This window comes from Pantherophis guttatus, chromosome 5, assembly GCF_059756535.1.
Source record: "Pantherophis guttatus breed Tessera chromosome 5, ASM5975653v1, whole genome shotgun sequence".
Taxonomy (NCBI): domain Eukaryota; kingdom Metazoa; phylum Chordata; class Lepidosauria; order Squamata; family Colubridae; genus Pantherophis; species Pantherophis guttatus.
Window position 1 is genome coordinate 10042279 of NC_142067.1, and position 72089 is coordinate 10114367.

A 72089-nucleotide genomic window follows, 5' to 3' on the forward strand; every position below is an offset into this window, starting at 1 on the left:
TAGGCTAAGGGAGTGGCCAATTAGCCCCAAGCCTTACTCTCGAGGAGACCTCCTCCTGAGGAGCCACTCCTGCCTTTTGGCAGCTCTGCGCACCCGTGCATTGAGAAGAGGCTCCTCCTCTTCGTCCTCTTCACTTAAAGGAGCTTCTGGAGGTTCTGAAGGCCCTGGCTGAATCCCCGCCTCTGGTACCACATCTTCTCCAGCCTCCTCACTGTCCGACTCGAGTGCCAGCTGCACAGGCTGCTGGCGCAGCACCACACCAGCCACCTCGCTGTCGGAATCAGCTACTAGCTGCACAGGCCGCTGACGGGCCACAACACAAAGTCAATGGGGAAGCCAGATTCACACTGCAGTGATTCACTTAACAACGGAGGCAAGAAAGGTCATACAATGGAATCCTGCAAATCTCTCTTTTACCTAACATTGATTGTGCTTTTAAATGGATTTTTTTTTTTTACAAATGTCTCACTTAACAGCAGAAATGTTGGGCTCAATTGTGGTGGTAAATTGAGGATTACCTCTAGTGGTTGTTCAAACAAATATTTCAAGATACCTTTTGAAAGGAAGTACATGTAATATATGGAGATGCGGTGGCTAAGATGCTGAGCTTGTCGATCAGAAAGGTTGACAGTTTGGTGGTTCGAGTGCCGCGTAACAGAGTGAGCTCCCATCACTTGCACTAGCTTCTGCCAACCTAGCAGTTTGAAAGCACGTAAGAAATGCAAGTAGAAAAATAGGGACAACCTTTGGTGGGAAGATAAAAGCATTCCGTGCGCCTTTGGTATTTAGTCATGCCGGCCACATGACCATGGAGACGTCATCGGACAGCGCTGGCTCTTCGGCTTAGAAAGGGAGATGAGCACCGCCCCCTAGAGTTGGGAATGAGTAGCATGTATGTGTGAGGGGAAACTTTACTTTTACCTGTAATATAAAGCAATGTTCCAAAAATACGCATCAGTTTCATAAATAATTTACTATAGAGATATGTACCGGGTTTTGAGGACAGGGGAAGCAACATTTTGTTGATGGCCAAAGAACACAACCTTGGCAGATAACATCTTGTTTTAAAGTTTGGCTCACTGGGTAGGTGGTGGAATAAGACCTAAGGCCAGGAATCCCTGCAAATCTCTCTTTTATCTAACATTGATCAGGCTTTAATGGATGTTTTTTATTTTTACAATTTTAGAATGCAGCCCACACAACTCTTAGCTGCAATGCAATGCTGAAAAGGACCTTCAATATCCATTTTTTGTGTGTGTGTAGAAAGAAGCAAATATTCTGGGAAGCAACCAAAGAACAATGTGATAAGGCACGTAGGAGATTGTAGGCCATTTGTTCCTGTAAAACAGGGGTGTCAAACTCAATTTCATTGATGGTCACATCAGGGTTGTGTTTGATCTAGGGGGGCCGGGGTGGGCATGGCCAGGGTGGGTCTGGCCAGCTCAACATCACTTGTGACGGGGGTGCCTCTGGTGGCCCAAGCGCTCTTCCAGCGAAAACGGGCTCCCGAGCTCTGTTTTTGGCTGCAATGGCCTCCTGCAACCCTCTGCCAGAGAAAACGGTTGCCTTATTAGACCAAGGTTGGTGATAAGGCTGAAGAATTATGCTATGAAGAATTTATTTTGAATTAGTTTGGACTACGCTGAGAATGAGTTAATTCTCAGCTGTTCTAATAAAGTTTGTTTGTTTTCGAACTGATTGCGTCTGATAATACCTACTTGGGCCTGGGTCACAACCGATGTGGGATGGGAAACAAATGTGAGTTCTCTGCTAAATGTGCGTTTAGGAGCAAGCTCTGTTGCAACTTGGGTGCAGCAAAAGCTGAGGAAATATGCTGTCCTTATGTGCCAGTGGGACAACTTGAAACATGTTCTCCTTAAATGCTAGTGCTGGGGTCTCCAAATTTGGTGACTTTAAGACTGGTGGACAACATATCTGGCTGAGGAATTCTGGGAGTTGAAGTCCACCAGTCTTAAAGTTCCCAGATTTGGACTCTTGTGCTGGTGGATCAAGCAAAGGCGTAATACAGAGTCTTTTATGCTTTCCAACTCAAGGATGTCTGCAGGTCAAAAAAAAAGTCAAGATGGCAGCCACAACCATGGAATCCTAGCCCTGGCTTTGGAGACATCTCTGTTCCAACCATTATTTCTGAACACGGATGGCACAGTTTCTCACTGTATTGACGTGGTGGCACAGTGGTTAGAATGCAGTATTGCAGGCAGATTCTGCCCTCTGCCAGCAGGAATGGAAAGTTGAGTCATCCTTGAGCAGGTTCTTTCTTTCTTTCTTTCTTTCTTTCTTTCTTTCTTTCTTTCTTTCTTTCTTTCTTTCTTTCTTTCTTTCTTTCTCTCTCTCTCTCTCTCTCTCTCTCTCTCTCTGTCTGTCTGTCTGTCTCTCTTTTTCTCTCTTTCTTTTTCTCTTTCTCTCTTTCTTTTTTTAAAAAAACTTTTTGGGGTTTTATTTTTAAAATATACATCAACATCAATACATAAACAGTGCTGCATCTGGGTATCATTCCTTTTGGGACATGTGGCAATAAGGATATTAATCAAATATTAATCAATTTATGAAATCCTAGTATTAATATACATGTTTGTTTTAAAGTAGTTATTCAATATTTCCATTTTAATGCTAATCACAATGTTATATGAGCTTACATAGTAATGCCATTTTTTAATCCTAATCTTTCCCTCTAGTTATTGCTTTTATTCTATTGTATAAAAATATGTGTGCTAATATTCCCCCTATTTCTTATTTCTACCTCTATTCTGGCTTCTAATCAGGTCATCACTGCTGATCCTAGTGTTGATACACATGTTTATATTAAGATATAGTCCTTTATTATGTAATTATTCAATGTTTCAATGCACCATTCTAGTGCCATTCACCATATTATTTAAACATACTTAATATCATCAGGTTCAGGTATGGGACGGTGATAATGAGTCTTAATGAGGCTGGAGGCAGCTTAATGAGGCTGGAGATGGTCTCTGCTCTAATGGTTCGAGTCCTAGCACTGGGTGTTGGGGTGAGTTCCCATCACTTGCCTCAGCTTCTGCCTACCTTGATGTTCGAAAACATATTCCATGTGAGTAGATAAACAGGTACCACTTCAGTGGGGAGATGAGCTGGTGCTCTGTGCAGGCAGTTGGATTCCTGCCCTCTGAACCTTTCCTGTTGCAGCTCTGTTTGTGAAGCAGCTCTGGGAAGGGAGAGATCTTTGGATGCTGCTGCAGTAAGAGCCACTTGTCTTTCTTTCTGGTCTGCTGCCATCTCGCTCTCTTGTAGTGCACCATGGGAAGCGTGCCAGCTTGTATAGCCAAATGACTATTCCGCAATTGTACTGTAGTCTCCTGGCTAATGTAACAATGACAGATGCTAATAGTGACAGTTCTTAAAAGTTCAATTATAACTGCTATTTTTATTTTAAATATAAGTTTCTGACAAACTATGGCTTGTTGAAGAAAGGGTGCAGTCATAAATTCTGTGAAGAAGCTAGCTCATTTATTTATTTATTTTATTTTTGCGATTTATATGCCGCCATTCTCCTGAAGGACTCAGGGCGGCTTACAACAACAATCAATAATACAAATCACAAAATAACAAAATAAGTTAAAAAACCCTTAAAAACCATATTTAAAATTATTACAGTTACAAGTTATTTGACGGAAGAGCCACGTCTTCAGTTCGCGGCGAAAGGAGAAGAGGTCCGGGGCGATCCTGAGCTCGGTGGGCAAATCATTCCAGAGGGTCGATGCTCTGACAGAGAATGCTCTCCCCCTGGGGGCCGCCAGTCGACATTGTTTGGCCGACGGCCTGAGGAGGCCTGCTCTGTGGGAGCGCACGGGATGGTGGGAGGAAGGCAGAAGACGGTCCTGAAAGGTCCTGCATCCTAGCACCGTGGTGGTGAACCTATGGCACATGTGCCAGAGGTGGCACGCAGCACCCTCTCTGATGGCACGTGAGCCGTCGCCCCAGTTCAGCTCCGCTGCACATGCGCGCACCTCCCACTGGCCAGCTGGTCTTTGGGTCTCTGCCACACATGTGGGGGGGCAAGGCATGTGTGTGGGGCATGTGTGCATGCATGGGGGGCAGGGCACATGTGGGGTATATGCATGAGTGGGGGCGGGGTGTGTGCGTTGACCCCGCATATCATTGCATTTTGGGGCTTTCGGCACATGCACGCACATGCGCACGTGCACTTTGGGCACTCTGTCCGGAAAAGGTTAGCCATCACTGTCCTAGCAAATCATCATGGTGTCATTATTTAGGTTGGAGCAGGGGTGAAATCCAGCAGGTTCTGACAGGTTCTGGAGAACCGGTAGTGGAAATTTTGAGCAGTTTGGAGAACCGGCAAATACCAGTTCTGGCTGGCCCCAGAGTGGGATGGGAATGGAGATTTTACAATATCTTTCCCCCAGGAGTGGGGAGGGAATGGAGATTTTGCAGTATCCTTCTCCTGCCACGCCCACCAAGCCACACCATGCCCACCAAGCCATGGCCACAGAACCGGTAGTAAAGAAATTTGGATTTCACCACTGGGGTGGAGGCACAAGATCCATCAACTGGTATTGATGGCCCTGAGGGAAATCAACATTTCCAGTTGCAGCAAGGCTGCGCTAAAGGAGCGTGAAAGAGGCGAGGTCTTTGAACGTAGGATTGCTTCCACCTCTTGTGGGGAAAAAAACCCCCACCATCACTATAGTTTGTCCTGATGTCAAAGTGGCCCACGGAGTGCATTAGATTACTATTCCGAGGTGCCATTTGAAAAGATCATTATTACTTCCTGCCAAGAAAAGGTCAAGAAAGAAAGAGAGAGTTTTATACCTGCGGAGAAAAAAGGCTTTCGTAGCCCCTCCTTTTTCCACCGACAACTGAGGAACAAGTAGCAATTTAGTGCATCTTAATTTAGAAATATTTCAGGCAGGCTTAGTTAAATAAAGAATAGGCTTCGTTTCCCACGGGCTGGGCTTGGAAAAAACGGATTCTGGCTGCAAACGCTGGAAGGGGACGGAAGCCAGATGTAGAGAGAAAAAATGCGAATCAGAGATTCTTAACTCTTCCTTGCATTTGTCAACAAGTGGGCATTTTTTTTTGAAAAACACTGAAGTATTTATAGCCTCACCGTTGAATAAGTATTGATTGCATTTTCTGGTCGTTAAGTGTATACAGCCAGCCTGCCTTTGGATCTCATGCATTGCAAGATCCTTCTATTGGCATCGAATTACATAGCAAAAACAACCAAGAAAATCTGGAAAATTCTTGTGATATGTGCAGTTTGTTGTTGTTGTTTGTTGCGAAGTCGTGTCCAACCCATCGCAACCAGTGGTGGGTTTCAATTCTTTTTACTACCGGTTCTGTGGACGTGGCTTGGTGGGCGTGACATGGCTTGGTGGGTGTGGTAGGGGAAGGATACTGTAAAATCTCCATTCCCTCCCCAATCCAGGGTAAGGTTACTGCAAAATCCCCATTTCCTCCCGATCAACTGGGACTCGGGAGGCAGAGAATAGATGGGGGCAGGGCCAGTCAGAATTTTTACTACTGGTTCTCCGAACTACTCAAAATTTCCGCTACCAGTTCTCTAGAACTGGTAAGAACCTGCTGAAACCCACCTCTGATCGCGACCCCATGGACAACGTTCCTCCAGGCCTTCCAGTCCTCTACCATCCTCTGGAGTCCATTTAAGCTCACAGCGACTGCTTCAGTGACTCCATCCAGTCACCTCGTTCTCTGCCGTCCCCTTCTTCTTTTGCTCTCAATCGTTCCCAGCATTAGGCTCTTCTCCAGTGAGTCCTTCCGTCTCATTAGGTGGCCAAAGGATTTGAGTTTCCTCTTCAGGATCTGGCCTTCTAAAGAGCAGTCAGGGTTGATCTCCTCTAGGACTGACCGGTTGGATCGCCTTGCCGTCCAAGGGACTCGCAGGAATCTTCTCCAGCACCAGAGTTCAAAGGCCTCCATTCTTTGGCGCTCAACCTTTCTTATGGTCCAACTTTCACAGCCATACATTGCAACTGGGAAAACCATCGCCTTGACTATACGCACTTTTGTTGGCAGGGTGCTGTCTCTGCTTTTTAGATTTGCCATAGCTTTCCTCCCCAGGAGCAAGCGTCTTTTAATTTCTTGGCTGCAGTCCCCATCTGCGGTGATCTTGGAGCCCAGGAAAATAAAATCTGTCACTACCTCCATTTCTTCCCCATCTATTTGCCAGGAATTGAGAGGGTCAGATGCCATGATCTTAGTTTTCTTAATGTTGAGAGGCCCTCCCATATTGGAGTAGACCAGGTGCTTCGACAGAAAAACACTTTATACACGTTATAGGGAGGAAATGTGTTTTATTCTCCCACAGCTGAGACGGAATGTTTGTGATTTAACCTTCGAGGTTAATTCTTTGCAATTGTTTTCCCTGCACAACCAGATGGCTATTCTTGCTATAACTGGTCTGCTCGGAGTTCAAATCCCAGGGTATCTATAGAAGCCCTAAGAACGGGAAGAGGAATTGTAGCTCATTGTCTAAAAATTGGGTAAGATTGGTTACTATATTTAAACGGCCTATTGCAATGGGAAATGTGTACTGGCAGCAAAATCCAACCATTACATAATTACTTTTTATTTTTATCTTGCCTTTATTATTTTTATAAATAACTCACTGCTTAACTGAGGATTGGCTGCTGGAGATGTATCCTTGTGCTTCCTTTCTAGCTTTTTATTGTCTGCTTTGAATACTATGGAGGATGCTATTTATCTCTATGTCTAACCCAAGAAGGATATAAGCCAACATTCAGATAACATGAGCCCTGCTAGTACTGCTATTTGTATACAAGGAGATATATACGGAAGTATGTTTTAGACGTGATTTGCAATGGGTCTTTTTTTTAATTGGGATTTTTTTTTTGTAAGTCAAATCTACTCACCACCAGCACCTCTCCTCATTTGACAGCTTGAGTTTTGTTCTGTAAGTTTCAACAATTTTTTATGTCTTTAAAAAAATAAAGTTTGATTTTGTTTATCTCTGGTGAGATTGGTCTATCTCTCAAGGCAGGGAGAAAAAGCTGAAACGTGTGGTCACAGGTTTCAATTCTAATTCTAATTCTAATTCTAATTCTAATTCTAATAATTCTAATTCTAATTCTAATTCTAATTCTAATTCTAATTCTAATTCTAAGGCTAAAGAGCCTTGGTGGCACAGTAGACTAAAGTGCTGTTAAGTAGCACCAACTGCCTGCAATTACTACAAGTTCAAATCTCACCAGGCTCAAGGTTGACTCAGCCTTCCATCCTTTCGAGGTAGGTAAAATGAGGGCCCGGATTGTGGGGGCAATAAGCTGACTTTGTATATAAAAAAAATAACACCGCTTTTGGGGGGGGGGGCAAAAGCCCTACTAAGCAGGTATATACAAAAGTATGAAGGCGATTGCTTAACGCATTGTAAGCCGCCTTGAGTCTCCGGAGAAGGGCAGCATATAAATCGAACCAACCAACCAACCAACCAACCAACCAACCAACCAACCAACCAACCAACAAATAAATAAATAAAATTCTAATTCTAATTCTAATTCTAATTCTAATTCTAATTCTAATTCTAATTCTAATTCTAATTCTAATTCTAATTCTAATTCTAATTCTAATTCTAATTTCTATCCTGTCCTGTCCTGTCTGTCCTGTCCTATCCTAATGACTGGGAGAGACCAATAAACACGGTTATCCAATTTTAAGCTTTGATGTGACACAAGTGAGAAATTAATATATAGGTTATACTCCAATCAGTGGTGAAATCTGAACTGGTTTGCTACTGGCTCGCTGGCCGTGCATGCACAGTTTGCACCGAACGCACACTGAGTGCGCATGCACAGTACGCATCAAAAGGAGGCTTGGGAAGGTAAGTAGAACAGCTGTGGAGAACAGCTCCGGAGAACCAGTAGTAAAATAATGCTTAAAAAGTAAAAAGTTCCGATGATCGCGTCGCTCAGCTGATCGTCTGAACTTTTTAAAAACGTTTTTTAACTACCAGTTCAGCGAACCAGTAGCATTTTTTTACTACCGTCTCGGGTAAACCGGCCTGAACCAGTAGCATTTCACCCCTGACTCCAATCGTATTGACTATATGACATCTTAATTTATATTTTAAACTGTTTAATCCAGGGGTCACTAACCATTTTGGCAACAGGGACCGGTTTTGTAGAAGACAATTTTTCCATGGATCAGGATGTGAGGGGGGAGGAGGAGGAGAAGGCGCAAACTAGTTCCCATGCATGTGCAGTTTCGCTTGCTGGCCACTCACCTGTGGGCCGTTCCTAACAGGCCACAGACCAGTATTGCTCTGTGGCCCAGGGGTTGGGGACAGTGATGGGATTCAAAAAATTTAACAACCGGTTCTCTGCCCTAATGACCGGCTGGGTGGGTGTGGCCATGGTGGCCATGGTGTAACAGGCAGCACTTGGCCTTCTGCACCCTCCTGGAAGCAAAAACGGGCCACACAAGGGAGGGGGGGACTCGCCGCTCCCCCCGTACCCCATTTTGGGCCTAGTAGGCCTCCCTGCACTTACCGGGGAGCCAAAATGGGGCACGTGGGGACTCCTGGAAGGGGCAGAGCCAGCCAGCAATTTAACTACCGGTTCGCCTGAACCAGCCCGAACCGGCTGAATCCCACCACTGGTTGAGGACCCCTGGTTTAATCCACCAGAAAGACATGATAGCGTGAAAAAAATCTTTCTGTGGCTCATGTTCTTGATAAGAGAGAAAATTAGGCTTTCCTTGCATGATAGTCCCTCCCCTCCCCAAAAAAAGGAGCTATGGGCTGCACTGCCCCATTCACTCAGCGTTTTAGAGAGATCTTTATTTTGTCTTTTCCCCCAGCAGTTTCAGCTCACACATGGCTGCTAGATTAGAACAGCAATTGGCCTCGAGACCAAGTAGATAACAAGGAAATGAACATACGGCAAACTCAAAAACAGTCTCGGGAATAAAGGCTTTGCCTGAGTAGTTTCAAAAGAGAAGCCAAAATCCAATCTGAGATTTGGAGCCTCCCGTTAGGTTCGTCAGCCAGTCTAATGGTCTGAGTTTCAGGGTTTACATGTAGAATTCACAGGAACAGCCCAGGTTAAGAGGTCTAATGGTTGTTTCCAAGCGAAGCCAGCTATGAACAAGTTCCAGATTAAACTTCTAAGCCAGTGATGGCTAACCTTTTTGTCGTTCCACGCCCACACCTCGTTTTGGGCCTAGTACACCTCCCTGCAACCTCCTAGGAGCAAAATGGACCATGGAGGAGCTGCACAGCACTCCCCGTACTTGGGTTTGGGCCTAGTAGGCCTCCCTGCACTTATTACCTATAATGCAATGTGCGTGCACCCCTGTGTGCACCCCGTGTATGCACAACTCCCCGCTTCCCCCCATATATCTCCTGCATGAGCCCCCCATATATCTCCTGCATATTCGTGGCAGAGACCTGAAAATCAGCTGGCCGGCGGGTGGTGCGCACGCATGCATGGTGGAGCTGAGCTGGGGTGATGGTTCGTGTGCCCACAGAGAGGACTCTGCCTGCCACCTGTGGCATGTGATAGGTTCCCCATCACGGGTTCTAGGCAATGGCCAATTAGTCCATCAAACAGCTAACTAGCTGCTTGGGTCCAAAACACGAACACAACTTAAACTAAAGGCAACTTAAACTAAATCCACGTAAAACTCTCGGCAACTTAAACCTAATCCTCCTAGCTCACAAACCGGGGAGTCTTAGAAACACAAACATCTGGCCACAACCCACACACGTTGCTTCCAGCAACGCCTCCCTCTGCCTGCCGTGCTAAATAGCACTCAGTACAGCCCATCAAAAGGGGCGGGGCCTTTTTCTGAGCAATCTGGCAGATCTCAGCTTCTTTGCCTTATGTACTCTGGGATCCATCACATTAGGTAGCTCCTCCCCCTCTTCCTCACTGGCCTGCAAGCTCTCCCCAGCCGAGGCCTGTTCTACTGACAATTTAGGGTCAGTTTTTTTTTTTAATTTTATTTATATGCCACCCTTCTCTGGAGACTCAGGGCAGCTTACAATGCGCTAAGCAATAGCCTTCATCCTTTTGTATATTTATACAAAGTCAGCTAGTAATTCCTGACGTGCCAGGAACTCTCCCGTTCTCCCTCGAGCCGGCCTCTCAGGAAGAAGTGGAGGAGTTGTCATCCAAAGAAGACATCACAGGGGCTGAATATAAAAGACCAGGCGGTTTCTTTGGAGAATTTAGAGATCTCCACCTTCCATGCTTTTCATCTTAGCTTGAATACAGCCATCTCATCTCCTCTAAAAGAAACCAGGACTGTTCTGACTCAGCTCCCCAAACGTGACAAACCCTCTGAAGTGAACTCAGATTCCTTTAATTAGGTGTGCCGGCAGCTCAGCAAAAATGTTTCTTTCTCACTGAAGGCTAATACGTCTGTCCGGATGGCCACATCTATTCATCTCGTCCCCTGCCTTTTATCCCTAGAGCTAGAATGGGGCTTCACTAGCAGCGGTGGCTCTTCTGTCCCAAGGATTGGCCCATAGATTTCCACTGCTCTCCTCTCCTCTGCCTTCTGCGCATCCGCACGTCAGGCACTGGGCCCGGCTGTTCCTCCTCTTCCTCATCAGCCACCTCCAGATCTGGGGGCTGTTGACTCTCCATCTGAGGGCTGACGGATGGCCCAGGCGCCACCTCTCTCTCTCTCTGACAGCTCCATTCTCTCTTCCCCCTCGGAGCTCTCAGGTTGCCTTGCTGCTGACCCTGATTCCTCCTCCTCCTCCTCCTCTGATTCGGCTGCTGGAGGGGTCGGCGGTCGACAAGCCACAACAAGGACATTGTCAATATGTTCAAAATTGTAGCAAAAATTGGAGTCCACTGTATAACAAACATCCAAATCCTGAGGTCCCAGGGCTGCCCAAAAGTCTTAAATGTGGTCCCAAATTATCCTCCCAATAAACAAGTTTATCCAATTCTAAGCTTCGATGTGACACAAGGGAGACAATATATAGGTTATACTCCAATCGTATTGACTATATGACATCTTAATTTATGACGCTTTACGAACAAATTGCATTAAAGGCCCAAATTTGTCAGACGGTATATTGCAAGGAAGAAAAGTTCTTTAAAAAATGTAATTCCACAGCAGCAACTCTCTGGTTCCCACACAAAAGTATTGTGTCCCTTCTTTAATCTCCCACAGAGTCTTAAAAGAGGCAATAAGAAAGCTTTATTTAAAGAACTCCCAAAGCAACAGAGAAACATTTCTTTATTTCAGAATCGTATTAAAAAAAAAACCCTGATGATCTTCAAAAGAAGGAAACGATACGGTTGTACTGCACTGCTCAAATTGTGGATCAAATGAACGTTGTCATCCCAGGTATTTTGTTAAAAAGATACTTACAAGTTTCCCTTTTTTATACACACACACACACAAAAAAAAATCACAGTAAAGTATAATCATTTTGCATGCAAGGCACTTTCTTCTACATTCAAGTTTCTTCATTTCTTTTGTTAAGGCACAGCAATTAAAAAAAAATACTATTGCGGATTAGAAAAATATTTCTGGCAAAAATCAAAGGGAGGGGGGAGAAATGGCTGCTAAATAAGGAAAATAAGGAAAGAAAGTGTGGGAGAATTAACACACTGAATCAGGAGTGAAATCCAGCAGCTTCTGGAGAACTGGTAGCGGAAATTTTGAGCAGTTTGGAGAACCGGCAAATACCACCACTGGCTGGCCCCAGAGTGGGGTGGGAATGGAGATTTTGCAATATCCTTTCCCCCAGGAGTGGGGAGGGAATGGGGATTTTGCAGTATCCTTCCCCTGCCACATTCACCAAGCCACACCATGCCCACCAAGCCACGCCCACAGAACCGGTAGTAAAAAAAATTGGATTTCACCACTGCACTGAATATTCAGTTTTCATACATTGTAACTGAATTCATAGCTAGATTGTAAACATTAAAATATACCATTTTCTTCCATGGGGAGAAAGTATGGGTGTACCACTTTATCCTAAAAAAACTAATTAATGTGGTTACGAGACTGACTCCTTCAGGTACATGATCCATGTTCCAAAGGTAGTTTATCCAAAAGGCAACTGGACTTTCTTGGGGTTTTTTTTCCTTCTTCTTTGAATAAGTTTCATTTTTCATCCAAGGAACTTTTTCAGTTCTAACTCAGTTCAGTTAGAACTAAATGTTCTAAACATTTAGTTAGAACTAAATGGGGCTGGTGGCTCAGCAGACTAAAAAAGCATTGTGATTAACACCAGCTGTCTGCAATTACTATAAGTTCGAATCTCACCAGGCTCAAGGTTGACTCAGCCTTCCATCCTTTCTAAGGTAGGTTAAATGAGGACCCAGTTTGTGGGGGCAATAAGCTGACTTTGTATAAATATACAAAAATATGAAGGCTATTGCTTAACGCATTGTAAGCTGCCCTGAGTCTCCCGAGAAAGGTGGCATATAAATCAAATTAAAAAAAATGTTTTGATTACAGATTAAGAGTTGGAAGGGAGGTCATCTAGTCCAACCCCCCGCCCAAGCAGGAGACCCTACACCATTTCTGACAAATGGCAATCCAATCTCTTCTTGAAAGTCTCAAGTGATGAAGCCCCCACAACTTCTGAAGGCAACTTCTGTTCCACGGATTGATTGCTCTCACTGTCAGAAAAATTCTCCTTATTTCTAGGTTGAATCTCTCCTTGTTCAGTTTCCATCCATTATTCCTTATCTGGCCTTTGGGTGCTTTAGAAAATAGCTTGACCCCCCCCCCTCCTCTCTGTGAAAGCCCCTCAAATATTGGGACACTGCTATCATGTCTTCCCTGGTCCTTCTCTTCACTAGACTAGCCATGCCCAGTTCCTGCAACCGTTCTTCGTATGTTTTAGTCTCCAGTCCCCTAATCATCCTGGTTGCTTTCCTCTGCACTTTTTCTAGAGTCTCAACATCTTTTTTATAGTGTGGTGACAAAAACTAGATGCAGTACTCTAGGTGTGTTAGTTCTTTGGTTCTAAATGTTAGAACTGAAGGAGTTTCTTGGGTGAGAAGCGAAACGTTGTCAAAGTAAAAAAAAATCAAGAAAGTCCAGCTGCCTTTCGGAAAAATATCTTTGGGACAACCGTGACCGGGATGATTGAGAATCTCCATAGGCATTAAACTAACCATGATTGAAAACATCAAGCCACGGTTGGGCTTCCATTCCAAACTACCATTCCCCCAAGACTATTTTAATCACTATCTTTTCCTGATGGAATAGTAGAAGAGCGTTAATCATGATTGGCCATTTTATCACGCCAAGCCGAAATAACACCGATCGTGATGAGTAAGCTTGCTTCCAATCACAGTTTGCCAATTCTGGCTTGAAAGTTAAGAACACGAATCTATTGTCAAGGTTCCTTCATTCAGTTGAACTGAATTAAGAGTGCCTGTTTAAATGGCCAGTTCTTTGATCTTGTCTTCTAATCACTATGGCTTTCATTTTAACACCGTTTGAAAAACGGAAAAACAAAACTTTTCTCGTAGGCAGGGAACACAAGGCCATTTACCCTTTCTCAATATGTACAGGTAGTCCTCGATTTATAACAATTCCTTTTAGGGACCGTTCCAAGTTACAACGGCACTGAAAAAAGAATGACTCATGATTGTTTTTGCATTTACGACGGTTGCATCTCCGAGACATCACAAGTTCAAATATTTGGATGCTTGGCAACTGACATGTACTTATGCCGGTTGCAGTGTCCTGGGGGTCATGTGATCACTTTTTGCAACCTTCTCATCAGCAAAATCAATGGGGAAACTGGATTGACTTAACAACTGTGTTACAACTGCAGTGATCCCTTAATAGTGGCAAAAAAAAAAAAAAAAAAAAAGACCGTAAACTTAAGACAAAACTTACTGAATACCTGTCTTGCTTAGCAACGGAAATGGGCTCAATTGTGGTCATAAATCAAGGACTAGCTGTAAGGAATATCCATTGCACTTCTAGGGTGGACACGCCTGCTCTCTGGACAGAGAGGCCTACTGAGATAATCTGACAAACTATATTTTAGGTATAGGTGTAGAAGCCACTGCTATGCTCTCTATCGCGCATTCGTCAGAGCCCCTCCGGATCCGGAAATAACCTTCCTCACCCCAAGAAGTCCCCCAACTGTTCTTCACAATCCAGAATGGTTCCCCAGAGTGGGGATCGCTGCCGTACCCCACGAGCAAAACGGCGTGATTGGTCAGTTCGAAAGGGTTAAAAGGGTCCATCAGACCTGTGTGGTGGTAGATTCCTCCCGAGTAGTACATGAAGTCATTATAGACTTCGAAAGCAACAGCCATCGGTCCGTGCTTAATGAGCTCCAGTTTCATCCAGGCTTCATTGCAGCCCCCGTAAAACCCACCCACGTAGTAATAGTTGGAGGTGTAGTAGCGGTAACAGTCATTCCTAAGAGTGCAGGGGGAATCCACGCCTTTGTAAGGAAAGCAGGCCTCCTCAACGATGCCAAAATCCTGTATGTATTTTCCAGCAATAAGGTAAGGAAATCCACCATCACAACCTAAAAAAGGGAGGGAAGAAAGAAAAAAAATAACAATTCCAGAAAGTTAACTGTGCAACCTCTGGAACGAGTTGCCCCCCAGAGATACGGCGGATCCCTGACCTTCGCGCTTTCCGAACTGCCCTAAAGACGTTTTTGTTTCATCAAGCCGGGCTGGCCTGACCTACTCTTTTTAAAAAGAATTGTTTTAAAAAATTAGGGGTTTTTAATATAGGGTTTTTAACTATGGGCCAAATTGATTTAATTGGATTTTAATATTGTTTTAAATTTTGTATCTGGGTATTTTATTTGCTGGCTGTTCACCGCCCCGAGTCCCTCAGGAGTGGGGGCGGTATATAAATATAATAAACTAACTAACTAACTAACTTGAAGAAGTCTCAAAGGGCTAGGTCAGTGATGGCTAACCTTTTTGCCATCGTGTGCCAAAAGTGGGAGGAGTGTGGGGTGATTGCGTGCGCGCGTGCCCACACCCATAGTTCTATGTGCTCTGCCCCCCCGCGCATGCGCGTGTGCCCCCCCCCGTGGTCCACCCGCTTTTGGCATGTGATGGCACGGTGGGCCCGGAAGGCCTGTTTTTCACCCTCCCCAGGCTCCAGAGGCTTTCTAGGAGCCTGGGGAGGGCATAAACAGCCTTCCCCACCCACCTGGAGGCCCTCCGGAGGCCGGAAACAGCCCGTTTGCTGACTTCCGGTGGGCCCAGAAGGCCCGAAAATCAGCTGGCCAGCGTGCGCATACATGCTGGAGCTGAGCTAGGGCAACGCTCGCGTGCCCACCAATATGGCTCTGCGTGCCACCTGTGGCACGCGTGCCATAGGTTCGCCATCACGGGACTAGGTTCTTATTATAAAGGCTAGCAGAATAGAAAGCAAGCATCTTTCAGAATGAAAAACTGGACCAAAAGGACTATAAGAAGTTTTTTTTTATTTCCCCCCCAAAATTCAGATGCTACCCAACCCTACTTTACCTTGGGAGTATTCACTGCAGGAAACAACTTGCTGAGGGCTCAGCGTTGGAGTCTGAGAATTGTTGGTGAGGATGCGAATCCTGGCTTCCAGCATGCCCATCGAAGCAAATGCATAGCAGCTGCCACAGGAGGCTGTGGAGAAGAATGCAGGAATAAGGTCAGCCAACCACTGATCTCCTTTGAAACGAGAAACACCTTAGCTCTGAGCTGGGGGAGAGAGAGCGAGATAGAGGGAGGGGGAGAGAAGGAGGGAGGGAGCAGGAGAGAGAGGGGGGAAGGGAGAGGGAGAGAGAGAGAAAGGGAAGGAGAGAGAAGGAGGGAGGAAGGGAGAGAGAGAAAGGGAGGGAAGAGGGAGATAGAGAGGAAGAGAGAGGGGAGAGAGAAGGAGGGAGGGAGAGGGAGAGAGGGGGAAGGGAGAGGGAGGGAGAGAGAGAAAGAGGGAGGGAGAGGATGAGAGAGGGAGAGAGAGAAAAATGAGAGGGAGAGAGGGAGATAGAGGGAGGGGGAGAGAAGGAGGGAGGGAGCAGGAGAGAGAGGGGAGAAGGGAGAGGGAGAGAGAGAGAAAGGCGAGGAGAGAGAAGGAGGGAGGGAGAGAGAGAGAAAGGGAGGAAGAGGGAGATAGAGAGAAAGAGAGGGGGAGGAAGAGAGAGGGCAGAGAGAAGGAGGGAGGGAGGGAGAGGGAGAGGGAGAGAGGGGGAAGTGAGAGGGAGGGAGAGACAGAAAGAGGGAGAGGGTGAGAGAGAAAAATGAGAGGGAGAGAGAAAGAGGGAGGGAGGGAGAGGGAAGGAGAGAGAGAGGGAGGGAGGGAGAGGGGAGAAGGAGAGAGAGAGGGAGGGAGGGAGAGGGAGGGATAGAGAAGGAGGAAGAGGAAGAACAGGAAAAACCTTTCAAGACTTTTTAATCAAACCAAATAAAAATCGCCTCTATTTTATTTGCTTATTATTTATTTATATCCCCCCTTTTAAAATAAACAATTCAAGTCAGTGAATGTAGGTAATGTTCCTTCTTCTTCCTATTTTTCCCCACTAAAACAACAACAAACCTGTGAGATGAGCTGCATTAAGAGAGAGCAACTGGCCCGAAGTCACCCAGTTGGCTTTTTCACGCCTAAGGCAGGATTAGAACTCACAGTCTCTTGAGGATTGGCCCCAAGTCAGCCTGTTTTCATGCCTAAGGTAGGACTAAAAACTCACCATCTCCTGGTTTCTTGCCTGGTGCCTTAACCATTTGTCCAAACTGGTTCTACGGGCCTCTTACACTCTGAACGGATACGTAGGCGCTAGATTTTTCTTAAATAAATAAAGTAAAATACACTTACTGCGCTAAAAGGCCTGGCTAATATCCCAGCTTTTTTTAGAAGCCCTAAAATGCTGCCGCCGTTATCAGCTGCTTAGCAACACAAGGAAAGGATTACATTAGGCGAAATAAGTTTATTCATTCCCCTTCTGCCTTCGCTACTGGAATTTCTGGTAATTGAGTCAGAATTTTTGAAACCTGACAAAATGTTATGGTGGAACAATGCCGTTTCCTGCTGGCCAAAGGCAGGTGAATTGTGCTTTTCTGTCACCAAAGACTTATTCCAAGTACCTTACAAAAGAAAAGATTTGAGGGCGATATTTAGAAGCCAAATTGCCTCTTGAGGAAAAGGAAGGGTGAATAATCAGGAGGAAAACACATATTTCCCATTTCAAAAATTGTATGTATACAGGTGCCATTTTAGTTTAAACATCTTAAAGGTAAAGGTTCCTCTCGCACATATGTGCTAGTCGTTCCCGACTCTAGGAGGCGGTGCTCATCTCCGTTTCAAAGCCGAAGAGCCAGCACTGTCCGAAGATGTCTCCGTGGTCATGTGGCCGGCATGACTAAATGCCAAAGGTACACGGAACGCTGTTACCTTCCCACCAAAGTTGGTCCCTATTTTTCTACTTGTATTTTTTACCTGCTTTCGAACTGCTGGGACAAGTAATGGGAACTCACCCCGTTACGCGGCACTAGGGATTCGAACCGCCGAACAGCCAACCTTGCGATCGACAAGCTCAGCGTCTTACCCACTGAGCCACCTTGTCCCTTTTCACTAATTCTACTTTATCGTAAAGTTACATTATCAGAATTTTGCAAGCCTGAAATTACATTTCCCCCACTTTACTACCTAAGAAACTAGGGAGGATCCCTGATAGGATGCTTGCCTTACTTGTTTTCCTGTTGTAGGCTAAGTTGCCTTTTATCTGACTGCTCCCTTGGATGTGTCTCTTGACCCTGTTTCCCAAGGTCATTCCTACATACCGTGTTTCCCCGAAAATAAGACCCTATCTTATATTTTTTGAACCCCGAAATTCAGCCTTATTTTTGGATAGGTCTTATTATTTTGGGGCATGTGGAGGAAACCAGAGGAAATGGCGGGGATCGGCTGAGCATGAGTTTGAATATTTTCTGGGAGGGCTTATTTTCAGGGGGGGCTTATTTTAGGGCATGCGCTCAAAAGCCTGATTGAGCTTATTATCAGGGGATGTCTTATTTTTGGGGAAACAGGGCACTACTACAATAATTCATAATATGGCTCCAGTATGTCCAGGTATATGATAAAGGACAAATGACGAGAATAAGAAAAGGGAGAAGAAATTGGGACATGGCAATTCTGTTTCTTGGGTCAGAACAAAATTACTAATATTATCTCAAGTCTACTGCTTACTTCCAACATAGTAAATATGCTATTTGGAGCTGAATTCTCTCTGTTAGGATATGGTTTGAGCCTAACAAGTTGTCCAGGCAATATATGTGTATTGTAACTTTAATCTGTAAATGTATTATGTTACTTTAAAGGCTTTCGTCGTAATGCTGAGTCATGCTGTAATTAGGTAACGACTGGTTGTGAGAGTATTTAAGCAAGGTATTGTAACGTGTTCAGTTGCTATGATATGCTGCCATTGTGTATGAAGCTGATGTGATATGCTACCATTGAGAGGAGTTGCTATCTGCTAATCATGGTTTGATGGATCTGCTACCATCGTGGTTTGTGAACCAGAGTGAGTTTGTTATTCTAACCAACTACTGTTTGTTGAGTAAGAAGATATCTGTAACTACTGGACTGATTTACTGGCAAAGACTTGGAATTTGTTTAAAGACTATGAGACTGTTTTTCTACTATAAAGTAAGCTTTTGATAAACCAGTTTGCATATCTCTTATTCATTGCACTCAGCAACGTTTCCTTGTGCATTTACTCTGCTGGTTGGTAACACAACACCAATATCCTTAACACTCTCTGCCACTGACAGACTAACATTGTCTCCTCGGTACTCACAATGTTTTTTGTGAGGCTGGTAATTATCCCAAGGACACAATTGCACAGACACAACCACAGAACTCCATGAATGCAGTGGTGGTATTCAGCTGGTTCAGACCGGTAGTGGCAACCTGCGGATGGGCCTGCTTACCTGCCCTGGCCTCTATTCAGCCATGTTTTCTAAGCCGCGTGCATCAGGGGTGGGTTCTACTTACCTTTACTATCGGTTCGCAATGGGATCGCACTCGTTCGCTTTGCTTGCACAAGGTGCAGTAAAGTGGGCGGAGCCTCCCGGCGGTTTTACTACCGGTTCTATAGAACCAGTCCAAACCAGGGGCAACCCACCACTGGCGTGCATGTGTGCAAGCCACGCACGCTCACATTTTCAATGTGCGGGGAACCGGTGATAAAATTATGTGAAACCCACTTCTGCATGAATGCCCACAAAAGGACATTTGTTTTTTGTAAAAGCATTGCAAAACAGTTAAGTCAAAAGCAGGGCTGAGGAAAAAGAACGCACCTTGGTTTCTTACTGGGCTGACGTAATTAACACCATTCATATTTCTCCAGTCCCAGGATTCCGGCAGATTTTGAGCCTCTTTGAGTATTTCAGAAGCGAGGGGCGCAGGTTTTGGTCTACAAGAAATAAAAGGAATGTGAATTTCTATAAGATGATGTATCGTTGGTATCAGGGTGGTGATTTTTTTCCCATTAATTATTGCATCACCCTCAGAAACTTCAACTAAACTTAGCTCAGAGAACCTATACAGCCAGGTATGACCCCTACATAACCCCTAGAACAGCCAATAGAATACATGTACTTGCACAGGAACAGGAAGCTCAAGTGCAAAGTCCAAGAGAAGGTATAAAAAACACCCACTCTCAACACCATGTGGACAGCTGCCCAGAACCATGTGCTTGGTGGTTCTGCTTCACCCTTAAACCCTCTTTCCAATCAGCCTCCAGCCTCCATTTTGTCTCCAGTGCCTTTCCCCCGGGTTAGAACTGAACCAGATGGATATTTTTTTCTGACAGGGGCAATTAATGGGAGCTCAGCCCAACATGTGGTGCTCGGGTCTCGAACTGTTGACCTTCCAGTCAATAAGTCCAACGTCTTAACCATTAGACCTCCACATTCCCCCCCAATGCGTACCTTGGCATCTTTCAAATCTGACAAATGGAACAATTAATTGCTATGAGCTTTGCGTCGCTTTGTCTGAGGTCTTACTACCGTAGCGGAAAAAAACTCTTTCCAAGAGTTCTCCCACAGGAACTCTCTTGTTATATGCAGAGGTGAAATAAAATCACAGCAAACCGATAAAGAAAGATTATTGGCACTTTTGCCCTCCCGAGTAAGCACTTCATTTTAGAGGCTAAAGTAAGAAGCCCTTAGCAAAATTGAACACAGTTCCAACAAGGAGTGTAACGCTGGTCACAAATGTTTTCTTTTTAACATTACCGTGGAGTGCTTAAAACACTGTGATGATTTTGAATGGTTCAATAAAGGTAAAGGTTCCCCACGCACATATGTGCCAGTCATTCCCGACTCATTTCCGTTTCAAAGCCGAAGAGGCAGTGCTGTCCGAAGACGCCTCCGTGGTCATGTGGCCGGCATGACTAAACGCCAAAGGCGCATGGAACGCTGTGACCTTCCCACCAAAGGTGGTTCCTATTTTTCTACTTGCATTTTTTTACCTGCTTTCAAACTGCTAGGTTGGCAGAAGCTGGGACAAGTAACGGGAGGTCACCCCGTTACGGGGCACTAGGGATTCGAACCGCTGAACTGCCGACCTTTCGATTGACAAGCTCAGCATCTTAGCCACTGCGTCCCTGAATGGCTCAATACTGCACTATAAAATTGCTTTTATTGCTTTCCGGAGGCTTTTCTCGAGCCTCCGGAAGGGCAAAAACAGCTTCACTCGGGTTCCAGAGGCCCTCCCGAGGCCAGAAATAGGTCCATTTCTGGACTCCCAGAACCTCCGATAGGCCCGTTTTTTGCCCTCGCAGACCCTCCACACGGCTCCTCCACTTACCTGAAATGATGAATGGGCCACGCAAAGACTCCTAGGAGGGGAGGGGTGGGTGTGGCATTTGGGGGATTTGCTGAACCCCTGAAATTGTTGGCTAGAGGATTGCCCCCAGGAGCCCACCCAGTGGTGAAATCCACATTTTTTTTACTACCGGTTCTGTGGGCGTGGCTTGGTGGGCATGGTGTGGCTTAGTGGGTGTGGCATGGGAAGGATACTGCAAAATCTCCATTCCCACCCTACTCTGGGGCCAGCCAGAGGTAGTATTTGCCAGTTCTCAGAACTGATCAAAATTTCCGCTACCGGATCTCAGAACTGCTCAAAATTTCCGCTACCGGTTCTCCAGAACCTGTCAGAACCTGCTGGATTTCACCCCTGAGCCCACCTCTGGGTCTCCTACTTGAGCTGTAGGTTGGACTAGAAGACCTTCAAAGTCCCTTCCAGCTTAAAATGTACATAAATGTAGCTGACAAGGCTTGCTACGCCCATTCTTTTCTCCAGAAAAGACACAGCTCTTGAAGAAATGCACAAAGTCCACATTCTTTTCTTTTTTTTAATCTGGACCTTTATGTCATCATCAACACCATTTTGGAAACCATCTAATATGTCAGGAGTCAAGAACAAAAATGTCTCTGGGCTCCACAGCACATCTCTTTCCCTAAATCAGGGGTCAGCAACCCGCGGCTCTGGAGCCGCATGTGGCTCTTTCATCCCTCTGCTGTGGCTCCCTGTTGCTGGTCAGCTCCACAATTGATAGGGGTTTCGGTTAGGACAGGTAGAGGAAAAAGAATGCTGCGCTAGGAGGAGACTCTATGGTGGGGGAACCAGACTTCCAGTCGGCAGAGGAAAAAGGACGCCATGCTAGGAGGAGACTCTATGGTGGGAGAACCAGACTTCTGGTCAGCAGAGGAAAAAGGACGCCATGCTAGGAGGAGACTCTATGGTGGGAGAACCAGACTTCCGGTCAGCAGAGGAAAAAGGACGCCATGCTAGGAGGAGACTCTATGGTGGGAGAACCAGACTTCCGGTCAGCAGAGGAAAAAGGACGCCATGCTAGGAGGAGACTCTATGGTGGGAGAACCAGACTTCCGTCAGCAGAGGAAAAAGGACGCCATGCTAGGAGGAGACTCTATGGTGGGAGAACCAGACTTCCGGTCAGCAGAGGAAAAAGAACGCCGCACTAGGAGGAGAGTATGATGGGGTAACCGGACTTCCGGTCGTCTCCAGAATTGAACGAGGGCTTCCGGTTAGGACTTTTGTGGCTCTTTCAGTGTTTAAGGTTGCCGACCCCTGCCCTAAATCTACCCACTGACAAGTAACTTGTTTTACCTGGGAGTTTTGGATTTCAATCCTCCAGCTCTCCGAATGAAGTCTTGTAAAGTAAGCCTGTCGTATTCCCTGTAGGCAGTTGCTCGCCATGATTTCTGAACAGCATTGATGGCTTTCACAAAATCATAGTTGGTCACGTGGAACCTCTGTTGAATTCTGGAGAGAAAGGGTTGTCAGTTATTTAACTGAAGCCCAGTTTTTGCAATCACAGCCTAACTATACCCAAATCCAGCCCCCAAGCTTCTCTAAAACACTGTTCTGCCCCAGCTACGGACTCCAAAGAATGCAGCACACACAAAGTCCGTTCAAACCTTAGTTTACTGAATAAACCAGTCTTTTACAACAACGGCTGTTAATTAATTGCATTAGCAACTGCCAAGAATTCAAAGAATAATAACTGAAGCTTACTATGGTTGGCAGAATGCCCAGAAACAATTTGCAGGAAGCTGATAAGATAAGCAAGACAAGACCCAAAGGTATGTGAACGAAGTTGTTCCCTGCAAATTGCTTCAGTCAGCGTTCCTCCTTAAATAGGCTAAGGGAGTGGCCAATTAGCCCCTAGCCTTACTCTCGAGGAGAGCTCCTCCTGAGGAGCTCCTCCTGCCTTTTGGCAGCTCTGCGCACCCGTGCATCGAGAAGAGGCTCCTCCTCTTCGTCCTCTTCACTTAAGGGAGCTTCTGGAGGTTCTGAAGGCCCTGGCTGAATCCCCGCCTCTGGCACATCTTCTCCAGCCTCCTTATTGTCCGACTTGAGTGCCAGCTGCACAGGCTGCTAGCACAGCACCACACCAGCCTCCTCGCTGTCTGAATCAGCTACTAGCTGCACAGGCCACTGATGGGCCACAACAAACACGACCACAGTGCTGGAATTCACTATTACATGTTGTGCTGTCTTCCATCATGGTTGATGTTAAGCAGAGGTGGTATTCCCTTACCTTCCCTACCAGTTCGCAAATGTGAGTGTGCGCTTTGCTCCCACGCACCCTATCCACGCATCCGCCCGGCCTTCCATGCATGTATTTTGCTGGTGCACGCACCTTCCGTGCATGCACCTGGCCTCAAAAACGTGCCTAAATAGGATGGCACAGAGCCAGGGCAGGTGGGTGGGCCCACACACGATTTCCGCTACCGGTTTGGGTGAACCGGTCTGAACCGGCTGAATACCACCTCTGATGTTAAGCCAACAACACTGTGCCATCTGCATTCAATCATTGGACAAAGTAGGAAGCTGCCCTCCAGAGAGATTTTGCTGGGATTCTAAGGTAGGTATCTTAAAAGGTTCATTTTTCCCTGGGGCAGAATAATTTTGGTTCAATAAACTGAGAATTTTTTCTTGGTGTCTGGAAGTTGTTGAGCTCAGAATGGGATAACAGGCTAAAACAAACTAAGCAAGATGGATTTATGGTTGTTCATCATGGTTTTAGCCTATAGGTGGAGCTCTTACCTCACAATCAGGAGGCTGTGAGTTCGATCCTAGGCAGAGGCAGATATTTCTCTTTTGCGCACGTTGAGATTACGTCTGCTAAATATCACCCCGCATTGGCTACAGGAAGGGCATCTGGCCAGTAAACACTCAACTTCATTCAGCTGCCCAGACTCCACCCCGCAAAGGATTATGGGGTCATTAAAAGTTTAGTTTAGTTTAGTTTATTCATACTTATATGCCGCCCTTCTCCCGAAGGACTCGGGCGGCTCACAAAGATAAAACAACGGAACAATAAAATTAATACTAAAATAATCCAATTAAAATCCCCAAGAAGTTAAAACTAAAACTCCCAGCAGATCAGGCAATTTGTTGGAAAAGCCATGTCTTCAGGTCACCGCGGAAAGAGCGGAGGTTGGGGGCCATCCGGAGATGATGATGGAGATGGAGATGATAATGATCGTGGTTTTACCCAATTCTATTATTGGCTCTTGAAGGCATGGTATTGTTTTTTGATGGAGCAGATCTAGGATTCAGGAATCTCCTGGCTACTGCAAGATGGATAGGTGAATGCTGTGGCCAAGGAAACCTATACTCAGTTTTGTTTATTTATTAAATTTATATGCCACCCGCATCACTTTGGGACAGCTGGGCACCCATTATTTCTCTTTGTGACCCTGGGACATAGCAACAGTCATAATTATGAATGAATTGCCAAGCATTTGAATTTTGATCACACGATCATGGGGATGCAGTAAAGGCCATAACTGTGAAAAATGGTTGAAAGTCATTTCTTTCAGCGCCGCTGTAACTTTGAAAAGTCAGTAAATGGACTGTTGGAAGTCGAGGACTACCTGTACATTCTTTGCAAGAAGATCAACCAATGAGTGTGGATGCTGAGCTGTATTGAATAACATCTCACGAGGGCAGTGGTGGAATTCAATTTTTTTTACTACCAGTTCTGTGGCTTGGTGGGTGTGATGTGGCTTGGTGGGTGTGGCTTGGTGGGCGTGGCAGGGGAAGGATACTGCAAAATCTCCATTCCCACCCAACTCTGGGGACAGCCAGAGGTGATATTTGCCGGTTGTCCAAACTACTCAAAATTTCCGCTACTGGTTCTCCAGAACCTGTCAGAACCTGCTGAATAGCACCCCTGCATGAGGGTCTCCAATCTGCTGTCCTAACAAAATGGACATACTAGACCAGGCCTGTCAAACTCGATTTCATTGAGGGCTGCATCAGGGTTGTGTTTGACCTCGGAGGGAGGGGAGGTGGCGCGAAATGGGCGTGGCCAGGGGGGCATGGCCCGCTTGCTGTCACTTGTGTCAAGGGCACCTGTGGTGGCCCAAGTGCTCTACCAGTTAAAACAGGCTCCCAATCTGTTTTCGGCTGGGACGGCCTCCTGCAACCTTCTGTCAGTGAAAACGGTTTTCATAGGCAGAGGGTTGCAGGAGGCTGTCCCGGTTGAAAATAGAGATTGGGAGCCCATTTTTGCTGACAGAGACACTACGGGCCGGTCCTTCACTGTTTCTACGGTGGCCCCACAGGCCTGACCTAAACACCCTTGTATTAGACTAAGGCCGTGATGGCGAACCTATGGCACGCGTACCATAAGTGGCGCGCAGAGCCATATATGTGGGCACGCAAGCGTTGCCCTAGCTCAGGGCAGGGGGGTGGGGAAGGCCATTTTTGCCCTCCCCAGGCTCCTAGAAAGCCTTTGGAGCCTGCGGAGGACAAAAAACGGGCCTACCAGGCCCACTGTGCCATCATGTGCCAAAAGTGTGTGTGTGGGGGAAATGGGGGGTTGTGCGCACATGCACGGGGGCGGGGCACATTGAATTATGGGCGTGGGCACGCACGCATGTAACTCCCCCGCCCTACCCCCGCTTTTGGCACACAACGGCAAAAAGGTTAGCCATCACTGGACTAAGGAGATTGTCTGCTGAGGAGACACTTAACCGAAATGGAAAAAAATCACTGTTGCTATAGCGGCCTGAAGGAAAACCAGCTGAGTCGACTCCAGTCTTCTGAATTACAACAGGACAGGCAGGTCTTCTGTGCCGTTTTGCTAAACAAGACTCACCTTCTTGAGCTCTTCCAAGGAGGTAGCTGATGTACACGAACTTGGGGACCTGAAGATGAGACCTTGATTCCAGTGAAACAAGCCCAATTATGGCCCAGGACATCATGCACCCAGCCTGGTAGAGTCTCATTGCAGTAACTCGTCATTGTGGAACCCTCTTTTTTATACTAAAAAGGGAAGAGAAGAAAAGAAAGATCGGATTTTAGACAGGATACCAGCAATTCCACAGAGACATCGCGTGCAAAAGATCGGGTGGTGCGGTGGCCTAGAGGTGGAGCTCTCGCCTCACAATCAGGAAGCTGTGAGTTCGATCCTAGGTAGAGGCAGATATCACTCTCTCTCTGGGCACACTGAGAATGTATCTGCTGAATAAAACTCCGCACTGGTGACAGGAAGGGCATCTGGCCAGTAAACATTCAGCTCCATTCAGTTGCCCAGACTCCACCCCCCAAGGGATTATGGGGTTGTTAAAAGAGGATGATGATGATTGTGTGCAAAAGATTCCGGCCTCAATCCCTGTGAAATCTCACAAAACCACTACTGGTTATCCAATTCCAAGATTTTCACAAAAGAGTGTCCTCTCAGATTTATTTATTTGTATTTTCTAAATTGATAACTTTTGATTCACTCAAGGCGTCTTAACATAAATTGGGCTGGGAGAGTGTGACAGGCCCAAAGTCATCCATGGCTAAGTGTCCGTTCTATCAGTAGGTAGGTAATAGGTAGGCCACAGCAAGAAAGTAACTCCAAAGGAGGTTAAAACAGCTTTACTATACTGGCGGTAGTAAAAGCATCTTTTTAAGTCTGATGTCTCTTTACTTCTCTCCACACCGTACACCTGTGAAATTAAGGTGGTGTTGGTCTGAGCTATTTTGTCCTTGTTTTAGATTGTGTTGAGTTTGTGTTTTTGCTCTGGGATTGGATCTGGCTCGTCTCCATGAAAATCATCTTTATTCTCTACCAAACGGACTTGAACTTCAGTTTCTTCTAACCCAATACCTTAACTACTAACCGTGATGGTTCTCGTGGATGCTGGGTCTTATACTATCTGAGGAGAGTGCAAAAGTTGGTCTGAAACTCAACATTAAGAAAACTAAGATCATGGCATCCGGCCCTCTCAATTCCTGGCAAATAGATGGGGAAGAAAGGGAGGTAGTGACAGATGTTGTTTTCCTGTGCTCCAAGATCACCGCAGATGGGGACTGCAGCCAAGAAATTAAAAGACGCTTGCTCCTGGGGAGGAAAGCTATGGCAAATCTAGACAGCTTACTAAAAAGTAGAGACATCACCCTGCCAACAAAAGCGCGTATGCAATGGATGGCTGTGAAAGTTGGACCATAAGGAAGGCTGAGTGCCAAAGAATTGAGGCCTTTGAATTATTTATTAATTAATTATCATTCATTCATTCATTCATTCATTGGTTTGATTTATATGCTGCCCTTCTCCAGAGACTTAGGGCGGCTTACAGTGCGTTAAGCAATAGCCTTCATACTTTTGTAAATACCTGCTTAGTAGGGCTTTAGGCCCCCCCTAAGTGGTGTTCTTTTTTATACAAAGTCAGTTTATTGCCCCCACAATCCAGGTCCTCATTTTACCTACCTCGGAAGGGTAGAAGGCTGAGTCAACCTTGAGCTTGGTGAGATTTGAACTCCCAGTAATTGCAGGCAGCTAGCAGCTAAGTGCTACTTTAACAGCACTTTAGTCCGCTGCGCCACCAAGGCTTCAGCACTATGGTGCTGGAGAAGACTCCTGTGAGTCCCGTGGACTGCAAGGCGATCCAACTGGTCAGTCCTAGAGGAGATCAACCCTGACTGCTCTTTAGAAGGCCAGATCCTGAAGAGGAAACTCAAATACTTTGACCACCTAACGAGAAGGAAGGACTCCCTGGAGAAGAGCCTAATGCTGGGAACGATTGAGGGCAAAAGAAGAAGGGGATAGTAGAGAACGAGGTGGCTGGATGGAGTCACTGAAGCAATTGATGTGAGCTTAAATTGACTCTGGGGGATGGTAGAGGACAGGAAGGCCTGGAGGAACGTTGTCTATGGTGTTGCGATGGTTTGGACACGACTTCGCGAGTAACAACAACATATTATCTGAATCCCCACTGAGAGATTATCTCATTAGGGAATGAAGGCTTAGTAAAAACACAGTGGGATAAATGAGCCAACAATCTAATTCTTTGCAAGGTGACTTTGTATCTTCTTCATGACTGAAGCAGCAACTCTTCTTCATAATCAGATCAACTATAGGAGCATTATTAATTGTGAGTGGCTGTTCTGTTCTGTATTTAAATCCAGAATAACAAGAGTTGGAAGGGACCTTGGAGGTCTTCTAGTCCAACCCGCTGGTCAAGCAGGAAACCCTACACCACTTCAGACAAATGGTTGTCTAACCTTTTCTTAAAAGCTTCCTGTGTTGGAGCATCCGCAACTTCTGGAGGCAAGTTGTTCCACTGTTTAATTGTTCTAACTGTCAGGAAATTTCTCTTAGTTCTAGGTTGCTTCTCTCCTTGATTAGTTTCCACCCATTTCTTCTTCTCCTGCCCTCAGGGGCTTTGGAGAATAGCTTGACTCCCTCTTCTTTGTGGCAGCCCCTGAGATATTGAAACACTGCTATCATGTCACCCCTAGTCCTTCTTTTCATTAAACTAGACATACCCAGTTCCTGCAACCATTCTTCATATGTTTTAGTATCCAGTCCCCTAATCCCGTTTAACTCATGTTATTTTAAGGTTTCTTAACAGCCAAAACAGGTCTGTTGTTTCATAGCGGGAGAATTATCTTACTTTATGTCACAGTAGAAATGCAAATGAAGGTATTTTCAGTTGAAACAGACGTTGGTGGCAAAAAAGGATAAGATGATCAGCAATGATAGTAAATGGAAAAGGAACAGTAAGAAATGACAAGTAACAGAGACCACAGCTTCCCATTGCACACAAGGATACAACCTAATGTAACATTTGTAACTTTCTGCTATGGGAATTTAAGGAAAGGAAGTGTCAGGGTTCCAAGGAACTCCCCAACGAAAGAAAACTCCAAGGCTTGAGTTTCCTCAAAGTCCCATTTTATTAGAGATGTCATATTGGCACATCTGGGAAAACCCAAATCTGAAAGCTTCAGGGTTTTCCCCACCCAAAGGAAAGTCCAAGTTCCTACCCAACACCCACATGTCAATCACATGGTCCAATCAAGCATCGTCCCCACTGGAGATGCCTCCCAGTTCCAGCCCTCCAGGTGCAGGGCAAGATGTCCTTGACCCTCTGAGAAAGGAATGTTATTATGACTACATATCACCCTGACTCCAAACAATCCCCCCTCCCAGTTTCCCACAGTAGTAAATGTGGCAGGCCTGAAGATCCAATGAAAAAGATGGCTTCCAGGCCTGACAGATAGCCTGTATCTGCCATCCTGATATATTTTTCCAGTGGAGGTTGTTCTGCATATTTGGTCCCTGAAGTGCCCTCAGGGGATCTCTTTGGATCAGGTAGCACCAAGATTTGGCTAAAGACAAGGCAGGGATTCACAATCAGAAGCCTTCTTCTTCATCCCTATCCTGCCTACTTTTAGGAGAGCAGCCCTTAAGGATGACTTGACTTTGACTTCCCAAACATTGTGCTCATGATAGATATCTCTCTTTGGAGGGCCAATTTGTGTAAGTGGTTAAGATGATGGTCTAGAAACCAGGAGATGGTGAGTTCTAGTTCCATTTTAGGCATGAAAGCCAGCCAGGTAACATTGGGCCAATCACCAGGAGATGGTGAGTTGTAGTCCCGCGTTAGGCATGAAAGCCAGCTGGGTGAATTTGGGCCAATCACCAGGAGACGGTGAGTTCTAGTCCCGTGTTAGGCATGAAAGCTAGCTGGGTGACTTTGGGCCCATCATCAGAAGACAGTGAGTTGTACTGCTGCCTTACGCATGAAATCCAGCTGGATGACTTTGGGCCAATTACCAGGAGATGGTGAATTCTAGTGCTACCTTAGGCATGAAAGCCAGACAGGTAACGTTGGGCCCATCAGCAGGAGACAATGAGTTGTAATCCTGCATTAGGCATGAAATCCAGCTGAGTGACTTTGGGCCAATCACCAGGAGATGGTGAATTCTAGGGCTACCTTAGGCATGAAAGCTGGCTAGGTAATTTTGGGCCAGTCCCTTTCTCTCAGCCCAATCTACTTTACAGGCTTGTTACTGCGGTGCAAATAGGAAGAGGAAGGAGTATTATATATGTTTGCTGACTTTGAGTTATTTATAAAGTAATAAAGGCGGGATAAAAATCGAAGAAATACATAAATAAATTTAATGGGCCACTGAGCCATTTCCTCATGCAGAGTACCACTGGATAAATCAAAAATAAAAGGGTGAAACGTAATTGCAGTCTGGATAATTATGCATGGCTCTGAAGAAAGCAGTCAGATTTCCCGCCCCATTTTTTTCCTATATTCATTTTTTTCAAAAAAATTATTTCATAATTTCTCTCTCTCCCTCCCCCCACCCTACCGAGAGCTTAATCCTTGTTCGACCAAATCAATTGAACAGCAATAGATGTGGTTCACTGGCATTATATCTTCACACGATGTATAATTCATGAAATTCACTGCCTCAAGACATGGTAGTTACACTTATGGAGAATAGGCTGTTCCGGGGTGATTAATCACGTTGGCACGGATGCGAGGTTTTACAGAGCCGAAGAATGGCAACGTATGCAGAAACAGTAATGAAAGAGGTTGTTGGTTTTTTTGGTTTTTTTTTTGCAATATTACCCATCTACCGTGTTTCCCCCAAAATAAGACCGGGTCTTATATTAATTTTTGCTCCAAAAGACGCATGATGGCTTATTTTCTGGTTAGGTCTTATTTTGGGGGAAATAAAGTACTAAATGCCTCTGCTGACGATCTTAACTGGGGCTTATTTTTGGGGTAGATCTTATATTACGAGCATCTTGAAAAATCATGCTAGGGCTTATTTTCTGGTTGGGTCTTATTTTGTGGGAAATACAGTACTAAACGCCTCCATCTGCTGATGATCTTAACTGGGGCTTATTTTTGTGGTAGATCTTATATTACGAGCCTCTTGAAAAATCATGCTAGGGCTTATTTTCTGGTTGGGTCTTATTTTGGGGAAAATACAGTACTAAACGCCTCCATCTGCTGACGATCTTAACTGGGGCTTATTTTGGGGGTAGATCTTATATTACGAGCATCTTGGAAAATCATGGTAGGGCTTATTCTCTGGTTGGGTCTTATTTTGGGGAAATACAGTACTAAACGCCTCCATCTGCTGATGATCTTAACTGGGGCTTATTTTGGAGATAGGGCTTATATTACGAGCATTCTGAAAAACGATGCTAGGGCTTATTTTCCAGTTGGGTCTTATTTTCAGGGAAACAGGGTATCTTGCAACTTGTTTCCATCATCCCCAGCTGCCACGGCCAGCAATGGCAGGAACGTGTAAACCAAGCTTAAGGATGCCAGGATATTGCCCTCCATAAGGTTGGAGAAGACTCAAGCAGTGGGGTACAGTCAGGGGTGAAATGTAAAATTTGTTACTACTGGTTCTGTGGGCGTGGCTTGGTGAGGGGGTGTAATGTGACTGGGTGGGCGTGGCCAACTTTAAAAAAAAAACTTTTCAAAGCATTTTTTCTAATGCTTTGAAAAGCCTCTGCCGATCAGGAAACTCAGCTGGGATCGTCAGAGAGGCATTTTAAAAAATGCCTGTCTGCTGATCTGGGAACTCAGCTGGGATAGTCAGAGAAATGCCTCTCTGCCGATCAGGAAACAGGGATCGTCAGAGAGACATTTTAAAAAATATCTCTCTGCCGATCAGGAAACTCAGCTGCGATCTCAGAGAGACATTTTAAAAAATGCCTCTCTGCCGATCAGGGAACTCAGCTGGGATCGTCAGAAACTTTTCAAAGCATTTTTTTTATCACCTCTTCCGCCAAGAGGTTGCAGAAAAAAATGCTTTGAAAAGCCTCTGACTATCCCAGCTGAGCAGCGCGATCATCAGAGGCTTTTTTTTTTTACTTTTAAAAGCATTTTTTTGTCGGAAGAGGTTGTAGAAAAAATGCTTTTAAAAGTAAAAAAAAAAAAAAGCCTCTGATGATCCTGCGGCTCAGCTGGGCATGGGGGGGGGGGGGCAGGGATTTTTGCTACCAGTTCTCCGAACCAGCCACTGCCATCGCTACCGGATCGGGTGATCCGGTCCGAACCGGGAGCATTTCACCTCTGGGTACAGTGGTTGTCTGTATAATACTGAGCTAACAGCACGCAATGTTTTTTATTAAGTGAGAATATGGTGGTAACATATGGCTTCTCCAATACAGGTAGTCCTTGACTTACTACCACGATTGAGCCCAACATTTCTGTTGCTAAGCGAAATATTTGTTAAGTGAGATTTGCCCCCATTTTACGACCTTTCTTGCCACAGTTGTTAAATGAATCACTGCAGGTGTTAAGTTCGTAACACGGTTGTTAAATTTGGCTTCCCCATGGACTTTGCTTGTCAGAAGTTTGCCATAGGGGATCACATGACCCCAGGACACTGCAACCGTCATAAATACAAGTCAGTTGCCAAAAATCTGAATTTTGATCACCTGATCATGGGGATGTTGCAGTGGTCGTAAGTGTGAAAAATGTTCATGTCACTTTTTTCAGTGCCATTGTAACTTCGAAAAGTCACTAAATGAGCTGTTGTAAGTCGAGGACTACCTGTACATGATATTTCCCCTGTCCATACCCATCCAGAATTAACTGTACAGGTAGTCCTCCACTTACAACAGTTCATTTAGTGACCATTCAAAGTTACAACGGCACTGAAGAACGTTCACACAATCGTTGTGGCATCCCCACGGTCATGTGACCAAAATTCAGATGCTTGGCAACGGATTCATACTTATGACAGCTGCATTGTTCCAGGGTCGTGTGACCAATTTTTACGACCTTCTGACAAGCAAAGTCAATGGGGAAGCCAGATTCACTTAACAACTGTGTCACTAAAGAACCTGGCTGCCCCATTGCCTTTGCCTGTCAGAAGGTTGCAAAAGGGACTCATGAAACTCTGCAACCGTCATAAATATGAACCAGTTGTCAAGCATCCTAATGTAAATCACATGACCTTGGGGATGCTACGATGGTCATAAGTGTGAACAATGGTCTTCGGCCATTTTTTTTCAGTGCCGTCGTAACTTTGAATGGTCACTAAATGAACTGTTGTAAACCGAGGACTGCCTGTGGAATCTTTTGGTTAGCTAAGGGTAGAAAGGTCATGGATCATGCGATCAGAGTTAAATCTTCAACTAACCAGGAAGTTGTATTTTTTAGACAGACCTCTGTTAAGCCATGAGCTGCGGTAGCGCAGTGGTCAGAATGCAGTACTGCAGGCTACTTCTGCTGCCTGCCGGCTGCCTGCAATTTGGCAGTTTGAATCTCATCAGGGTCAAGGTTGACTCAACCTTCCATCCTTCCAAGGTCTGTAAAATGAGGACCCAAATTGTTGGGGGAGGATGGAAACCACTTTACATTAGAGAGGGCTGTAAAGCACCATGAAGCGGTATATAAATCTAAGTGCTATTGCTATTGCTAGGCTCCAAATCTGCTGACATTCATTTTCTGCTGTTGTGGTTTACCCAAAAGGAGTTAAGTGTTCTCCCTTCACCATAGCCAATATCCTAGTTTAGGCACACATGTTACTTGGGCCTCATAAGCCACTTCTTTAAATCAAACATTTAGATCTTCTATTGTTCTGACCTAGGCTTCCCAAGAGCACGAAGCAGACTCCTTGTCCCGACAAAAAAACCCCCTTTTTATTAAGTTACTGTGAATTCCTCTCATCCACATCCAGCAAAGTCTTTCAAGGGAGAATTTACAGTCACAGACCTAATCTGGCTTGGAGAGCTGCCAGGCCGATATCTTCAAAACTTGGCAAGAATTCTCTGAGAGTCACAAACCAATTAAGTGAACTAATCGTCTCCTGCAAACTCCCCTCCCCTTCGCTCCTCTTTATTCCTATGGGAGGGGCCATTCACTGGCCACCTGTGGCTTTACTCCTGAGTCGACCCTTGTTCCTTAGTTGTTCCCTTCTCCTGGCAGCTCTGCGCATGCGCACACTGGGAACAGGCTTCAGCTGTTTCTTCTGCCCCACTGATGTCCGACTCCGAAGGCAGCTGACAACTATCAGATGGCCCTGGCCCCCTCTCTGCCTCCAACGCAGAGCACTCATCAGAGCCTTCCACAGACTCCAGGACTGGCTCATGTTCCTCCCCAATCTCCTCATTGTCTGAGTCTGCCACCAGCTCCGCTGGCCGCTGGCGGGCCACAACAACTATATAGCATCTTCTGGAGGTGGAGAGTGGATAATAATCAGAATGAACAAGCGAGGTTCTATAAATAACCTGGGGTATTATTCAACCTTCAACAGCATGAAGAATAGGCATCAATTATTGAACTGAAAATGCCTTGAGAAAATGCTGTTGCTGTTCACAGGTATTAAAAGCTGGAAAGGTGATTATTAAGTCCCTGCAGCTCTCAGAGCTTTTGCAGGAGACGTAATAATTCAGTTCATGCCGAGCTCAGATTTATATGCCTAAAGATAACGGGGTCCATTCGAGGATGTCCAGACTAAACTTCTTCCATCAATTTCAGGTCTACCTAGGTTTGCCCCAAATGCTCTCTTCCACTTTGAGACTGGATTCAGTAAAGCCTTTAGGTCAGGCTTTAAATCTGTTTGATCTCTAGTCCAAATTGATTTTTTCCCCCAGACCCGTCTAAATCTGTTAATTGTAGTTGATAATTCCAAGTCTGGTGAGGGCAGAATTTTGTCAGATAAGCTTCCCTTCGACGGGGTCTCTAAGGAAAATGTAGTTTCTTTGATCAAAGAAAGAAGGAAAGGGGAAAGTGATTAAATAGCATTTACCGGGATTCTAATTTGTAGGAAAATCTAAGTGTCGATACCAACTCTTTCTCTGCTAATGGATGTGAAAAGCAGAACTGAAGCCATCTGCAGATATTTCATACGGTATTATGTTAGCTAAGAATGGTGGCTATTTGGTAGGACCTTTTGTGCCACGTGTCACAGAATAATGGAAGAGACCTTAGAGGTCTTTTATTCAAACCCTTTGTTCAAGCATATTCTGGAAGAAATAGCTTTTCAACCTCTTCTTAAAAGTTTCCAATGATGAAACATCCATAACTTCTAGAGACAAGCCATTCCACCGATTAATTGTTCTCACTGACAGGAAATTTCTCCTCAGTTCTAGGTTAGATCTCTCTTTAACGATCTTTCATCCATTACTTCTTGTCCTGCCCTCAGGTGCTTTGGAGAATGGGTTGATCCCCTCTGTGACAATCCCTCAAATATTGAAAGACTGCTAGCATGTCACCCCTGGTCCTTCTCTTCCGTTACACTAAGCATATCCAATTCCTGGTAGTCATTCATCATATGCTTTAGCCTCCAGTCCCCTAATAATCTGTGTTGTTCTTTTTTGGGCTCTTTCTACAGCAGGGGTGTCAAACTTAAGGCCTACGGGGTGGGCGGCCTATCTGACCTGCGGGGTGCTTAGATCTGGCCCGCGGAGCCACCCTGGAAACAACGAAGGACCAGCCCGCGGTGCCTCTGCCAGCGAAAACGGTCTCCCAGTCTCCGTTTTCAGCTGGGACGGCCTACTGCAACCCTCTGCCAGTGAAAACGGAGCTCGGGAGGGCCTCCACTATGTGATTCACCTTTGAGGACATTAAAAGGGAAAGTTTGGGCTAGATTCTTGGGATTTTATTTTTTTTTAATTTGATTTATATGCCGCCCTTCTCCGGAGACTCAGGGCGGCTTACAATGCGCTAAGCAATAGCCTTCATCCTTTTGTATATTTTATACAAAGTCAGCTTATTGCCCCCACAAACTGGGTCCTCAATTTACCTACTTTAGAAAGGATGGAAGGCTGAGTCAACCTTGAGCCTGGCGAGATTCGAACTGACTTTAATTGCAGACAGCTGGTGTTAAATTACAGTGCTTCTGTCTGTTGAGCTATCCAGGCTCTGTATTTTATTGGGATATTCATTGCTACTGCCTTCTTTGCGGTTCTTTTTTTTTTTTTTTTTGACTATCCAAATCTTAGTCTATATTCCACGGACTCGGTCCAAGCAGGCGAATGAACAAACTGTAATTGCAGTGATTGTGCCTTCGTAGAAAGTTAAGATAGTTAAATCTGGCCTTCTTTATTGTTCTCTATATAAAATAGTAAATGATTTCACTGCTCTTAAAGTATGTCAAAAATGTGTGCATGTAAGAGTGAATGTGAGAATACTATTGTTATGTTATGTTGGGTTGTTATAGTATATTATGTTGTGTTATGCCAGGGATGTCAAACTGGATTTCTTGGAGGGCCGGCTGGGGGGATGGGGGAGGAGACGGGACGGATGGCCTCCTACAACATCCTGCCGCCAAAAGGGGGCGCGGGGGGGGGGAACTGCCCGCAGCCCCCGTGTGCCCCATTTTTGGCCTGGACAGCCTCTTGCAGCACTCTGCTGGCCAAAATTGGGTGTGTGGGGGCGGCACCCACAGCCCCCCCCGTGCCCCGTTTTCACTAGCAGAGGCACCACGGGCCAGTCCTTTGCTATTTCCAGGCTGACCCCGTGGGCTGCATCTGGCCCGCCAGCCTTGAGTGACACCCCTGTGCTATGCTATGCTATGCTATGCTATGCTATGCTATGCTATGCTATGCTATGCTATGCTATGCTATGCTATGCTATGCTATGCTATGCTATGCTATGCTATGCTATTATATAATTCTGTACCTTCTCAAAGAGAAGAGCCTTGGTAGTACAGTGGTCTAAGGCACCCTGTTATTAAGCTGGTTATTAAGACCAGCTGCCTGCAATTACTGCAGGTTCGAATCTCGCCAAGGCTCAAGGTTGACTCAGCCTTCCATCCTTTCTAAGGTAGGTAAATTGAGGACCCAGTTGTGGGGGCAATAAGCTTACTTTGTATAAATATACAAAAGGATGAAGGCTATTGCTGAGCACATTGTAAGCCGCCCTGAGTCTCCGGAGAAGGGCGGCATATAAATCAAATTAAAAAAAAAAAAAGACTAGTTTCACAAATTTAGTAAAAGTGATTAAATTTTGTGAGGGTGCCAATTTCATAACTTAACAGTTGGTTAAGCCACTGGATATCTCTCTTTCATTGATTTAAGAATTTAATTTGCATGCTTAATATCAACAATGCATTAGTATATAATCACCACTGGGCAAGTGTAGCAATAGGACATGGAATCCTGTCTATACAATGGTTCATTTGAGATTTTCCAATTCTTGTAATTGGCTTATTATGGATAATTTGATGGTATGGGAGGATATTTTTTATACTGAGCTGTGTAATCTCTGTAATCTACGTGTTCTACTGTTTTGACCGGAACAATAAAATTTCTCTTGGGTTTTACCGTTTCTTAAAATAAATTAAGAATATTAAATTAAAATAATAAACTCTAGTTTTTAGACCACCAAATAAGCTTTATTGTCACTTTTTCTGTGTACATAATGGCACACATTAAAAATGAAATTCTGATGCCCACTCTCAAAGGAATACACAAACAAATAAACACACCTACACCCATACCCATACACACACATACATACATAGGATAGAGACCCTATACCAGTGATGGCTAACCTTTTTGCCACCGTGTGCCAGGAACGGGGGGCGGGAGGGTCACACGCATTGCGTGCCCATACCCATAATTCTATGCGACCCACCCACCCCCCACTTACCCCGCTCCTGGCACGCAATGGTCCGGAAGGCCCATTTTTCTTTTCTCACCTGGCTCCAGGACCTCTCTAGGCATCTGGGGAGGGCAAAAACAGCCTTCCCCACCCCTCCGGAGGCCAAAAATGGCCCGTTTGACAACTTCCAGTCCCATCGGAAGCTGAGCTCACATGCCCACTGATATGGTTACGCGTGCCACCTGTGGCACGTGTGCCATAGGTTCGCCATCACGGCCCTATACCATTTCAGACAAATGGCTATCCAGACTCTTCTTAAAATCCTCCAGTGATGAAGCACCCACAACATCTGAAGGCAAGGTGTTCTACTGGTTAAATGTCCTCACCGTTAGGAAATTTCTCCTTAGTTCTAAGTTGCTTCTCTCCTTGATTAGTTTTCATCTATTATTCCTTGTCTCAGATGCTTTGGAAAATAGCTTGACCCACTCTTCTTTGTGGCTGCCCCTCAAATACTGGAATGCTGCTATCATGTCCCGCCCAGTCCGTCTTTTCTCTAGACTAAAGATAAAGGTAAAGGTTCCCCTAAAGGTAAAGGTACTAGTCGTTCCTGACTCTAGGGGGCGGTGTTCATCTCCGTTTCAAAGCCGAAGAGCCAGTGCTGTCCGAAGACGTCTCCGTGGTCATGTGGCCGGCATGACTAAATGCCAAAGGCACACGGAACGCTGTTCCCTTCCCACCAAAGGTGGTCCCTATTTTTTCTACTTGCATTTTTTACGTGCTTTCAAACTGCTAGGTTGGCAGAAGCTGGGACAAGTAACGGGAGCTCACCCCATTACGCGGCACTAGGAATTCGAACCGCTGAACTGCCGACCTTTCGACTGACAAGCTCAGCGTCTTAGCCACTGAGCCACCGCGTCCCTTCTCTAGACTAGCCAAACCCAAATCCTGCAACTGTTCTTCATATTTATTTATTTATTAGTTCAATTTATATGCCGCCCTTCTCCGGAGACTCAGGGCGGCTTACAATGCGTTAAGCAATAGCCTTCATACTTTTGTATATACCTGCTTAGTAGGGCTTTTGGCCCCCCCCAAGCGGTGTTCCTTTTTTATACAAAGTCAGCTTATTGCCCCCACAATCCGGGTCCTCATTTTACCTACTTCAAAAGGATGGAAGGCTGAGTCAACCTTGAGCCTGGTGAGATTCGAACTTGCAGTAATTGCAGGCAGCTGGTGCTACTTAACAGCACTTTAGTCTGCTGCGCCACCCAGGCTCTTGGTGTGTTTTAGTCTGCAGCCCTTTAATCATCTTAGTTGCTTACACATACACACACACAGAGCAGAAACCCTTTAGAATACATAGTGGAATCCTGAGAGTTAAGAAGGTTGATACTAAATGGTATAAAGCTATTACAGAATCTAGTTGTTCCACTTTGGATACCACGAAGCTTCCTCCCAGAAGGTAACAAAGAAAACTGATTTATGGAGAGGATGTGTAGCATCCCTGACAATACTGAGGACAATATTGAGATGAATCCAGAATAAACGACCTAGAAAATATGCTCTCCCTCAAACAATCACCCAGATGTGCTATGTCACCTACGATAGGAAGCGGATGGAGAAAAATTAGAACGAATGTGGCAAAGAACAGGAGAGCTAGGTGGCTCAGTGGCTAAGACACTGAGCTTGTCAATCAGAAAGATTGGCAGTTTGGTGGTTCGAATCCCTAGTACATGTCTCCTGCGTGAGCAGGGGGTTGGACTAGATGACCTCCAAAGTCCCTTCCAACTCTGTTACTGTTAGCTTCCCTAAATTCTAAGAGCCTTGGTAGTACAGTGGTCTAAGGCATCCTGTTATTAAGCTGGTTATTAAGACCAGCTGCCTGCAATTACTGCAGGTTCGAATCTCGCCAAGGCTCAAGGTTGACTCAGCCTTCCATCCTTTCTAAGGTAGGTAAATTGAGGACCCAGTTTGTGGGGCAATAAGCTGACTTTGTATAAATATACAAAAGGATGAAGGCTATTGCTGAGCACATTGTAACCGCCCTGAGTCTCCAGAGAAGGGTGGCATATAAATCAAATTTTAAAAAAAAAATCCATCCTGATGGACTTTCGTGTTCTTTGATCAGTTCAAAAGCTACAGGCTTCTTCTCTGAATGATACTCAATTTCTGGTGGCTTCTATTATCCTGCTATTTTCTGGCCAGCGATTCAGAAGGAATCTTGTACTTCTTGTATTTCTCGCCTATAGACAATTTCCCAATATATACTACAGACTTTGGATTTCCTGGTAGTCTCCTCTCCATGTAATACTGAGGCCACCTCTGCTGTGCTTCTTTCGGATGTTCATCAGGTTTGGCTAAGTGCCTGCCATCTGCTATACTGATAGTCCTTGGCTTACAGCTATTCGTTTAACAACCACTTGAAGTTATGATCACGCTGAGAAAAGTGACTTGCAGCCGGTCTGCAGACTTGGAACTGTTGCATGTCCCTGCTAATCAAAAGTATTCAGAAAAGGGACAAGAAGAAAAACTCTGCCAAAATTTTTATTTTATTTTATTTTATTTTCCTTTCTCTTTCTTTCTTTCTCTCTTATTTTCTTTCTCTCTTCTTTCTTTTTCTTTCTCTCATTTTTTTCTTTTTCTCTCTCCCTTATTTCCTTTTTCTCTCTATTTTCTCTCTCTATTTTCTTTCTTTCTTTTTTCTTTCTTTCTCTCTAATTTCTTTCTTTGTTTCTTTCTTTGTCTTTCCTCCTTCCTCCTTTCTTTTCCTTTCCTTTCCTTCCTATTGTTTTTACAAATTACCCAAGGCGGAGACATATTCAACCCACCTTCTTCCTCCTATTTTCCCATACAACAACTGTGACAGGTAATTAGAATAGAATAGAATAGAATAGAATAGAATAGAATAGAATAGAATAGAATAGAATAGAATAGAATAGCAGAGTTGGAAGGGACCTTGGAGGTCTTCTAGTCCAACCCCCTGCCTAGGCAGGAAACCCTACACCACTTCAGACAAGTGGCTATCCAACATCTTCTTAAAAACTTCCAGTGTTGGAGCATTCACAACTTCTGGAGGCAAGTCATTCAGTTGATTAATTGTTCCAACTGTCAGGAAATTTCTCCTTAATTCCAGGTTGCTTCTCTCCTTGATTAGTTTCCACCCATTGCTTCTTGTCCTGCCCTCAGGTGCTTTGGAGCATAGCTTGACTCCTTCTTTTTTGTGTCAGCCCCTGAGATATTGGAACACTGCTATCATGTTTTCCCTAGTTCTTCTTTTCATTAAACTAGACATACCCAGTTCCTGCAACCGTTCTTCATATGTTTTAGCCTCCAGTCCCCTTGGTGAGTTGGGCTGAGAGAGAATGACTCGCCCAAAGTCACCCAGCTGCCTTTCATGCCTAAAACAGAACGAGAACTCACGATCTCCAGCTTTCTAGTCTGGTGTCTTATCCCTCGTGACTTCATCTACCATCTGTGAAAACAGAAGCCAGGTCAAGCCTAAAGTGCGTAGCTTGCAAGACCTCAGGAGACAAACATCTGATCGGGACACCGCTTATTGCAGTGTATCATCACAGAGCAATTACAACCTTTGGACAAGGGGAGGCTGTGTTTTCAGTGGGTCTGACTTTGCTACAATATTTTGCAATAGCTGTCTAGTGCTCTTGATTAAAATCGCACTCCTGACCCCTCCAAATATTTCTGGAGCAAAGAAGCAAGACCTCTGCATTGGAGACCGAGGCCAACTCCAAGAATTGTTTGCTCCTGTTTCTAGAAACCACAGTGTCTAGAAAAAGAAAACCAGTGGACAGAAGATGGCAAAATGGCTGCAGTGAACATCTATTTTCTGAGCTTGTTGTGGCCCGCCATCGGCCAGCGGAGCTGGTGGCAGACTCAGACAGTGAGGAGATTGGGGAGGAACATGGGCCAGTCCTGGAGTCTGGGGAAGGCTCTGATGAGTGCTCTGTGTTGAAGGCAGAGATGGGGCCAGGGCCATCTGACAGTTGTCAGCTGCCTTCGGAGTCGGATATCAATGGGGCTGAAGAACAGCTGGAGCCTGTTCCCAATGTGTGCATTCGCAGAGCTGCCAGGAGAAGGGAACAGCTAAGGAACAAGGGCCGACTCAGGAGTAAAGGCACAGGTGGACAGTGAATGGCCCCTCCCACAGGGAAGAAAGAGGAGCAAAGGGGAGGGGAGTTTGCAGGAGACAATTAGTTCAATTCATGAGGGTGAAGATCTGTTCCTGACTTCTTGCCAAATAATTGCTGCTACAGAGTGACGTTTGGAAGATATTGGCCTGTCAACTCTCCAAGCCTGATAAAGCAGAGGTGAAATGCTCCCGGTTCGGACCGGATCACTTGATCCGGTAGCCATGGAGGCGGGTGGTTCGGAGAACCGGTAGCAAAAATCCCTGCCCCCCCCCAGCTGAGCCGCACAATCATCAGAGGCTTTTTTTTTACTTTTAAAAGCATTTTTTCTACAACCTCTTTGGCCGAAAAAATGCTTTTTTAAAAAAAAGCCTCTGATGATTGCGCGGCTCAGCTGGGATCGTCAAAGGCTTTTAAAAGCATTTTTAAAAATGCTTTTAAAAGCCTCTGATGATCCCAGCAGAGTTGCCTGATCGGCAGAGGCTTTTTTTCTTTTAAATGCCTCTGACGATCCAAGCTGAGTTGCCTGATCGGCAGAGGCTTTTTAAAAAAGCTTCTGCCGGATCAGGCAACTCAGCTTGGATCGTCAGAGGCATTTAAAAAGAAAAAAAAGCCTCTGCCGATCAGGCAACTCAGCTTGGATCGTCAGAGGCATTTAGAAGAAAAAAAGCCTCTGCCGATCAGGCAACTCAGCTTGGATCGTCAGAGGCATTTAAAAGAAAAAAAGCCTCTGCCGATCAGCCAACTCAGCTGGGATCGTCAGCGCCCTTTAAAACGAATTTTACAACCTCTTTGCCGAAGAAGTTGTAGAAAAAATGGTTTTAAAAGTTAAAAAAAAAAATTGGCCACACCCACCCAGTCACATTACCCCCCCAAGCCACGCCCACAGAACCAGTAGTAACAAATTTTAGATTTCACCACTGTGATAAAGGTCTGTAGTTGTGAAATCTCATGAAAGACTGTTTTGCCGGGACTTTGCTGGAGAGGAATTTCCCTTTAACCTAAATAAAAGAGGCCTTATTGGGACGAGGAGTCTTGCTTCATGCTCTTGGGAAGCCTAGGTCAGAACAGAGCTCCCCCCAGAAGGATGTTTATAATGAAGGTGCAACCAGTTTCAGAATCCTTGAGCCTGTTTTGACACAATGCATTCAAACGCTTCTTAACACAAGCTGAAAACTATGGATTTGAAAACTGTGGTGTTGAACATAAGACTCACAGGGCTAGAAATGACCTCAGAGGACCTCTTATAGCCCAACTCCTCCCTAAAGGAGCCTAACATCATCCCACTCAAATGGTTGTCCATTCTGCTTTTGAAACCCTCCAGTGATGCAGCAGCCACAACTCCAGAAAGCAAGCTACTTCATTGATCAACTGTTCTCACTATCGTAAACTTTCTTCCTACTTCTAGGTTGGATTTCTCTTTAACACGCTTCCACCCATTATTTCTTGCCCTGCCCTCTGGGGTTTTAGAGAATAAGTCAATCCCCTCTTCTCTATGACAGCCCTTCAAGCTATCAGGTCCCCGCCCCCCACCAAAAAGCCTTGCAACCCACACGCTAACACACATGCTTCACTTCTTCAGGCTCCCTCCAATCCCAAGAAAAAGCAGTTTTGGATTTTAAGCAAAGAAATCTCCATTCTAGACCTACAGCATAGAAGGCAATTCACCCCATGTACCATACTTTTCAGAGTATAAGACACATTCCCCCCCCCCAAAAAAAGTGAGTGAAAATTGTGGTGCGTCTTATACACTAAATGTTGCTGAAGCCTCGCCCACCTGCCGGCCCCCACCCTTTGGCCATTTTTGGCCTCCGCATGTCACATTTTCGGCCTCCGCATGCCCCGTTTTTAGCCAGTTCCAGGTGGCGGAGATTGGCGGCGGTGAATGGGCTGTGCCGAAAGGGCCGTGGCGGCGATGAACAGGCCACGGTAAACGGGCGGAGGTGAATGGGCCATGCCGAATGGGCCGTAGCGTTGCTGAACAGACCGTGGCAAATGGACGGTGGCAAATGGGCTGCGCTGAACGGGCTGCAGTGGCGGTGAATGGGCCGTGGCAAATGGGTGGCAACGAATGGGCCAGATGAATAACGGATGGATGCTGGGAGGCAAAGGCAGATTTTTTTTTCTTGTTTTCCTCCCCAAAAAAGGTAGGTGCGTCTTATAATCCGCAGCATCTCACACTCCAAAAAATACGGTACTTTGTTATGCTCATTACCGACCAATGAAGTTTGCCCTGAAATACCTTAAACATCAAGTTGTCGCACATCGCGCTTGATTGCTTTCCTCAATTATTTATACAATTCTGTATTTTACAAGGGTTAAGTATTGATTGCTCCTTGCTTGCTCTTCAAAGGAGAGGTGTAGCTATCGGTTGTGTTACACAGCCAGGGGGAAAAACATAAAACGAATTTTTACCGACTCTGCTCAGCAAGATTTTAGTTTTGGAGCTACATTTTAATGCCAATACATTCTGGGATAAATGGCATACGAGTTTCTGGAAAGGGAGTCCTCATTTACCTTAAAAAATGCAAACCACTTGTAGCTATTCAAGACAATCTCGAAGCCCTGGTTGTAAATTATGGTGAAAAAGCCGTAATTCCCTTGATCGTCCTCAGCTACATCAAGTTTCTGAAGATGTACAGTTATTTTCTTCTCCACAGGACCTAAAAACGAAACAGCAAAGAGTTTTCAGTAACTGAAGATGAAGAGCTGACATAGCAGTAACAGTGTTAATTGCCTATTCTTTAATATGCAATAATATTTTTTAAAAAAAACTACTGTTTTTATCTGGCCTTATTTTTAGCTGACTGAATTCAGACCTGAGATTAATTGGTAAAAAAAGCAGGCTTCAAATGTTTGAATAAAATATGTAAGCATATAAATCCCCCTTTCCAATTTTGAATATATTTTTTTTGGTCCTTTAAGAGTTTTATTGTCAATCTGTTTGAGGCACAGTTTAAGAACCACATGAAAATACATATTAATTGCTCTGCGGGGAGTAGATAGATTGGTAGTAACTCTTTGGAGGAAATTAGATTTTATCCAGAGGTGGGTTTCAGCAGGTTCTGACCAGTTCTGCAGAACCGGTAGCGGAAATTTTGAGTAGTTCAGAGAACCGGTAGTAAAAATTCTGACTGGCCCCGCCCCCATCTATTCTCTGCCTCCCAAGTCCCAGCAGATCGGGAGGAAATGGGGATTTTGCAGTATCCTTCCCCTGGATTGGGGAGGGAATGGGGATTTTGTAGTATTCGTCGCCTGCCACACCCACCAAGCCATGCCCACCAAGCCACACCCACAGAACTGGCAGTAAAATTTTTTGAAACCCACCACTGATTCTACCCCATAACCCGACATATGGTTAAACCAAATACGGTATATAGTATCTACAGAAAAATTAACACATAAAATTTATTTATTGGTTCGATTTATATACTGCCCTTTTCCGGAGACTCAGAGCGGCTTACAATGCGTTAAGCAGTAGCCTTCATACTTTTGTATATACCTGCTTAGTAGGGCTTTCGCCCCCCCCCCAAGCGGTGTTCTTTTTTATTGTTGTGGTTCCGTTGCCCGAGCCTGGGCTATCGACAGATGCAGACTCTGAGAGTGAGGGAGAGGAGTTGGCAAGACCTCCCTCTCCAGGACCCTCCTCTCTGGCAATGCCTCCGGAGGACACCGAAGATCAAACGATAGGCTCAGAGCCAAGCATGTCCCCACAGCCACAGGTGGACAGTGATGAGGAAGATAAGTGCTGGCTGGACCCTCGACAGAGGCGCAGGGAGAAGCGTGCACAGCAGAGGGGAAGGCGTGCCAAAGATTAGCTGAGTCACTGGACCACACCCCCACAGGGTATAAATGTGGGTGTGGTGGCCGGCTCAGTTTGTGACGAGCAAAAACTGGAAATACTCCATGATCTCTGCATTACTGGACTTTGCCTGCTTTATCAAACTGCATTTGGATGAATCCTTGTATTGTTGACACTCTGCCTGTTTTATCGGAATGCTTGCAGTCTAATCTTTGTTTTGTGTGAGTAAAGTCTGAATTGGCAGCTAGCCACTGGGTTGCTGCCAGCTTTATCTTCAAAGAGTTTTGTCGTGTGGCTTATTAACTCTGGGCCATCTGTGGGGGTGCGTGTGTGGTACGGGGACAGAACATTTATACAAAGTCAGCTTATTGCCGCCACAATCCGCGTCCTCATTTTACCTACCTCGAAAGGATGGAAGGCTGAGTCAACCTTGACCCTGGTGAGATTTGAACTTGCAATAATTGCAGGCAGCTGGTGTTACTTAACAGTGCTTTAGTCTGCTGCGCCACCAAGGCTCTTAGTGTTAATATGGCAGACACAGAAGGTATTTATGGTATGTGGTACTTTTTATGAATGTTATTGCTAAAGATGAGAACAAGATTCTTCAGCACTATAAAATGCTCTGGTCAAATATTTAATATAATAATTTTATGTATCATTTTTATGTTTATTACCTTTTACGACCTGTTTTATTGTGTCCTGGTTTGAATAGAAAAATACTTCAATCTTTAGTTGGTTTTGGTGCATTTGTGAGTTCATCTTTTATTGTATAGCTTGGCTAGTTTAATGTTCTGAACATTATCATCTTTTCAGTTTGACCTTATATCAAATGTTTCTTGTATTCATTTTACTCCCTTTTGCTTTTGATCATATTTCTTTTTGATGATGTCTTTAGATGTTAATACTGCAGTGTTATTTTAGCCTACAATCTATAAAGGAGATTAAAAAAAAAAGATTATGCTACTAACATTGTCTTTTTTTCTTTATTTTTAAACAAAGCCTTAAAACATAATTTGCCATAAAAAAAAGAGGATAAAATCTTCTAGTTGAGCTGAAATGCTTAACATTTTATGCAGTTCTTGGTATTCTCCAAGCTTGACTGTTTGCTCGCAGTCGTTTCATTACCCATCTAGACAACATCATCAATGCAAAATGTCTAAGGAGATTTTCAGTCATAGTTGCCCCAAAGATACTTTTTCAAGAGGCAACTGGACTTTCTTTGTTTTTCTTTGAAGATGTTTCGCTTCTCACCCAAGAAGCTTCTTCAGCTCTGGCTGGATAATAATAATAATAGTAATAATAATAATAGTAATAATAGTAATAGTAATAATAATAATTGAATGATTACATCCAGAAAAGTGAAGAACCAATGATTAAGGAAGTAAATAAAGGAGGCCTTTTAAAGACAACTAAAACAAAAGCAGAATAGAAGAAAGAAGTAATTGAACAGTGAGCTGAAAATTGGAAACACAAAGCTCTGCATGGCCAATACTTGAAAAGTATTGAAGGCAAAGCTGACCAGAAACTAACTTGGAACTGGTTAAGATCAGGAGTATTGAAAAAAGAAACAGAAAGCTTTATTTTGGCAGCTCAAGAACAAGCCCTAGCCACAAACTGCATGAAGACAAAAATTCAACATGTTACTACCAACAGCAAATGCCGCCTCTGCAATGAGAAAGATGAGACAGTCGACCACCTGATCAGTGGGTGCAGCAAAATTTCACAAACTGACTATCTACAACACCATGACCACGTTGCTAAGATCATTCACTGGAAATTGTGCCAGAAGTTTGCATTTGAGTACAGCAAAAACCACTGGGAACATTAGGTTGAGGAAGTTTTAGAGAATGAGAAACTCAAGATCTTGTGGGACTTTAGGATTCAGACTGACAGGCACTTGGTCCACAACACACCTGACATAACAATAGTTGAAAAGAAAAAAGTATGGTACATTGACATTGCAATACTTGGTGATGCATGGATTGAAGATAAGCAGCAAGAAAAAATCACAAAGTACCGGGACTTGCAAATTGAAGTTGAGCAACTGTGGAAAAAGGAATCGTGTGTTGTCCCGATTGTAATTGGAGCCCTTGGAGCAATACCCAAAGGGCTACCCCGCTATTTAGAAATTCTAAATTTGCCGGACTTGAACATTTTGACTCTACAAAAAACCACCTTACTCGGAACAGCTTACATCCTCCGACGATACCTTAACAGTTCCTAGGTCCTTGGTTCGGACTCGAGCTGCTGAGCTATTAACCAGCCTCAAAGGCTGTGAATCTCACTAAAGATTAACCAATAATAATAACAACAACAACTTTATCATTGTACGTGTATACACAGTATACCCATACAACGAAATTCGCTTAACACCCAAAGACCAGGTTCAACACACATAACAATCCCCAAATACACTCCCACCCACCACAAATTCCCCACCCCTAAACCACCCAAACATCCACACAACAGACCAAGTAATACTGTCCAACAGTTCACTGATGGGCCCTTTAGTTCATCGTTGAGTGCAATTATAGCTCTGGGATAAAAACTATTCAGAAAATGTGTGGTCCGAGTCTTAATTGTTCTGTATCTTCTGCCAGAAGGCAACAGTCCAAAAAGATTGTGAGCAGGATGGGAAGAGTCTCTGAGAATGTTATGCAACTTCCTCAAACAGCGAGATTTGAAGATGTCGTCCAGGATTGGATGAATGGGAATGGCTGGATTTATATTCCTTGAAGACTGCTGGTCATTTGCATTCTTTTAGAGAGTCATTGAGGCCACTTGGGTGGTTTGTCTGTGTCCTCATGATCACCCGAGTAGTGCAAATCGATGTGGAAAAAAGACTCCACACCCGTTTGCACTACTCATGTGACCGTGAGGACACAGACAAACCTCCAAGTGGCCTCAACGACTCTCTAAAAGTCCAGTTGCCTCTCGAAAAAGTACCTTTGGGATTGTCAATGCCATAGAGCGTGGGGCAATGAAATTGCTCTGTGAGTGAAATGGGCAGTCTCTAAATTTAATAAATAGAATGAATAAATGTCTCAAAGCAAGCACACCAAGAACAACACAGTTCAACCTGGAGCTACAGATATTGTCTTCTACTGGACAAGCATCTAAACCAAGATTGTTTTCTAGATTCGTATCTAGAAATTGCCCATAATCTTGCAATCTGGGAATTTATCAAAACCACCGTGCTTAGCTTTTTTCCAAGATTAACCAAGTCAATTAAATATGGCTTGTAGCTGGGCTGTATTAATGCCCCGATGTAAGATTCTAACGTTAATAATCTCGCTTTGGGGGGGGGGGGAGAAAATTCCATAAGATGGATGCCACGATAGAGAAAGCCTGCCACCTGGGACTCGCCAAATGTAAGTGCTTAATGGACGGTAACTACTGTGTTTTCCCCAAAATACAACCTATTCAGAAAGTAAGCCCTAGCTTGATTTTTACACCTACTCCCAATATTTATTTATTGGTTCAATTTATATGCCGGCCTTCTCCAGAGACTCAGGGTGGCTTACAATGCGTTAAGCAATAGCCTTCATACTTTTGTATATACCTGCTTAGTAGGGCTTTCGCCCCCCCCCCCGAAGCAGTGTTCTTTTTTATACAAAGTCAGCTTATTGCCCCCACAAACTGGGTCCTCATTTTACCTACCTCGAAAGGATGGAAGGCTGAGTCAACCTTGAGCCTGGTGAGATTTGAACTCGCAGTAATTGCAGGCAGCTGGCAGCTAAGTGCTACTTAACAGCACTTTAGTCTGCTGCACCACCAAGGCTCCTCAATATAAGGCCTACCCTCAAAATAAGCCCCAATTAAGACCCCACCCACTCCAGGGTGCACAAGTAAAAATTAAGGTAGGGTCAGGATGAGGGGGTGGAGCTTCCCTACTACTTACCTTTGGATATTTGCAGCCAGGTCTCGCACACCTCGGTGCATTTCTTTTGCTGCAGCCGGCAAGGCTTTCCTGAAGGCCTCTGTAGCCGATAACAGAGTTCCGGATCAATCCGGAGCTCTGTTATCGGCTGCAGAGGCCTTCAGGAAAACCTTACTGGCTTTGCAGGACCAAGAAGTTCCTGAATGCCTCTGATAGCAAAAAAAGAGGCCGAGGGGCGGGGCGAAATGTGCAAATGAGATAAGTCAGTGGATGACATCCCCCTTCCCCCAAAAATAAGACCTGGTGCCTTTTTTTGGTGGCAAAAAAATTATAAGACAGGGTCTTATTTTTGGGGAATCATGGTAGAATTAGGATAATAGAGTTGGAAGGGACTTTGGAGGTCTTCTAGACCAACCCCCTGCTTAGACAGGAAGCAACAAGCCTTCTTTGCAAGAGCTACTGGAATGGACAGAGGTAATCAGAAAGAGAGACAATCCTTCAGAGAAACTGAACCCACGCCATGAAAGGTTTTAAAGATTATAACCAGCACCTTGAATTGGACCTGGAAGCAAATTGGCAACCAATGCAGCTTGTGGAGTATATTTATTGTATTTATTTATTGGTTTGATTTATATGCCGCCCTTCTTCGGAGACTCAAGGCGGCTTACAATGTGTTAAGCAATAGCCTTCATACTTTTATATATACCTGCTTAGTAGGGCTTTTGGGCCCCCCTAAGCGGTGTTCTTTTTTATACAAAGTCAGCTTATTTCCCCCACAATCCGGGTCCTCATTTTACCTACCTCAGAAGGATGGAAGGCTGAATCAACCTTGAGCCTGGTGAGATTTGAACTCGCAGTAATTGCAGGCAGCTGGCAGCTAAGTGCTACTTAACAGCACTTTAGTCCGCTGCACCACCAAGGCTCCTTAAATATATATGTAAAGTGTACCAGTCCAGGGGCATACATAACTGCCTGTGCAGCTGCCTTCAGCCCCAGCAGAAGCTTTTGGGATAGTCTTCAAGGGCAGCCCCAAGTAGACTACATTACAGTAGTCCAGCTGGGAGGTGTCGAGGGCATGACTGACAGCGAGCAGAGCCACCCGAGCCAAATATCGAAATATCTGGCAAACGGTGTATAAACAGCAATAATAATAGCTATTTATGGTGGACCAATATTGGGCCTTAACAATTGAAGTACAGAGATTAAGCAAAGGTGGTTCCCCCAATTATTGCCGCATTAGGGGGTGCAACAATAGGTGTTAAAAAAAAAGAGCCCTTAAAAATTGTTTCATTTTACAACATTACAAAAAAAAAAAGAATTGTTTTATTTTATAACATTAGATTACAAAAGCCAGGTGTGCTTGGAACCAACCACTTTCCTCTCACATATACAGGTGATTTATAATCACAACTGTGCCCATAATTTCCATTGCTAAGCGAGACAGTTGTTAAGTGAGTTTTGCCCCATTTTGCAAACTTTCTTGCTACGGCTGCTAAGTGAATCACTCTGGTTGTTCAGTTAGTAACACGGTTGTTAAGTGAATCTGGCTTCCCCATTGACTTTGCCTGTCAGTAGGTCGCAAAAGCGGATCACATGACCCCAGGATACTGCAACCGTCATAAATACGAGACAGATGCCAAGCGTCTGAATTTTGATCATGTGACCATGGGGATACTGCAACGGTTGTTAAGTGTGAAAAAAAAGTTATAAATCACTTTTTTCAGTGCTGTTGTAACTTTGAACGGTCACTAAATGAATGGTTGTAAGTTGAGGACTACATGTACATGTACCCATACAAGAGAGGGAGAAAGAAAGAGAGAGAGAGAGAGAAAGACAAAGAGAAAGAGAGAGAGACAGAGAGAGACAGAGAGAGAGAGAGAGAGAGAGAGTGAGAGACACAGAGAGACAGAGAGACAGAGAGAAAGAGAGAAAGAGAGGGAGAAAGAGAGAGAGAGGAAGAGAGACAGAGAAGGAGAGAAAGAAAGAGAGTCAGAGAGAGAAAGAGAAAGAAAGAGAAAGAGAGAGAGACAGAGAGAAACAGAGAGGGAGAAAGAAAGAGAGAGAAAGAGAGAGTGAGAGAAAGACACAGAGAGAGAGAGAGAGAGAGAGAGAGAGAGAGACAAAGAGAAAGAGAGAAAGGGAGGGAGAAAGAGAGAGAGAGGAAGAGAGACAGAGAAGGAGAGAAAGAAAGAGAGTCAGAGAGAGAAAGAGAAAGAAAGAGAAAGAGAGACAGAGAGAGACAGAGAGGGAGAAAGAAAGAGAGAAAGAGAGAGTGAGAGAAAGACACAGAGAGACAGAGAGAGAGAGAGAAAGAGAGAGAGAGAGACAGAGAGAAAGGGAGGGAGAAAGAGAGAGAGAGGAAGAGAGACAGAGAAGGAGAGAAAGAAAGAGAGTCAGAGAGAGAAAGAGAAAGAAAGAGAAAGAAAGAGAGGGAGAGAGAGACAGAGAGAGAGAGAATGAGAATTGCAATAATTGAACAATACTAAAGCTTTGGAATAAAGTCTGAATTGACCATAAATCCCCAGCATTTGCTAAATATTTTTCAGAACAATACACACACACACACACACACACACACACACACACACACACACACACACACTGTATATATAAAATATAAAAATATAGTAACAAAAAGGCAAGCACAGAAATCTGCTTACATTTCCTTAAAAGAATATTCACATGACTGAAATTCCTGCTGACCCAATAAGTTTCAGGCACAAGGGCAAGTTCAAAAATTATTTTCATTTCTGTTACTTAAAGCAGCAGAATGCCAAAATACAACTTTTATTTTTTTTTTCCTTTTACGCAAACGGCTGGCTGGCTGCACCTCTTAAAGGCCTCTAAGGGTAGGGAAATTCCACCACCCAAATCTCTTGGTTAAAGGGCATGTGATCACAAATTGAACAAAAAGCTTTACAAAGGAAAACTATAAAATCAGTTCAGTTCCTAAACGAACCCACCATTTCCCTCTTTGTTCTCCTTTGAAAGTCTGGTTGAGCAACCCAGATCAGGAGGACAATATGTTCAACATTTCCGTTCCTTAAAGCAGCAGTGTTTCTCCCCCCCTCCCCCGAGATTATATACCGTATTTTTCAGAATATAAGACGCACCTACATTTTTGGTGAGGAAAAGAAGAAAAAGAAATCTCTCTCTGCCTCTGAGCAATTTTGCCTCGTTGCAGCAAACAGCCTGCTTTACTTTCATTTTCATTTTCAGCACAGCTTGATTAGCAACAAGGAAAAAAAAAAAAATCTGCTCCAGCAATTTACCTCTTTGCAGCAAGCAGCAGAGCCCTGCGCAAAACAGCTGAGAAGCAAAACAGCTGAGAGTTGGGAGGCAGATCCAATCAACTTGTGCTAATTAGGCTGTGCTGAAGCCGAAACGGGCTGTTTCTTCTTGCTGCTTGCTGCAAGGAGGTAACTGCTGGGAGGCAGAGGCCAAAGGGTGCGGGCCAGTGGGTGGGCGGGGCTACATTCGATGTATAAGATGCACCTAAATTTTCATCCCCTTTTAGGGGAGAAAAAGGTGCGTGGTATACGGTAATTGCCGCCTGCAAATTTAGCATAACCCCAAGAAAAGTCATATTTGGTTTAGGAGTTACAGACAACTGTTTGGCATCTGAATTGAAATATATATTTTTTTAATTTTACTTTAAACCTGGAGTTCTGCACAGTTCTGTATTTTCTCCTTTATTAGAAACAAAAGTGAGCAGAGAAAGTGAATCCACTTTTCAAGCACAGCAAAATTTTTCATGCCTGTAAATGGCGATCTTTCACCTTTTGGGGAGAAATATTTTCATAAAATATTGCTGTAATAGCTCATATGGGTAGTCCTCGACTTACAATCGTTTGTTTAGGGACCATTTAAAGTTACTATGCCACTGAAAAAAGCATTCCCATCAGTAGTGGTTTTCACTTACCTTCGCTACCGTTTCAGGACTGTGAGCATGCGTGTGTGCTTGCTTCGCTCGTACGGGACGCTTCTGCACATGCATAGAGCGTCCATGACGACGTCTGGGCGGGTGGGTGGAGCCTCCCACCGCCAATTGTACCGGTTCACCCCAGTTCGGGCGAACCGGTAGAAACCCACCACTGATTCCCATAGTCACATGATCAAAATTTGGATGCTTGGCAACTGAAACGTACAGGTGGTCCTCAATTTACGAACCACAATTGAGCTCAACATTTCTGTTGCTAAGCCAAACATTTTTATTAAGTGAATTTCACCCTGTTTTACAATCTTTCTTTCTGCTCCAGCTACGGACCCCAAAGAACGCAGCACACACAAAGTCTGTACAAACCGTAGTTTACTAAATTAAAGCAGTCTTTTTCAAACAAAGGCTGTTAATTAACTTTCTTAACAGCCTACAAGAATCTAAAGAATAAATAATCGTAATCTTACTATGGCTGACAGAAAGCCCAGAAGCAATTTGCAGAGAACTAAAATCAAGACGCGAAAGAGAGTGAACGAAGTTGTTCCCTGTGAATTGCCTCAGTCGGTGTTCCTCCTTAAATAGGCTAAGGGAGTGGCCAATTAGCCCCAAGCCTTACTCTCGAGGATACCTCCTCTTGAGGAACCACTCCTGCCTTTTGGCAGCTCTGCGCGCCCGTGAATCGAGGAGAGGCTCTTCCTCTTCTTCCTCTTCACTTATGGGAGCTTCTGGAGGTTCTGAAGGCCCTGGCTGAATCCCCGCCTTCTCCAGCCTCCTCATTGTCTGACTCGAGTGCCAGCTGTACAGGTGCTGGCACAGCACCACACCAGCCTCCTCGCTGTCAGAATCAGCTACAATCCGCACAGGCCACTGACGGGCCACAACACTTTCTGGCCACTGTTGTTAAGTGCTGCAGTTTGTTAAGTGAGTAACATGGTTGTTAAGTGAATCCGGCTTCCCCATTGACTTTGCTTGTCAGATGGATGCAAAAGCCGATCACATAACCCAGGGACACATAAATATGAGTCATTTGCCAAGCCTCTGAATGTTGATCAATGGGCCACAAGGATGTAGCAACGGTCGTAAGTGTGAAAATGGTCATAAGTCACTTTTTTTTCAGTGTTGTAACTCTGAACAGTCACTAAATGAATTGTTGTAAGTGGAGGACTTTTACAATAGTTGCACCATCCTTTCCATCCTTGTGACAAACAGTCAATGGAGAAAGCCAGATTTGCTTAACAACCGTGTGATTCATTTAACAACTGCAGTGACTCACTTAACAACCCCGGACCAAATGGTCATAAAATTGGGCATGACTCACTTAAAAACCTCCTTGCTTAGCAGCAGAAACTGGGATCCTAACTGTGGTTGCAAATGGAGGACTACCTGCACACACCCATAAGGAGCATTTGGTAAAAATCAGAAAGAGTTGAGAAATACAAGCCAAAGGATTTGTAGCTCTGTACAGCTGGAATGTTTCCCCACTGATCTAATTTTTTTTTTTTTTAGGTCAGTGTAGTGGCAATAAAACAAAATACTATTTATTTTTATATTCCTCTAAGAACTGCCCTCTCCCATCGTCTTCTGGAACAAAATAACTTGCAAAAAATACAAAGCTAGCTTGTTTTGCATTAACGGTGATGCACTTCTCACAGCTATACGTGGTAACTGTCATTTTTAGGAACTCGAAAGCCTGATTTATTTATTTTATTTTTTTTGCAAATAAGCATCGAATAAGAGCACAGATGTCGAGAAAGAAGGTTAAAACCCTAAAACCAAAAATAAAATTAGCGATATTAGCAAGGAGGAAGAAGAGGAAGTTTAAGAGGCCTGACACCGATTTGGAAACCACTGAAATTTCTGCCTAAGACATCCTCAACCAGTACTACCATCACGTGGAGTGAAACCACAGCTCTTAACCTTGACACTGGAACTAGCAACGTACCTCTGATAATAAAAACTGCAAAGCAATTATCCCCTCTTTTAAACATTCCTCAAATTTGGACTTTAGGCTGACAATGCTAATTAAAAAAATGTTCCTATGGTTTTAGTTGGGTGGAAGGACAGGCTTGAATACTGGCCCTATGTAATAAAATGAAATTCAATGTAGGGAAAAGTAAAGTTTTACACTTAGGCAAGAAAAACCAAAAGTACACATATAGACTGGGGGAAACCAGGCTTAATAGCAGTAACTGTGAGAGGGATCTTGGACTCTTAATGGACAACCAGCTAAATATAAGTCAAGTGTGCAGCGGCAGTCAAAAAAACCAATGCAATCCTAAACTGCATTAACAGAGGGATACAGTCAACATCAAGGGAGGTACTAATACCACTCTAGAAAGCCTTAGTAAGACCACACCTAGAGTACTGCATTCAGTTTTGGTCACCACACTATAAAAAAGATGCTGAGACTCTAGAAAGAGTGCAGAGAAGAGCAAGAAAGATGATTAGGGGACTGGAGGCTAAAACATACGATGAACAGTTGCAGGAATTGGGCATGGCTAGTCTAGTGAAGAGAAGGACCAGGGGAGACATGAAAGCAGTGTTCCAATATTTGAGGGGCTGCCACAGAGAGGAAGGAGTCAAGCTATTGTCTAAAGCACTTGAAGGTCAGACAAGGAATAATGGATGGAAACTGAACAAGGGGAGATTCAACCTGGAAATAAGGAGAAATTTTCTGACAGTGAGAACAATCAACGCATGGAACAGAAGTTGCCTTCGGAAGTTGTGGGAGCTTAATCATTGGAGGCTTTCAAGAAGAGACTGGACTGCCATTTGTCAGAAATGGTGTAGGGCCTCCTGCTTGGGCGGAGGGTTGGACTGGATGACCTACAAGGTCCCTTCCAACTCTGTTAATTTGTATCTGCATCAGTTGCAAAAGTTCTGAGCCATAGAAAAGGATGAGTTAGTTGTACGCTGAGTTAAATGAGGGTTCAACGGAGAGTTAGGTACTGTAGCCCATTATTAACCATTTGGCCTTATGCATACAAACTGTATGGACAACTGATTTGGGAGAGGTAGCATTGAAAAATGAGCATGGTGTCCAACTGTGGCCCCTTTAAAACCTGTGGAATCCAACTCCCAGAATTCCCCCAGCTAGCATGGCTGGCTGAGGAATTCTGGGAGTTGAAGTCCACAGGTCTTAGAGTGGCCAAGGTTGGACATCCCTGAATATGGGTTTAGTTCGGATAGAGATTGAAAAGGGAAGATTTTGCTCTAGTTAAAAATTGCCAAGCTAAATATTAACCAGGCCATTAAAGGGCCTGGTGGCTCAGCAGACTGATAGCACTGTGATTAACACCAGCTGTCTGCAATTACTGTAAGTTCGAATCTCCCCAGGCTCAAGGTTGACTCAGCCTTCCATCCTTTCTAAGGTGGGTAAAATGAGGACCCAGTTTGTGGGGGCAATAAGCTGACTTTGTATAAATATACAAAAGTATGAAGGCTATTGCTTAACGCATTGTAAGCTGCCCTGAGTCTCCGGAGAAGGGCGGCATATAAATCAATTTTTTTTTAAAAAAAAATGGAGGTGGGGGGAGGGGGTAAGGAGAGGCAGATTAAGAAAAGTGATAGCAAGAGGAGGAGGGGTGGAACATGGGCCCCGGGAAACTAGAAACAGTGTGAGTGATGGAGGGGACATAGCAATAGCACTTAGACTTCTGTACCACTTCACAGTGCTTTACAGCCTTCTCTAAGCAGTTTACAAAGTCAGCCTATTGCCCCCAACAATCTGAGTCCTCATTTTACCCACCTCGGAAGGATGGAAGGCTGAGTCAACCTTGAGCCTGGTGAGATTTGAGCTGCCACATACCTATTAACTCTGTCATATTTGCCTTGCAAAATCACTGGGAAATTTTTTTTTTTTAAGTTGTTGATTAAATTTACATGCCACCCAATTTCTCTATCAAGCAACTTTAAGCTTTCCTTCATCCCAAACACAGAACTACAAATCTTTTCCAAGCAGCATCCCTGCTAAAGGAAGGCCGCTCCAGAAATATTTTTCGAAAGCAACAGGCTTGGTAGTTTGATGCCTAAATGCATTTGCCAAGTTTGTGTATCACTTCAGCTGAAGTGGAAAAATGAGAATTACGGGGCACTGAGTCAGAATGGAGGAAAAGTATTTGCACAATCCAGATTGTCAAAACAAGTCTCCTGTTTGCACAATCTGCAAAACCGAAACCAATCAACCGTATGAGTCATGGGGCGATGACTGAAGTCATCTTAAAGATGGTCATTGAGTTTCTACAATGCAGAGTTGCAAATTACCCAAACTCATTTTAACTTGGTTTAGCAGGATGGATAAAAAAGCCCCTGCCTGGCATCACTGAACTGTGTTTAGTTACCAACTTCCAACCAGCAATGTTCACACAAACTGGAGAGGATGGGATTTGTAATTCGGTGGGGAGAGGCGGCCTAGGTGGCTATCCCTCTCGAGTTGTGTTCAATGGAGCTGATTATCACAATGTGTGTGTGTATGCTGTCCATAGAGATTATAAGTATATTATATTATATTATATTATATTATATTATATTATATTATATTATATTATATTATATTATATTATATTATATTATATTATATTATATTATATTATATTATATTATATTATATTATATTATTGTTTGTATGTATGTATGTATGTATGTATGTATGTATGTATGTATGTATGTATGTATGTATTTCTCTTTAGCCAGGTTCTTCCTACGTAAACCAAGATTTTTATGCAGCCCTAGTTCAGTGAAATCACAATCCACTAGTTTCTAGGCATTTTTTCTGGCAGCCAGAAAACACTCTGCTGCCCATTGGGAGACTTTTTGCATATATATATATCCCATCCTCCCTTTTCTCGCACAAGCACGAAGCAGAAGACACCAGCCTGAAGATGACGAGTGGGACCTTGTTGAAACGTCACCAAGATACTCTCAATCTTACACAGGAAAAGACGGAACACACCAAAACTTGCATATCTCTACCCATGAAAATCTATGAAAACAAATATATATATATATAAAACACACACATATAATATAATATATATATATATATATATATATATATATATATATATATATATAATATGTCACCTCCCGACTGGACTACTGCAATGCTCTCTACATGGGGCTCCCCTTGAAAAGCACCCGGAGGCTCCAACTGGTCCAGAATGCGGTCATGTGGATGGTTACGGGCACAACTCGTTGTGCCCACGTGACACCCCTCCTGCGCGAGTTGCACTGGCTCCCAGTGGACTTCCGGGTGCGATTCAAGGTGTTGGTTACCACCTTTAAAGTGCTCCATGGCATTGGACCTGGGTACCTTCGAGACCGTCTTCTGCCACCAGTAGCCTCCCACCGGCCAGTCCGCTCCCACAGAGAGGGTCTCCTCAGGGTGCCATCGGCCAAATTATGTCGGCTGGCGACACCCAGGGGGAGGGCCTTCTCTGTGGGAGCCCCTGCCCTTTGGAATGAACTCCCCCCAGAAATTCGCAAAATCTCTGATCTCCGTGTATTTCGCTGTGCCCTCAAAACCATGTTGTTCCGCCAGGCTGGGCTATCAATATAAAGATTTTAATTGGTTTTAAATGGGATTTTAAATTCAGGGTTTTATAAATTGGGCCCATTATTTAATAATTTTAATTATTTTTAAATATTGTCTGTCTTTGTGTTTTTAATTAGGCTGTACACCGCCCTGAGTCCTTCGGGAGAAGGGCGGTATAGAAATAAAATAAATAAATAAATAAATAAAAATATATAATGATATATAATATCATTAATAATATTAATATTATATCATATAATATTGCAATTTATATTGTTTCCTAATATGATTGACTGCTTATTGTACCGTGTGACTGTCACTGGGTATTGTGATTCTTGACGAGCGTATCTTGTTTTTTTGTGTACAGAGAGCATATGCACCAAAGACAAATTCCTTGTGTGTCCAATCACACCTGGCCAATAAAGAATTCTATTCTATGCTATTTTATATGACTGACTGACTGACTGACTGACTGACTAGATAGATAGTCAGTCAGTCAGTCAGTCAGTCAGTCAGTCAGTCAGTCAGTCAGTCAGTCAGTCAGTCAGTCAGTCAGTCAGTCAGTCTATGGAGATTGTCAATCATCCAGGTGATGATTGTCCTGTCAGTCAGTCAGTCAGTCAGTCAGTCTATGGAGATTGTCAATCATCCAGGTGATGATTGTCCTGTCAGTCAGTCAGTCAGTCAGTCTATGGAGATTGTCAATCATCCAGGTGATGATTGTCCTAAATATGCTTTTTCCAAAAGGCACCTGGACTTTCTGTTGTTTTTTTCTTGGAAAACCCCTCTGCTTTTCAAGAGATGAAGTGAAGTGAAAAGAAGTGAAGTGAAGTGAAAAGAAGTGTGAAGCTTCTTGGACCAGAGAAGAAAAACAAAGAAAGAACAAAGAAAAACTTTGGAAACAAAAGTTTTGCTCCCCCCCCCCAAAAAAACCAAACAAAAACAAAACCCCAACAAAACCCAGTTGCCATTTGGGGGGGGAGGGGAGAGCAGCACCCACGGGTTAAAATCCCTTGGGAACGCTTGAACTCGCGTGTCATGTTTTCCCGTTGGAAAGTTTTGATTTTTTTTTTTTTTTGGTTTCCCCAAGAACAGAAGGAAGGGGAAAAAGAATTAGAAGAAGGAAAAAAAAGTCCAAGGCGCGACTTACCCAGGTCGGAACAATTGATCTCCCGGGTCGGGGGTCCCTGCCCGCTTCTCATCTGGAGCACCCAGGTGCCCACCAGGTCCTCAAAGGTGCAGTTGGCCGGGGTGTCGGCCGTGCACGGCCCGAACTGCAGCAGGGCGGCCAGGAGGAAGGAGGAGAGCCAGGCTGCCAAGCGCGCCATGGCTCCGAGCACGGGGGAGAGAGAGAGAAAAGAGACGGGCACGGAGGGTTCCCAAGAGCCTGCCGACCTGTCTGGTAACCCTTTCCCCGGAACAGCGGGGCTCGGCTAGGCCCGCCCTTTGCGTGTCACGTGTGAAAGGGCTGGGGTTGTTGTTTTTTACCCGGGCTCCGAGACTTTTTTGGCCCGGCGCCTCAGCTGCAACCAGAGTCTTTTTCGCCTCCTGCGGGGCGGATTCCCGGAACAGAGATCTTACTTTGCATGTCTTTGCCCGGGAATCGATCCGGTGATATTTATTTTTGCTTTCCGCTGGAGAGTTTGGCTCTCTTGCATTATTATTATTTTTTTCCATTGTTTACTTGTACATTTTTTTCTTTCTTCTTTAAATTGACATGCATGCTTAATGAGCAAGTGTATTGTCTGGAGCCATTTGTTCATACAAAGTATTAGTAAACTGATAGAGTAATATTAATAATATTATATCTTTTCTTTTATGTACACTGAGAGCATATGCACCAAGACGAAGTCCTTGTGTGTCCAATCACACTTGGCCAATAAAAAATTCTGTTTTATTCTATTCTATATTAATAATAACAACCAGATTTAAAATACGAATAATTGCTTTTTAGAATAGAACAGAACAGAACAGAACAGAACAGAACAGAACAGAATAGAATGAAAGAAATTGTAGGTTTCCAGTGTCTGTTTCCCCACTTGGAGCAGAACCCAGAAGGATATTTCTTCCAACAAAATAATAGGAATAGAATAGAGTAGAATAGAGTAGAATAGAATAGAATAGAATAGAATAGAATAGAATAGAATAGAATAGAATAGAATTGAACTCTTTATTGGCCAAGTGTGATTGGACATGCAAGGAATTTGTCTTTGGTGCATATGCTCTCTGTGTACATAAAGAAAAAATAAAATATATTCGTCACGTTATGATACAACACTTAGTGATAGTCCTAGGATACTAATAAGCAATCAAATCATACTAGGAAACAATAAAAAGAATATAAGTTGTAAAGATAAAAGCAACATGGATATAGCCATAAGTGGGAATAAATTTGTAATTGATTCTTAACATCATTTACTTGCTAATATTCCATAATGATAATACTACTACTAATAATAATAACTGTAATTTTAATATTGTATTATATTTTATTATATGTAATATAATTTCTTGCATTCTTTTCTTATATATAGTATTAATCTTTCATCTTCTAGTTTCCACCTCTTTTATCCAACCATTGATAAAACATATCCCATGTTAAAAAGTATTCAGTTTCTTCCTTATCCTTTATGATTAATGGTAATCTATCCATCTCTGCACAGTCTAATATTTTTCTAATTATACTTTCATCTGTAGGCGGGCCTTCATGATGCGTTCAGCCAATGATGCCTTTGGGGATGTGAGGTGAGACAACAACCCGCCTTCAAATCGGTTTCCCATGTTGGTTTGCAACAGCGGCAGGAATCAGAGTGTCGTCAGGAGAGGGTACAGGGAGTCTTCGACTTACAACGGTTTGTTTAGTGACCGTTCAAAGTTACAATGGTGCTGAAAAAAGTGACCTAGGACCGTTTTTCAGACTTACGACCGGTTTTTACACTTAGGACCGTTGTGGCATTTCCCTCCCCTCCGGTCATGTGATCAAAATTCAGACGCTTGGCAACTGACTCATCTTTATGACGGGTACAGTGTCCTGGGGTCATATGATTCACCTTCTGACGAGCAAAGTCAACGGAGAAGAGCCAGAGTCCCTTAGCAGCTGTGTTACTAACTTAACAACTGCAGTGATTCACTTAAGAATGGAGGCAAGAAAAATTGTAAAATTTTTACAAAACTAATTTAAACAAATACCTCACTCAACAACAGAAATGTTGTGGCTCAGTTGTGGTTGTAAGTTGAGGGCTACCTATAGTGTCACTAGGAAAGGAAAAGAGGCAACAGCTGTAAATCAGGAAAGGGTGATAAAAGTGCATCTGAAATTTTGGGAGAAATAAAAAAGAGCAAAAAGTGCCTTTGGCCAGGACTGAGTTAAATTGCTCTGGCAAGAAAGCTGTATATGAAATTAGCTGTCTGAATTGCTCAGAGTTGCTATGCTTTTACTGCTAATCACTGTCAAACCCCGGGTTTCCTTGGGGGCAGGAAATCGTGGTGCCCTTCAATGGCATCCTTGAATTAAGGGGAAAAAATAGTTTGTGAAGGGTTGTACAGTTAAGGATCAGTTGAAGATACAGTAGTGGCCAAAACTGTGGAAACCTTTTTTAGGAAAAGTGTATTTTTGAGGTTTGATGGCTAATAACACCACTTTTTTGGGAGTTTCCAGATAATCCTATTCCACTGCTGGAATGGCCTGGGAGTAGCCCAGGCCTTAACCCAATGGAAAATCTATGGAGCCGACTAAAGAAACGTGTTAGTCAGAAGTGACCCAGCAATAAAACCCAGTTAATAGAAGCAATCCTTCAATCTTGGTTTCACATTGTAACAGCTGCAGAACTAAAAGACTTGGGTCACTCCATGGGAAGATGTTGTAAGGCCGTAATTCACACTAAAGGTTACCCAACTAAGTATTAACTGACATGGTGATAATGTTTGTATATCTCGTTTTTTCTATGGTGATAATTTTTGTATATCTCATTTTTTCTACGTGTTTCACTTTTCTTCTTTATACTGTAACTGCTATTCTAATAGCAAATCCTTCACATATGTTATTGCATTACATTCTTGATTAAATTATCTTTCCATTGATATATAATTTTATGGTATTACTTGGGTGAAATCCAGCAAGTTCTGACAGGTTCTGGAGAACCGGTAGTGGAAATTTTGAGCAGTTTGGAGAACCGGTAGAGGAAATTTTGAGTAGTTTGGAGAACTGGCAAATACCACCTCTGGCTGGCCTCAGAGTGGGGTGGGAATGGAGATTTTGCAATATCCTTTCCCTGCCATGCCCACCAAGCCACACCACACCACACCACGCTCACCAAGCCGTGGCGCAGTGGTTAGAATGCAGTATTGCAGGCAAACTCTGTCCACTATCTGGAGTTCAATCCTGATGGGCTCCAGGTTAACTCAGCCTTCCATCCTTTCAGAATTGATAAAATGAGGACCCAGATTGTTGGGGGCAATATGCTGACATTATAAACCCCCCAGAGAGAGCTGTAAAGTTTAAGTGGATTTCACCACTGGTATTACTCTAAAAAAAAGTGTGTTATTAGCTAGTTTTAGCAAATACACTTTTCCCAAAAGGTTTCCACAATTTTGGCCACTACTGTAAGTGGGACCCACTGGGGGAAAATGTTGCCAATCTATATTTGAACTCAAATTAGGTGAAGGTCACTCTATTTAGGGCAGTGCTTTTCAACCTTGACAGCTTGAAGATAGGTGGACTTCAACTTCCAGAATCCCCCAACCAGCAAATCTTGCTGGAAGTTAAAAGTCCACACGTCTTAAAGTTGCCAAGGCAGATAAACACTGCTTTAGAGGAGAGGATGATAAAGATGCAGAAGTTGGATTTACCATTACAGATAAGGCTTTGTGTCTCTTCGTTAGTCACTTCATTTCTTACAGATAATGGGATCAAGATAATCTGTGATGAAAAGTAGAACGTTTTTATTCCGAGTGCCTTTGGACATGCCCAGGGCTGCTACGGCAAGCTTATTCAAAAGGAAATTAGTTGAAGGGCCTTTGGTCTTTCCCGTTTTTGGGGGGGCTGTGTTCGCACAATGCCTTAGCCACCCAAAAGCTCAAACTACGTGTAGGAATCTAATAAGGTGCCTTCTTATGCAAATACTGCCGTGATAGGATCAAAAGTGTAAATGTAAAATGTAAATGGCATAAAATCAAAATAAGAAGGACCTTGGAGTCTTAGTGGATGATCAGTTGAATAGGAGCCAGCAATGTGCAGTAGCACCCAAAATAGCTAATAAAATCCTGGGTTGTATAAACAGAGGTGTTGCAGGAAATGAAACGAGATTGGCCAAGCTCTCCAATGCAGGAAAAAGTTTATTGTGCACGGTTCAAACAGCCCAAAGGCAAACAAAAAGTCTGAACACCGATGGCTTCTTCTGGCCATGTATTTATACAGTTTAAAGGTAAAAGAATTACAGAGAGTGATGCATTTCACACGTAGAAGCTGCCCTTTCATCTTTCTCTGGGAAAGGAAATAACAAACTTCTTCTCACATACTCAGTTCTCTGCTCCAGCGCTCAAGACATAACAAAAGGAGATAAGAGGCTAGGAGACGCCTCAAGGGCAATAAGGAAGCAGCACCCCTTATCCAGGGATATGCATGACATTTGGGATGCAATAAACATTAAACAACAGAATGTATCTGTTTAGGGTCAGTTGGCCCTTTTACAATTCTGTACCTACGTCAAATACCGTTTGTCATCTCAGCACCTTGGCACGGAAGAGGCACTTCTGTCTTGACCAAAGATTTGGATTTCTAATATTTGAGTTTTATCCCAATATCGAATCTTAGCCTGGCTCAGAGGCATAGAATCAAGATCACGTGAAGTATTAGTGCCGCTTTACAAAACCCTAGTAAGACCACACCTGGACTACTGCAACCAAATTTGGTCACTATACGACTTAAAAGATGTTGAGACCTTGGAAAAAATTCAGAGAAGAGCAACTAAGATGATCAAAGGCCTGGAGACTAAACCATATGAAGAACAGCTGCAGGTTTTGGGTCTGGCTAGTCTGAAGAAGAGAAGAATTACGGGTGACATAACAGCAGTATTTCCATTTTTGAGGGGCTACTACAAAGAAGAGAGGGATCGACTTATTCTCCAAAGCACCTGAAGGCAGGACAAGAAACAATGGATAGAAACTGATCGAGGAGAGAAGCAACCTAGAACTAAGGAGAAATTTCCTAACAGTGAGAACAATTAACCAGTGGAATAGCTTGCCTACAGAAGTTGTGGGTGCTCCATCACTAGAGGTTTTCAAGAAGAGACTAGGCAGCCACTTGTCTGAAATGGTATAGGGCAGTGATGGCTAACCTTTTTGCCATTGTGTGCCAGGAGAGGGGGGCGGGGGAGGGTCGCGCGCACGTGCCCACGCGCATGCGTGTGCAACCCCCTCCCCCATCCCCGCTCCTGGCACATGATGGCCTGGTAGGCCCGTTTTTCTTTCTTACCTGGTTCCAGATCCTCTCTGTGTATCTGGGAAGGGCGAAAACAGCCTTTCCCACTCCCTTGGAGGCCCTACAGAGGCTGAAAGGGCCCATTTCCCAACTCTCGGTGGGATAGGAAGTGACATTTTTTGCTGTCCCCAGCCTCCAGAACCTCTCTAGGAGTCTCTAGGAGCCTCTCTAGGAGTCTCTAGGAGCCTCTCTAGGAGTCTCTAGGAGCCTCTCTAGGAGTCTCTGGAGGCTGGTGACAGGAAAAAATGTCACTTCCTGTCCCACTGGGAGTCGGGAAATGGATACTTTCAGCCTCCATAGGGCCTCCAAGGGAGTGGGAAAGGCTGTTTTCGCCCTTCCCAGATACACACACAGGATCTGGAGGCAGGTAAGAAAGAAAAATGGGCCTTCCCCACCCCGCCTCCAGGCCCTCCAGAGGCAGGAAACAGCCTGTTTCCCTATTTCTGGTGAGCCCAGAAGGCCCGAAAATCAGCTGGCGGGTGCGCGCATGCGCCCCAGAGCTGAGCTGGCATGCCCACTAATATGGCTCCGTGTGCCACCTGTGGCATGCGTGCCGTAGGTTCGCCATCACGGGTATAGGGTCTCCTGCTTGAGTAGGGGGTTGGACTAGAAGACCTCTGAGGTCCCTTCTATCTCTATACTGATTGTTTCAAACTCAATGAGTTCTAATACTGCACTAGGTATGAAAAGCCAGCTTGGTGACTTTGAGCCAGTCCCTCTCTCTCAGCCCAACCCACCTCACAGGGTTGTTGTTTTGGGGAAAATAGAAAGCATATTAGATATTATTTCTGCCTTGAGTTGTGCATAAAAATAGTAAAGGTGGGAAATAAATAAAATAAATAAATACAAAGGAATAAATGAATGCCCAGGAAGCTGGACTTACGTAAGTACAATTCCTATAAACATCCTTGCTACTTAATTTTTTTTTAGCATTCAACTCATCAGATAGAGCTTTAACAAACTTTAGGTCAGGGATTGCGTGCATCACATTGTTGTGGCTCCGTTGCCTGAACCTGGGCTATCGACAGATGCAGACTCTGAGAGTGAGGGGGAGGAATTGGCAAGGCCTCCCTCTCCAGGACCCTCCTCTCTGGCAATGCCTCCGGAGGACACCGAAGGCCAAACGATAGGCTCAGAGCCAAGCACGTCCCCGCAGCCACAGGTGGACAGCGACGAGGAAGATAAGTGCTGGCTGGACCCTCGACAGAGGCGCAGGGAGAAGCGTGCACAGCAGAGGGGAAGGCGTGCCAGAGATTATCTGAGTCACTAGACCACACCCCACAGGGTATAAATGTGGGTGTGGTGGCCGGTTCAGTTTGTGATGAGCAAAAACTGGAAATATTCCATGATCTCTGCTTTACTGGACTTTGCCTGCTTTATCGGACTGCAATTTTTGTTTTCTGTGAGTAAAGTCTGAATTGGCAGCTAGCCAGTGGGTTGCTGCCAGCTTTATCATCAAAGAGTTTTGTCGTGTGGCTTATTAACTCCCGGCCCCCGGGGTGTGTGTGTGTGCGTAGTACGGGGACAGAACACACACATTAAAATGGAGTAAGGCATCAGCAACATGGGTATGGCTGGCATTATAACTTAAAAAAAGATCTTTTATTAAATTTCCAAAAATAAAATAGTTGAAATACAAAGTTACAGCAAAAGAGGAAAAATGGGTGAGAGGAACAACAGGGAAAGTTTAAAAAGCTACATTTAAAAAAAAGGCCATTATACTTTGTTTTGACCACTCTGTTACAGATGCCCCTGATGAGAACAAGGAACACATGGGGTTGTGGAGAAGGCATGAATGGAAGGACATGACCACTGACTTAAAATTCAAGCAGGGTGTGCTTAGTTGTGGTTTATTAATAATCCACTATTGCCTGGCTTAAGACGGAATCAAAGAAATGACATTGTCACACAGTGCAAGATCTGTGCCTAACAAAAATACGTCATCAACCAATAAGTAGCTGGTCCTATGCGTATTTTCTCTGGAGAAATAAAATCCACACTTTACATGATTTATTTTTGTCTCGCACAGAATATTTTCTTGTTAGAAGAAAATATTGACAAGGTCAGAGAGCAGGGCCTTTTGTTCCTTAAAGTTTGCACTGTTAACGTCAACCATTCTCTGAGTAAATTCAGTTTCCTCACATACCCCTCAGATAATAATAATAATAGATCAAAACTTGCATCATCCATCTTGGAAAACCTGAAAATTAATCATGTAGATTTCCACTTCTAATGCACAGATTAATCTCCATGATGCCTTTCAGGAAATTCAGAAGAAGTTTTATAGGAGCTATTAAAGTTCAGTGTTTGAATACGTTTAATATGTCATGACCAGCTAGGGGTATTCTGTGACACTCCCATCCTATCTGAAAAATACAAGCACAGTTTTAGAATTATGATTAGCAGCAGCCTAATATTCACTTCTGAATCCAAAATGGATGAACAGAGATAGATACTTTTTCCTTATTGCAACCCTGATGTTTTCCAGATGTTGGGACTTCAGCTCATTTTAAGAACACAAGATTAGGGTAGAATGGCTTGTTTGTTTGTTTGTTTGTCAACAAGAACAAGGAGACAAGTAACAGTATAGACATAGACATGGACACATGGAAAAAATTGGCACAAATAAAAGGATATAAATAGGCAAAACATAGCCATAAACACATAGAATGATTACATACAAATGGGGGCAGTAGGACAGGGATGGTAGGCATGCTGGTGTGCTTATGCACACCCCCTTAGGGACCTCTTAAGAAACGTGTAAGGTCCACGGTAGACAGTTTAAGGTAAAAAGTATGGGGGATTAGAGAGACTAACAACAGGATCAGGTAGAGTGTTCCAGACATTTACTACTCTACTGCAGAAGTCATATTTCCTTCAATCAAGAGTAGAGCGAATTACATTGAGTTTGAATCTATTGATAGCCCTTGTGTTATTACGGTTGAAATTAAAGTACTCATTAAAGTACTTAAAGTACTCATTTACAGGTAGGGCGTTTGGTAAATAATCTTATGAACTAAGCATAGGTCGGAATGTAGACGGCATAGTTCGAGGCTATCCAGACCTAAAATTTCAAGCCTGGTGGTATAGGGAATTTTATTAATAACTTAAATGGCATTCTAAATTAACTCATCCTTATTTAAATCATAGTTTTCTAAATTAACCCAGTTCCCTGGGTTAGCATGGAAGACATGAAATCATAATGCAATTGGCCATGTTGTTGATTCTAGATTAGTCTTCCTTTGAAATCTGAGGAGCATACAGATAGGTTTTGACTTACAACCAGAGGTAGGATTCACATACTGTAGCAACTGGTTCACCCAGCACCGGAAATGTGAGCTCTCTCTTGCGCCGTCCGCGAATGCTTGTGGCGTCACAAAACACAACAATTCGCTTGTGCGTACCATCCGTGCATGCGTGCGACATCAAACAACACAGCAATTCGCTTGCGCGCGCCATCCACAAATACATGCGGCATCAAAACCACAGCGATATAGGACGGGATTGCACCCGGGCAGGTCACCACTACCGGTTCGCCGGAACGGGTCCAAACCGGCTGAATACCACCTCTGCTTACAACTATTTGTTTAGTGACCATTCCAAGTTACAAAGACACTTTAAAAAGGAATTTAGGATTGTTTTTAACACAATGATCATTGCAGCATTCCCGTAGTCATGTGATCAAAATTTGGACACTTGGCCACTGGCATGTATTTATCATGGTTGCAGTATCCTGAGGATCATATGATCACCTTTTGCGATCTTCTGAGAAGCAAAGTCCATGGGGAAGCCAAATTCACTTAACAATCGTGTTATTAACTTAATGGCAGTGATTCAATTAACAACCGTGCAGTGGTGGGATTCAAGCGGTTCGCACCACTTGAGACGAATGGGTTGTTAAATTGTTGGCTGGCCCTGCCCCTCCCCTTCCCACCCCTTCCAGAAGTCCCCACGCACCCCATTTTGGCTCCCAGGTAAGTGCAGGGAGGCTTACTAGGCCCAAAAGGGGGCGTGGGGTACGTGCCCCCCCGCAGCCCATTTTTGCTCCCAGGGGGCTGCAGGGAGGCCTACTAGGCCCAAAATGGGGTGCAGCCCCCCCCATGGCCCGTTTTTGCTTCAGGGAGGCCTGCTAGGCCCAAAATGGGGCGTGGGGGGCAGTGCCCCCCATGGCCTGTTTTTGCTCCCAGGAGGGTGCAGGAGGCCAAGTGCTACCTGTCACACCCCCTGGCCACGCCTACCATGACCACGCCCACCCACCCAGTTATTAGGGCAGAGAACCGGTTGTTAAATTATTTGACTCCCATCATTGCAAATGTGGCAAGAAAGGTTATAAAATGGGGCAAAATTTACTTAACAACTGTCTTGCTTAGCTATGGAAATTTAGGGATCAATTGTGATCGTAAACCAAGGATTTACCTGTATATTGTACCGTTGTGGGAGATTCCAAACTTCCATCTTTTGGTGCCATGATAATAAACCTCCCCTCCCCGCAGTGTTCCTTTGCCTCTTATGTTTTATATAAACATACAAAAAAGCAGCATTTTCTGTCATAATTTGCTGGTTGCCGAGGGCTGCAAAATGATGGTTTGTGCTGAACACGGACTGGAAATTGTAATATTTCCAGCAAGCTTGAAAACAGCCAGATTGGCAAATCACCACTACAAATTGATGATAATTAAAACCGATGTACAAATTTCATTAGCCCAGAAGCGGCTTAATACCGAGTAATAATTCTATAATGGAGAAAGTGGCCAGGGAGGAAAAACGTAATTTTGTGGAAGTGGAATTTCTATAGAGGTATTCTAAACAACGAGGGATTTTTTTTTCAAATGGACAATGGAAAAAGGATGTGCCTATTGAGCTTGGCTGGTCTATGTACAGTAGATACTTCTTAAATTTAAAATCTAAGCAAATCTGTAAGGTAAAGGTAAAGGTTCCCCTCGCACATATGTGCTAGTCATTCCCGACTCTAGGGGGCGGTGCTCATCTCCGTTTCAAAGCCTACTTTGAGACGGAGTTTCAAACTTCAAAGTGCTACTCCACCCAAGGTCAGAGATGGAATAGCCCTAGATATGGATAGATCAGGGTTCGGCAACCTTAAACACTCAAAGAGCCATTTGGATCCATTTCCCACAGAAAAGAAAACACCGGGAGCCACAATAACTGTTTGACATCTAAAATGAAGATAATGCTACATATATCATTTTTTACCTTTATGCTATGTATATATAAAAAAAATAGTGTGTTGCATTTATGAAATCAATGAACTTCTACAGAGAAAACAATTTTTTATTTCTGCATGCAACAAAAACATTTTGAACTCGAAAAAAATGGGTCGAAAAGCTCAATAAATCACATGCTGGTGGGTGTCGCACATTGGCGGTTGTGACTCATGTTTTGAGCGACAGGGAGCCGCAGCAGAGGGATGAAAGAGTCACATGCGGCTCCAGAGCCGTAGGTTGCAGACCCTTGGGATAGACCAAACACTCACACCCACCTGGTCTTGGTAGGATTAGAAATTTAGGTAGAAAACTGACAAAGAGAAAAAGACATAGTGATCCATTCCATTTGCCCTTTGATTTTGTCGTTTTCTTTTTAATTTATGTATTTATTATTTTTAATATTTGTCGGAAGATGCACATGTGCTTATCCCAAGCATGTGTAAACTCAAGTTACTGAGGATTGACTCACAACTTCCACCGGAAGTTGGTTCCACGTTTCCACTACTTTTTTCCTGGGAAGCCACACTTTCTAATGTTGCTTTTGAAGTTCTTCTCTTGTCACTTGGAGGTTATGCCCTCCATTAAATCAGAGAAAATTCCAACCCCCCCCCTCCCCATCCATTAAGCCCTGGTAGATTAATTTATTGCATCAAGCGCCATTCCGAAATTCTGAAGTGCTGATACTAATTTTAGTACGGACTCTTGACCTTTGCAAGAAGAGCATCAAGAAAACACATTCAGATAGACATGTTTGCAATAGGGAGAAATTTAAAGTCCGGGGCCATTTGCAATTAATATAACGGGTGTAATTAGGTGGCGTTAGAGTTTGCTATTGTTTGCAAACCACACAGTGTAGCAATTAGGGTAATTAGGATAAACACAGCAATGGTGCGTGTAGATGTTTGAATTTTCAGGAAGATGGCACTGAATCCGGAAGGATTTTGCAAGAAAAAAAATTGCAATGTTTTATGCAGGTATGTTCAGTAAGCGTGGGTGGAACAGATGTGCTCTTCCTATCTGTCTCTACTCTCATTTTCCCTTGGAAAAAGCAGCTGATGGAAAACATTATTTTCAAATATTACAGTACGGTAGTCCTCGAGTTACAACCGTTCATTTAGTGACTGTTCGAAGTTACAACGGCACTGAAAGAAGCGACTTACGACCATTTTTCACATGTGACTGTTGCAGCGTCCCCTTGGTCACGTGACCAAAATTCAAACACTTAGCAACTGACTCGTATTTATGACGGTTGCCATATCCTGGGGTCATGCGATCGATCACTTTTTGCAACCTTCTGGGAAGCAAAGTCAACGGAGAAGCCAGATTCACTTAACAACCGTGTTACTAATTTAACAGTTGCAGTGATTCACTTAACAACTGTGGCAAGAAAGGTTGTAAAATGGGACAAAGATCACTTGACAAAATTCACTTAACTCAGAGAGAAGTTCCCTGAAGATGGGCTCCAGCACAAGCTCGGAAGACAAAACCTCTGGTCCCAGTGACCGACCCAGATTGGATCCTCCAAGTTAACTGTCTCATTTAGCAACAAGAATGTTGAGCTCAATTGTGGTCATGAGCTGAGGACTACCTGTATTAAGCATGGCTATAAAATGGTGGCACAGTGATTAGAGTGCAGTACTGCAGGATACTTCTGCTGACTGCCGGCTGCCTGCAATTTGGCAGTTCAAATCTCACCAGGCTCAAAGTTGACTCAGCCTTCCATCTTTCTGAGGTAAGTAAAATGAGGACCCAGATTGT

The 72089-nt window shown here is 44.1% G+C and overlaps 1 protein-coding gene across 1 annotated transcript; it reads right to left on the reverse strand.

The window, feature by feature from the left end:
* Positions 1-11233: 11233 nt before the first annotated feature.
* CTSC (cathepsin C) lies at positions 11234-60180 on the reverse strand. Its single transcript, XM_034407818.3, has 7 exons — positions 59782-60180; positions 43997-44142; positions 25634-25800; positions 22129-22284; positions 19293-19408; positions 15492-15623; positions 11234-14527 (listed from the first exon to the last, which is right to left on the reverse strand). The coding sequence occupies exons 1-7, from the start codon at positions 59957-59959 to the stop codon at positions 14025-14027; spliced, it is 1398 nt and encodes a 465-aa protein (XP_034263709.2). The 5' UTR covers positions 59960-60180; the 3' UTR covers positions 11234-14024.
* Positions 60181-72089: the final 11909 nt, after the last annotated feature.

Bases quoted from the DNA above. Each gene is read 5' to 3' on its own strand.
- CTSC (XM_034407818.3), bottom strand. From the start codon at position 59,959: ATGGCGCGCTTGGCAGCCTGGCTCTCCTCCTTCCTCCTGGCCGCCCTG. The intron at 44,143-59,781 runs GTAAGTCGCGCC...TTTCGTTTTTAG, and splicing joins GATCAATTGTTCCGACCTGG to GTCCTGTGGAGAAGAAAATA. The intron at 25,801-43,996 runs GTAAATGAGGAC...TTCCCTTTTTAG, and splicing joins AGTGGTTTGCATTTTTTAAG to TATAAAAAAGAGGGTTCCAC.